The 72089-nt window shown below is 33.9% G+C and overlaps 6 protein-coding genes across 7 annotated transcripts in view; 1 reads left to right on the forward strand and 5 right to left on the reverse strand.

Annotated features, from left to right (window-relative positions):
• Nucleotides 1–5342: 5342 nt before the first annotated feature.
• Nucleotides 5343–6545, reverse strand: LOC148604555 (uncharacterized). Its single transcript, XM_088550802.1, has 2 exons — nucleotides 6363–6545; nucleotides 5343–5627 (listed from the first exon to the last, which is right to left on the reverse strand). The coding sequence occupies exons 1-2, from the start codon at nucleotides 6466–6468 to the stop codon at nucleotides 5380–5382; spliced, it is 354 nt and encodes a 117-aa protein (XP_088406928.1). The 5' UTR covers nucleotides 6469–6545; the 3' UTR covers nucleotides 5343–5379.
• A 4980-nt stretch (nucleotides 6546–11525) lies between these two features.
• LOC148604556 (uncharacterized) lies at nucleotides 11526–14168 on the reverse strand. Its single transcript, XM_088550054.1, has 4 exons — nucleotides 13897–14168; nucleotides 13232–13600; nucleotides 12630–12929; nucleotides 11526–12434 (listed from the first exon to the last, which is right to left on the reverse strand). Exons 1-4 carry the CDS (start codon nucleotides 14105–14107, stop codon nucleotides 12343–12345), a joined length of 972 nt encoding a protein of 323 aa, XP_088406180.1. The 5' UTR covers nucleotides 14108–14168; the 3' UTR covers nucleotides 11526–12342.
• A 54-nt stretch (nucleotides 14169–14222) lies between these two features.
• On the forward strand, nucleotides 14223–15551 carry LOC148604557 (uncharacterized protein C11orf42-like). The gene is made up of 3 exons (XM_088550055.1): nucleotides 14223–14431; nucleotides 14704–15060; nucleotides 15215–15551. Exons 1-3 carry the CDS (start codon nucleotides 14341–14343, stop codon nucleotides 15484–15486), a joined length of 720 nt encoding a protein of 239 aa, XP_088406181.1. The 5' UTR covers nucleotides 14223–14340; the 3' UTR covers nucleotides 15487–15551.
• A 743-nt stretch (nucleotides 15552–16294) lies between these two features.
• LOC148604558 (temptin-like) lies at nucleotides 16295–21503 on the reverse strand. Of its 2 annotated transcripts, XR_015916161.1 has the most exons (4): nucleotides 21248–21503; nucleotides 18298–18442; nucleotides 17046–17912; nucleotides 16295–16970 (listed from the first exon to the last, which is right to left on the reverse strand). XR_015916161.1 is itself a non-coding variant. In XM_088550524.1 (3 exons), the coding sequence occupies exons 1-3, from the start codon at nucleotides 21452–21454 to the stop codon at nucleotides 17743–17745; spliced, it is 522 nt and encodes a 173-aa protein (XP_088406650.1). In that variant the 5' UTR covers nucleotides 21455–21503; the 3' UTR covers nucleotides 16295–17742. The 2 variants fall into 2 exon arrangements, 1 of the variants encoding a protein (XP_088406650.1); XM_088550524.1 differs by having other exon boundaries at nucleotides 16295–17912.
• Nucleotides 21504–43781: 22278 nt separating this feature from the next.
• LOC148604559 (uncharacterized) lies at nucleotides 43782–50213 on the reverse strand. Its single transcript, XM_088549638.1, has 3 exons — nucleotides 49945–50213; nucleotides 45292–45451; nucleotides 43782–44352 (listed from the first exon to the last, which is right to left on the reverse strand). The coding sequence occupies exons 1-3, from the start codon at nucleotides 50155–50157 to the stop codon at nucleotides 43826–43828; spliced, it is 900 nt and encodes a 299-aa protein (XP_088405764.1). The 5' UTR covers nucleotides 50158–50213; the 3' UTR covers nucleotides 43782–43825.
• A 71-nt stretch (nucleotides 50214–50284) lies between these two features.
• Nucleotides 50285–72089, reverse strand: part of LOC148604560 (transient-receptor-potential-like protein) — a 23218-nt gene continuing 1413 nt past the window's right edge. Inside the window, exons 2-11 of the mRNA XM_088549637.1 lie at nucleotides 66023–67006; nucleotides 60361–60703; nucleotides 59374–59821; nucleotides 58959–59154; nucleotides 58430–58642; nucleotides 57950–57973; nucleotides 56332–56394; nucleotides 55659–55682; nucleotides 53957–54072; nucleotides 50285–52407 (exon numbers count right to left, since the gene is read on the reverse strand). Coding sequence (XP_088405763.1) covers nucleotides 51960–52407; nucleotides 53957–54072; nucleotides 55659–55682; nucleotides 56332–56394; nucleotides 57950–57973; nucleotides 58430–58642; nucleotides 58959–59154; nucleotides 59374–59821; nucleotides 60361–60703; nucleotides 66023–67003 — 2856 coding nt within the window. The 5' untranslated portion in view covers nucleotides 67004–67006 and the 3' untranslated portion in view covers nucleotides 50285–51959. The remainder of the gene's footprint in view (nucleotides 52408–53956; nucleotides 54073–55658; nucleotides 55683–56331; nucleotides 56395–57949; nucleotides 57974–58429; nucleotides 58643–58958; nucleotides 59155–59373; nucleotides 59822–60360; nucleotides 60704–66022; nucleotides 67007–72089) is intronic.

A 72089-nucleotide genomic window follows, 5' to 3' on the forward strand; every position in this document is an offset into this window, starting at 1 on the left:
GTTTGAACAGTATTGGTTCAAACCAGTTCAGCTCAGTTAATCATGCAATGCATTTCGCTTTGACTATAGTATCATAGTCCTGAATATTGTTCATACAGCACAAATTCAATTTCCTGTAATACTTAGGCTACCATCTGTTCCGTGCTAAAATCCAATTCAATTAATTTCATTTTTATTCCTTACAGCTGAACGTCTAAAACACTTTGACATATTTTAAAATATTTTGGACAAAGAAGTTACAAGAAGACGTATATTACATCACCTGAACAATGAAAATATGACACGAAACATTTTACTGATTAACTGTAAAAAAAACAATACTTTTCATGTAACCATCGTTAATTTTATATTATGATATGGTTTTTGGCTGTGCCTATGAGTGACGGAGCTATATGTATTTTGTTGATGACGCTATTTTGATGTGGGTGATGTCTCGACAAGCGGGACTATTAACCTACATAATGCAATCCCTCCTCGTACCTGGTCCTCATTATTACGGAAGATAGGGAATGTAAAAACTGACTTGATTATTCGGATTACGGGAACATGTGGGACTTTTATACTCCAGTCTCCAACTTCTTGTTCCGACGTTTCACGTGTTCTGTTGTGATTTCAAACAACGGAAATCTCTTGTTCCACCGTCTTGCAAAATGTTTTAAATGTTTACCATTTAGCTCCCTTGGGAGTATACAAAGTAATGTTTCTTAAATTGTTAAATTCTTAAATGGCTTGTATGTTTATTCCATCCAGTTTTTTTTTTACGGTTCTAATCCCCATAACCTAGCTCCATCAATCTCTGTCTCGACAGCTTACAACAACAAAAACTTTTAACATAGTAAGAACGTCAAGGTCAGTTAATATGTCTGTTTGTGTATGTTTTCTTTTGTCGTTTGATTCTTTTACGTAAGAAATGTTGTTCTTATATGTTTAACATCTGTTTTGTAGTTCCGGGGCTATTATATAGAACGATCTTGGAAAAACTGGATATCATCATTGACAATTACTTTTTTCTCTTTACAACCGTTCGAATTGTCTCTATTTTGGGGAAATGGTCACTTTGATAAACTCTTTTAATAAACTACATGTAAAAATGTACTTGGGACAATATATTAATCAATAGCAAAACTTTTCTATATCAAATACTTCTACATGTATAAACAGCGGAAAATAAATAAATTGATATTTATGGTTCACATTGGAAACGTATTGAAACTAAAAATAAGGCATTGCACGTTAAAACCAAAGGGTCATAATTAGTATTAAGATTCAGCTAAAGTTAATATTTAGGACATTTCGTAATGAAATGTTCTCATTCATAGTTTAATAATACTTTAAATTTAACACTGAAACTTTGCTAAATACATCATAATATATATGTAACACACAAGCACATGTCACACTTAGGAAAAAATGTCTTATAACTTCTGTATAATATTATCAAACAAAAAGTGTAAACAACATATTTTAGAATAAATTAAATTTGAAATTAGTACTGTAATCTGATTGGTTAAAATAATTTTGTTGTATCTCAATGGATAACAAAAATATTGACACGCCCCTATTCAGTTAAATTCAGAGCTACTGTTCTCATTTTTAAAGATAAAAATATGTTTTAAAATTAATTCATAACAATTGACTATGATAAATATTTTGTCTATTGAAAAATAACATAAATTTTCCACGTGCATATCTTGTTAATTTTATTCTTAATATCTTCAACTAAAATTATTTTGGCAATTAATGCCCTAGATTTTGACATAAGCAGAACCTTAAATTTTGCACTGTTATCAATCGAGAAGATCTGACATTGTTTTATCTTTTAGATTTGTCTGCTCTTATTATTTATTCTTTGACAGTTTCGTTACTTTATAATACCAAAATTTTGAGCAGTTGTTTACATCTGACAAAGGCTTTTAAAGAATAACGTGGACAAGTCGAGAATTTTTACCTTTTTATTATTAAAAATGTCATTAGTCATTGAGAGAGTAATTTTAAAGATGCCAAGGCTTATCGTGTAACAAAATACCAAGCGTTAAAAGACAACAACATCAGGCTTTCATGCGAACCCTTATTTTCCTAATTTTGCTTATTTTTCAAAAGCAGCCCTAATTTTCCTAATAAAAGCAGAAGAATCCTAAAAAAAGCCCTATTTTTGTTGAGAAATTCCTTATTTTTTGAATTTTTAAATAGTAATTTCCCTTTATATTGTTTGTATTAATGGGATCTATCTTAGTATAGTTTCAGAAAATGAATTTTATGATCAGATAAACCTCAGAAGACATTTTGGTAGTCATTAGGAGTTCACAGCATTCTTTGGACCCATACTAGATCAATTTCTAATGGTCGAACTGGAATGCTGAATACAAGTGTTGATGGCCACTGACATGATCTTCTGGGTTGATAAATAGCTTTTTATATTGTCTTTAGCCAGTGGTAAGTAACTTGTTTTCCTTTTAGTATTATAAATGGAAAAGAAAGGAAAGAATGTCATCTTTTATTTTTGTGTTAAAAGCTCTATAAAAAATCCTACATTTAGCCCTTATTTTTAAAGAGTTTTGGCCCTAAAAATAGCCCTTATTTTTTACAAAAAGTCACTTGAAAGCCTGCAACAACACTGAAATAGTGTATGTACCTGCGTTCTGCACATGCAGGCTTCAACATATGGACTTATCCGTGCAAATTGTCGTAAAGGACGAAATGGAGCAGGATTTCAAGCGTAGTATTCAAAACGTATTTGTAAGCAGTTGGAAAAGGGTTAAAAAGTAGACTAACTTCAACCCTAAGACTTGCGATTGTCGATCATGAAACCCCTTGCAGCAGAGTGTCTATTTCAAACCTACCTTGACATAAAAGCTGACAAACAATTGACTTATAAAAGATTTTAAAATGCTGGAATTGCCGAAGTTGTTGAGTACGAAATCATCGAGTGTGACTGATATTTTTAATTCAGTGATCGTAACGCAGTATTGAACTTGTATATTTATTTTATTGTCGCACTACTGCTTTATCATCATACTTCAATAAAGAGTAATCAAGGAAACCAAGGTTATAGCGATAATCAAAAGAATGTAATCTAGGAACAAATACCTGGCATGGAAAACAGACATATACAACAAAGAACATAAAGTAACTAAAATCATACATACAAAGTAACAAAAGCAAATGAGCAACTCGTATTCCACTAAAAACTGGGAGCATGGACCAGGTGCACCGGTAAGGTAAGCGTCCTCTGCTTTTCTAGAAACACCCGCCGAGTTGCTCATAAAAGTCAAGTCCAGGGTAGACGAAAGAGGAAAGGAAAACTATGACACGTGGAACAAATCAGTTTTCATGGCACGGATGGATACACCGTAACGGTCCACGAGTTCATGATGACGAACATAGAACTTCTGTAGTGTGCGTAGTTTCAGCAAGCTCTGGCATAACGTACGAGTTGTGATATGAAAACTCGATACGCAGGTGCTGAAGGGATATTTCCACAGCGGAAAGAAAAGTCATCACGTTTGTCGTAAAGTTTGGTTAATAGTTTGCTCTGACCATCGATTTTTAAGTGTATGTCAAGATATGAGGCTGACTTCACAGTGTCCGTAGTATCCTATATCTCAAGTTCTTTGTGGTAGATGCGATGTATCAAATCTCCGAAATTATGATTGTTAAAGGATAATACGTCCTCTATACAGCGGAAACCGAGATAAAAGGATAGATAAACGAAATTCTTTGTTTCTTAAAATCATCATTTTACTCTTAATTATTTATCCCTTTTTTAACCAATAGCGGACGTCGCAAATGTTTGCCTCCGTTTACTTTGGACACAAGTGCAATTAATTGTAAATGATACAACTGATTTAATACAATAAAATAACTAATGGTACATGAATCTTATTAATTTTTGCGGATGTCCAGAACCGCAAAAACTAAAATTCGCTAATAGAATATAGAATATACATAATTTAACCCAACACAGCAAAACATTTTCGTCCTGCAAAAATTGCCAGTTATACGGTATACTTAATGAATAACTGTTACATGTATATTTTTAACGGTCTATAAAGAAACAACCTCAACCATGTGGTGCACACTAAATAAGCTGTGTAGCATTGAGGTAATTTCAAATAGACCGAAAAATATAACATTTACTCCTTATAATTCAATTTTAGTACCAAAACTGAACGAGTAAGTCATTAAAAAGTTTGATGACGTCACAGTGTTTACAAAATTTGTTCTATAAGATGATACACGAATTGTTTTATCCAACCAGAAATCGTACTACTTCTGAAATTAAATTATATTTTGATAATCCTATGAATTTTGATAAGGGTATGGTGCTAGATTTTGGCAACTGCTCACCCCTATCTGCACTTTATGGAGTTAACCCACCTTACGATTTATTTTACATTGTATACAGAAGAACTATGATGTTCCTATTTACTACGATTATTATATTGAAATTGACAACCATGTGACGACGTTGACTGACGGTTGGCGATGACAGTCGACGAATGATGACTGATAAGTAAGCAAAGCAAATTTTTATTTTTTGTCAACTAAAATTTGTGTTTTACTTAAAGTATTTTAGTGTTGGTATCTAAGAACCCCTCACATCCCATAATCAAATATTTATTTTATTGCTTAAAAATCACGCATGCATTATAGTAATTATCTTTTTTATTTCAAATGTGTTTTCATTTCTAGTTTTGACATATTAAGCACTTATAAATCATATATGAATGCCCTTTAAGCATAATCTCGTAGACCACACAGAAACATATTTTAATTGTCTATCGGCCACAGTTTACTTGTCGCTACAAAATTATTATTCTGTTTCCCATCAGCTGTCGGCTTCCATAATAAATAGATGCTTCGTATATTTTTTTAGCTGTTTCAGCTTTGTTATTGTTGTTCATTTATCTTGCTAACATTCCTTGAAGTGAAAAAAAAAGACAGTCACCCTTTGTGGGCGATACTTTTGAAATCCACAATTTTATGTCCTTAACCACATAAATAGGCGAATAATACTTTATTTGCATTCTTTGTATTTCAATGGTTATGATTCTTTGTTTCTTAAAGCTCTCCTCCATACAAAAATAGTTGTACGGACTGATTTAATCGATATGTAAGTACGTTTTAACAAGTTTTTTATAATCATATTTATTTATTTCATTTAATATATCTGAATGATTGTTTTTTCCCCTATACTCTGGTTGTTAGCTTTGCTCTCGCCTAATTTCCATAAGCTAAAAAAATGACTTCATTTAACCTAACAAAAAATTTAAATACTACTTAACATACAACTAAAAGATCGCGAAAATGTTTTTTTTTTTGTCTACGGAAATGAGCTCAATAGGCTTTTGTAAACAAATGATCACTCTAGTGTAATACTTATCTAACGATTTCGCACACAAAGTCACATGTATCGGAAAACGGAAATGACAAATCATACCACGTCAAGGCCGGCGTCAGATACCTCACGTTCATTGCGATAATCCTTGGCAAACTGGATCCTGTAGGCTGATCAGTTCCCCATTTGAAATACGTCATAGGGGTGGTATCATCAAAAGTGAAAGTTTCGCGAACCAAATAATTTTTACCTTGAATGCAAACCCAGTTGTTATCAACACCTGTACCGTCTGAAAAAAATGTAAATGATTATTACAAACAAACGAAATATAATATTTAATCAAAGTACAAAAATGTACTCATTTTTAAAAAAGTGAAAATACATAAACATCACTGCAGCATTAAAAACAAATTTAAGCAGTTCTCTAACATTCAAATTTGATCCTGCGGGTTTACAAAATCTAATAACTCGCCCAGTCACATTTCCCGTGCTTTAGAACTAAGGTTGCACTATGCAGATGGGATTGAGGTGCACTGTTTCGTACACAAAATTGACCCGTTTCAAAAATGCAAAATTTTGCACGAACTTTTTAAGTTAAGAATTAAAACCATGAACAAATAAGCAGAAAAAGGTACACTTTTTATTTGTTTTTTTTTTACAAAAATACCATGCCCGCTTACTTTTTCTGACAGTTTTAAATAGCTTGATAGTTTAGAAAACCTATTTCTGACAATTAATTTTGGAAAGGCACCCAACATTTGTTATGAAAACTGATATGTTTTTCATTACGTTACCATTACAGATTTTCATGACAAAAAAAGAAAAGATTATCTATCCTTTTTCATGGATCTCAATAATGTAAGGTTTTGAAAAACATATACTTTTTACAAAAAAAAATTTTTGGATTTGCTTGTTTTATTGTCTCAATATAGCTTTATTTCCACAAATTGTCATAAAGTTATCTGCTGTGGCCTATTTATACAATGGAACCTAATGTATTGTGTTAAAACAATTCTAAACTCACACATTACGTATTCTATATACTGTTGTTTTTCCTCAGAGTCTATTCTGATTAATTCCGCCCCGACAGCTGAGCAAACCTGTTCCACGTGGACTCCAATATTAAGCATGTTGTTTATCGTGCCATTATAGATCTTGTAGCACAAATCGAGTTCTCTGTAGTGTACAAGTTCTTCAGGACATCTGCTATTTACTAAAAAAAAGTGTAGCATTTATTTAAGTGAGTATGTAAATCTAATTTTGTATTAATAAAAACAAAGTTTAGTTATTCGGTCGCTGTTCTGTTCTTAAAATAATTTTGTCAGATTGAAGGAACAAATTCAAGCCGAATTCGCTTGTCCTATTTTGAGGGAAATAAGTTTTGATTAAACAAAAACATAATTTGGGTATAGACAATGCATATTCTTGTGATAATCAAAGTACTGAAGTACTGAGTCAATGAAGCCTTCATAGTTTCTTATTACACAATCACATTTCTAATCATAAAAAAGGATTGCAATATTTTAAACTAGGGAAAGTAGTATTTTTACCACTCTTTCTTTTAGAAGAAATTTTTTTTTCAAAGACCGTTTATTAGCTGAACAGCCATGGCTTCTTGAGTTGACAAGACGAATGTGGGGAAATGACTTACAACCTTTTCTTACTTTTCACACACACATATTTGACGATACACATTAAAAAAATATACATGTTAATTCACTCTCTTTTGTTTTTGTTTTTTGTTTTTTGTTTTTTTTTGTTTTTGTTTTTTTGTTTTTTTTTTTTGCTTTTTTATATCAATTCACTACATAGCTTTAGCTTTTACTTATCATAGAATTGAAGCAAATATTTATACAGCTTCAAGTTCTCTCTTAGTCATATATGGACAAAGACTATTTAGTTTAATCATTGTTGAATCCTGTGGTGTCTAATTACTATCAAAATGAATTATGACCATACAATCAGACCAAAGCATCGACATAGTAGTTCACCCAAAACCAAGGTTCTTTCACCTCTACTAAATAGAGTTACTAACAGAGTCATAAAATGGAGCAGTCCTGAGAGACGCAAAAAGGGTATTCAAGACTGTGATAGAAACAATCTGTATTTTCATGTCATTTAAACATCTTGTATCTTTCAGTACTAATGGACCTCATATATTTGTTTAATGGCCAAATCAGATAACTAGCAAGTCCCATAACTATTAAATGCAATGCTGTCAAAATATTTAAATAAACAGAACCTGAAAACTTTTGGTAAATAACATTTTTACTATCTATTCTAAACTTAGACAAAAACAAGTACGTTACACAGTTTTCAACATGTGTTGTTAATTGTAAATATGTCTGTATTAAGATGACAAACAATGATATGAATACATCAATTGAAACTAGATTTTTGTACTGTTTACACATTGTAAACAAGTCTTATCTTTCAAAACAAAAAGATAGCCAACGCAATAAAATTTGTTCTTTTTACTTTTAATTTTCTACATTTCATTCTGGAAATAACTGCGTCGGAAAAAGAATACATGTTACAAGTATTTGTTGGTACATACAATGTATGTATAGCATGCAATACCTATACTTTAGCTGTTGTTGCATAATTATAAATTGATTCAAAAAGTTCAAACCTTCTTAATTTTGTAACATGAAAAAAAAACAGCAAAAAAGGGTAAATTATCAGGACAATGAGCTCATGATAGAATCATACCTATTAATCATAAACTAACAGAGTACAATGAACATTTTACAAATATTGTACATCAGTGATATATAAAAAAAATAAACAGGATTAATACAGAAGATTTGACATGATGCTCGTCTGTTGAGATACATGCGGGTACTAACGAGTTGACTGGCAAAAAAAAGATTCAATTTCCCTTCAATATTAAAATATATAAAACTATTTAATGTATGCATTTTCTTGAATTGAAAAGCTAGTGGTGTTTAAGTAACTGTCCATATAAAGTTCAGACACGGCCAATCGTAGTAGAAAAATGCCACTAAACAAATAATCCATTTTTTTTCAGTTTACATGTGCTTTATTCTTACGTAACAATATCCCATTTCCTACTATAATCAACCAAATCAAAGCAAACCAAGAACGATAACTCTTGAAAAGTGCCAATTTCATATACAATTTTACTTTATATGCTTTTTTTCTCAGAAGTGCAACAGCCAAGTGAAAAACTTAGACTGATTTTGTGATCAGTAACTGTGTCTGAACAACAAAAAAATGTGAGTTTGGTGTGTTTTTGACACGCATGAATCACCTCCTGACTGATTTTATAAAGACTGTTTGCGTTGACTTTATTTTTGCCTATTCCATTCCTTACTTATTTACTTATTTATTTATTTACTCAGTTATTTATTTATTTTGTTAAACTTCGTTCAGTCATTATCGACATTTAAATTCGTAAATTCTCTTTTAAAGTCACTAACTCAAACTATTTCCTAAACTTCCGCAAAAAAGAAATCATACAGGTTGCATTTGTCGTAGATTCCATTTCTCAAAAAACGTGCGTGTGTGTGTTCAAAACATGAATTTTACAAGATTGAAACTTACAGTCTTTGGTAATGTACGCCTGCCACCCGTCCTCATATATGTACGGAAGTTTATAATGAAAGGTTTTGGAGTGCAGCACACACGTATTTAGGTTTTCGTTATAAAATGCTAAAATACATTTTTTCAAACGCAAGCACAAGAACAAACACTGTAGAAGTCCGACTGGTGATTGCATGGAAACATTGCCTTCTGACTGATAGTATCCTCTTAACTGGGTAACCTCAGCGAAACCCAGTTGCTCCACTGTCATTGTTGAAAAACAAATTAGACAAAAACAGTACTATCAAGTAAAATTATTTTGACTACTCCTATTAGTCAGGTGTGCACAGTAGAAAGACACACGTGGTTAAAGCTTTTTATACACAATTAAGTAGAACATTTCCCAACGATTTTTTGGAGAAAATACGGTTAAGACAGATCGAACATGAGCTATATCCAGAATTGAAGATGACACAACAAAAACGTTGATAATTAGTGCCAACGCAAGTACTAATTAATTGTCAGATTAATAAAAATAGAATAAACAATCCAATATTGAATGCCCGTATTTTGTGAACCCTAACACGTGTTTACTTTTTTTGTGCATTGAAATAATTATTGAGTCGTCTTGAGCTTCGTTATTGTATTATTGAAAATATGTCCTTCATATCGAAATTGTCTCCTGTTATGTTGATGTTGCTACAACCGGAATTAGCTATTAAATAATCAACAAAAGATTCGTGTCTTCTTAAAAAAATGTCGAAGACTCGCAGAAAAATTGCTTTATCTTCAACAAACCAAAGCGATACTCTATTAATCATTAGCATGTATTAATGGTAACCAAAACGACTTTAACAAACGACTTTCGTTTAGGCACGTGATCACCATTATTTTTTTAAAAGTTTTATTGAAGTTCTATATAATACATATTTATGTTACTAAAGGAAGAGACTGATCTTTTTTGAGCCGCAACTCCTCTGAAACCTAACAAGGTCGAAAATATTTGTGATATGAGGTATAAATGTTGTGTTGTGTACTTCCTGAATTTGTCTTTGAAACAATCTTTTTTCTACGGAAAACGCGATTTTTTGTGAATATATCGTAATTCGGAGACCGTCATTGATCCGTGTGTTATAATAAGCCTTCGCGCATGCTCAATCGACGCACTGCCCGGAACATTTGTACATGTGTTACACCAGTATTGCAAATTCATTATTTTGCTTAATTGAACGACAGCCACCATTTTTCTGGGATACAAAACTGTCGAGGCATGGAAAGGCGTATACGTAGAACATGTCGAAATAAACCTTCCCCCTTCTATGTGTAAACATCTGCGCCCGCAGTTCGGACCCCTCCCTCTTTTTATGTGTAAACTGCCATGACTGGTAAACCCTCTACTTATTGTTTTGAGTAATTTAAGAATTTATTTTACACATTTTAACTGGCTGGAGCAGAACTTTCAGAAAATTAAAAAAATGTACAGTAGTGCCAAGTCTGAAAAGCTTACATGTAGTTGACTTTCTTATATTACATTGTACGATAAAAAGTTCTGTACGAGCAAAATGCACAATTTGGATAAAGTGTGAAAGAAGCCTAAACTTTTTATTATGCATAAAAATTCATCTGAGTGTCCGTATGTATGTCCATTCGTCTTCCGGTGCTTTCCATTTGATAAACAAAACTTGTACAGTTGTTAAGCACAGAAATACATGCAAGTTCTATTTTGAGCTAGATAAAAATATTTTTCAAGTTAACAAGACACCACTTTGATAACCTACTTGTTCTTTGATAACTATCAGGAAATTTCGAGGAATAATAGCCAAGGACAAAATGCTAGAAAGTCACCTTTCGACTTTTTTCGCCAATTCACCCATTAAAAACTTATGAGCGAACAAGTCCCAGTTTGGGGGTTGATCACATATTTGTATATACATATAAAAGGATGGTTACGGAGTGAATGTGCGTCTAAAAAAACTCACACGATATATTTAAAATAACGGATATCAAGGAACAGGGCTTTAATGCCTCTTCGGCGTCTTGATGTTGTATGAGGGTCTTCCACTATGAAAAAAAAAACGTTAACACCCTAAAACCCGACCAAGAAGGCTCCCTATAGCGTGCATATAAACAGACTTTTTGATAACATAAAAAAATCAATGTTACTCTCTTGCTTGCTCCCTGTCCATAGAGTGAAAACTTGGGCGAAGCCTCAGGATACCTTTAAAGCCTTCACTTTGCGTTTGTCGGTGTTGTCATCGTCGTTGTAATACATCGGCTCCTCCCATACCCCTGGGTCAAATTAAACCTGGGACCAATAAAACAGCTTCTTAGTCCCAGATTAAATTATTTTTCCAGGATAGTTCACTGACATGAGTAATCAAGGGAACCAAGATTCAGGCGGAAATCAAAAGAATGTAATCAAGGGACAAAAGACCAGACATTGAAAACAGAAATACACAACAAAGAACATAAAATAACCAAAATAATACATACAAAGTAACAAAAGTAAATAAGTAACTCGGACTCCACTACAAACTGGGAGCATGGACCAGGTGCACCTGTTACTAAGCGGTATGACAGAATATGTACTCGTCCATACTTTTGATGTAGCGTATGGATAAAACAGACAGAAAGACAGATATATGAAATAATAGAACGAAACAACTTTATTGTAAAAACATGTACATACATTGGCCCAGCATAAATTTATAGATCTCAAAATATTCGGATTGTGTTTTACAATACATGTTTATATGACATCGATCAAGTTCTAAATGTATAATAGTATTAGATATATTTGACTTTAGAAGATTCTCTTAAATGTCTAAATTTAAACCTTCTATTAAGGATGTTCGCCGGTCGTGTTCAGCCATTTTTGTCAAATTTTCGGACTCCTCTGGTTTTATCCATTTCAAAGCATTATATTTCTTGCCCAGTGATTCCCACTTTCCTTTTCATAATTTCATCAAACACACCTTCTAATGTTATTTTGAAGTTTTTTTTCAATGAAATCCTTGTTATTTCTTCAGCGGTTTTAATAGCTAAAACCTCACAAAGACAAAACAACATATGGGTAATCCTTTTCCCGCCAAAATTTCAAATGTTTATATCTAAAAAACGAGCACATTTAATTTTTCTTCTTATAGTGTTCTAGCATGACAGATCTCAAAGATTTCACAACCATTTGAAATTCTTGTTTTTTCTTAAATAGACCAGCGAACATCCTTAATAATGAATATGATATAATCCGAAAACTGAGGTACCAGCGTTACTTTTAGGCATACTGAAAGAGAAAGATGTAATTTTTCAATTTAACCTTTAAAAATAAGTACGTGTTGGTCTCTTCATTGTCATTAAAATGTTTGTTTGTTAAAATTTTACGCTAAATATAAAAAGAATCACAATGTTAAGTTGAAAATAATGTTGAATATACATGCATGAATAATGGTACATTTTAACTACCCTAGCTCATGGTCTGGAAAATGTTGGCGTATAGGTTGAGTCTGCGGGGCATGGTTTGTTCTACCGCTAGAATCTCCACTCGAATTACCTACAAAATAAAAAAATAGATATTTATTTAGTGTCATTAGGAAATAAAATCAAGGAAAATAAACTTTAAATATGTACAAAAAAGCTATCTGAATTGCTATAAATATTCACCCAAAACTGACCAGCCGTTTAAAAGAATGCAGCTCTTTGGCAAGGAATTCATCAAAGACTATGGTATTTATATCTAAATGCTTACCATACTTTTCGCTGTTAACTATGGCTCTTCGTAAATAAGGCCACATTTGTGTTCTCGGCAGCCATCTTGAATTCATTGCACTATAAGACTTTTTCGTGATGTACTGGATGAAACGAGCTTCATACGTATCCAAGCCTATGTAAAGTTTCTTGCTGGTAAATCCGACAGGGAATCTACTTTCCTCGATTTTGATGAATTTATTTACGCCATTTATTGCTACCGTAAGTTCGAGTCTGTCGACGTAATATACTCTCTCGACGATATTGATCCATAGATCATTAAAGTCTAACGAGGATTCCTCTAAAAAGTAAATATATAAGAGTATTCTCAGACTATGTATTACAATTTTGTTAACGCTAATATGATTTCGATAGATAATAAGTTAATTTGATAACAGGACGCCGAGCGTTACTATTATAATTATGTACATACATTTTACTGTCGAACTAGATTATTAGATATTAGATCTAACACCCCCCCCCCCAAAAAAAAAAAAAAAAAATAAATAAATAAATAAAATAAAATAAAATACAAAAGAAAACGTAGCAAACATTTAAAATCCTAAAATAAACCAGCCACTTATGTTATAACTAATATATTACCGAATCCATCAAAGTTAATAACTCGGTTATTTAGATCCGACATGTTGTCCAGTTCTACCACTGATTTTCCTTGTACTTTTACAGAAACCGCCCTTTCTTCGAGGCTATCTCGATAAGGTCGGAACGAACATGTATGCGAAAACTCAAAATCAGGGTCACTTTCAATTGTTTTACTTTTCATTGGCTTGAAACCCTCTTCTTCTGTTGCCCATTTCGGATAGAAATCCCAGATTAACTCCGTTGCGATTGTATCTTTTTTACCACGAGTGAGGTACTCTATGAATGAACGGAACCTATTTATAATTAATAATCCCGGTTCCAACGGCGATTCGTTGAACTGTAGAAACGGGTTTGATATTATTTTTCTTCCTGAAATAAACAAAACAACATTGTCTGGTAGATGATAACATATGTTATTGGAACACAGCCTCTTAAGCCACCCGGCAGATTATATCAATTCAAATTAATGTCCACAATCTTCTATACCAAAGTAAATATCATTCATACAAGAAAGTCGTTAATTGTTTTTAACATTGTAGTATATAATAAAAACAGCACGGTTTTAAACTTCGTAAAACTTCTATTGTTTACTCAATATTCGCGTGTCAAATATGCATTTGTAAAATTATTTTTGTAGCTTTTTTAATATATACATATAAACTAACCTGCAAGAGCTTTGCAGACTTTATCTGAAACACATCTCCAACCTCTTGTTTCGTAACAGCGACTTCCATTCAGGCTAAGGTATGATTTCCATTTCATTCCGCCTTCGCTTTCACCTATTAAACCAGTAAAAACATTTGGCAACCGTCTTATTTGGTTGTCGATAGTGAAATTCCGCCGAATTCGATTGATTCGACGTCTCAAGGAAGGCATGTCTTCCTTCTTGCTGGAATTATGAGACGCAAAGATACCAGCGTCAAAGATGTTTCTATAGGAACGTTGGCTTCAGTGCACCCGGAAGACGATACATACTAGCGCAACAATAGTCTCCAACGTTACGCATTCTATGGCCGTCTGTGCAACATAGAGATTGGGCGTTTTGTGGCATTGAGAATTTTTTGGGAAAGCTTCTCAATTTCGTCCAAGATATCATTGAAATATCAAATATGGATGCTCAGCTATACAAAAATATCAAGGATTGCAACGCAGCGGCATGTTGGCCTCTCGTGAAGGATGTTGTCGCCCTACAGTTAATGGGCAAGTATCTCTATTAGGATGTTAGGGTTCTGCTTATTTTGAGTAAATAACAATTGTAAGATGAATGTGGATATAAAGTTAATAGTATACGCTAGTATGGACTGTCTTATTTGTTTATTGCTACATGTATGTTTTCCATCTTTGCTCAACTATCTTGTATGCTATTTTATAAGGATTTTAACTACAACCAAGCTACAGATCTTCTGTTATACTTTATAAGCGTTGTCCTAAGGGATTTTATACGAAATAAAATATTCGTACTTTTATTTCAGGTAACAATTTTATACCGATACCCTATCTGAAAGATGCGGAATATTATGATTTTTGTTCCCTCATTGTTAAGGAATCTCTGTCGCCTATGGAAAAGTTAAGACGCAAAAGACCAGGAATAATTACAATAGGCAGACTAAAAGACTTCATAGAAAACGATAAAGGCACTGGTCTGGCTAAAAATCCACCCAAAACAAAGAAAGTTGGCGCCGTTGGAAACAATGAGTATAGGTTTCACGAAGAGGATCTGAAAAATAAAGTATATAAGTCTGTGACAGTAGAAATACAGGGATGTGAGAGATATGTTATGGAGGATGTCCCCGGAGAAGATGCTCTTACCGTCGGAATGGAGGAGAGAGGTAACCATTTCTAGTTATTTGTTTCATCATTCGCGGCGGAAACTATGACATTTTACCTTTCAAATAAATTATTACTACTGACTTCGCTTTAGCAAAGACAGTTTTTGATTTGTATTTTTTTTGTACCGTATATAGTTTTTGTTGACTGTTACAGGGTTTCAGTATGTCAAAAAGATTTACCTAGTCCATGAAGTATGCTATGCGAAGAAATTAATGGTGTCCTGTGAAATCGGACACAACACAGATACTGTTGAAATCGCACAAAATGTTCCCGTTGGATTTAAAATGAGGCGATATATTCTAAAACCAGATGGTGCATTAGGCGAAACAAAGGATAAAGATAACACATCAAACTTCCTGTGGATCAAGAGGTCACACTTTCGGAATCCTAGAGACAATTTACCCGATACTCCAACCGCAAAATAGATGTTAAACAGTTACGGCTCAATGAGAAGGTTTTAGATTTTAAGAATAAAATATTTTTATGCAAAGTTATTTTTCTTTTATTGAAGGTTAAGTCTCATATTTGGCACACGCCAAATCAAATTATTGTTCTGTTAGGTTGTTGGCCTACATTGTATTTTGATGAATGGCATACTAAGTAACTAAATCTCAAAAAAACATACCAAGATGAAACTGTAAGGATTTAAACATGCACAGAGGCAAGTAAAGATTTTTATAAGAAACTCAGTTTAATATCAAACAGGGGTCACTTCGTATGGACGAATTAGATTCAGTGACCTTTTTTGTCTAAGGGATGCTCCCTCGAACCAATCCGCGAAGAAATTAATATACTATTTCAAATGGAAATTGATTAGTCAATTATAGTTAATTTAAAACCGTCAGTTTAACCCCCTTTCCGCCCATAGACTATGATTATTCTTTGTCTTGTTGAATTAGTTACAACACTATAATGGTGGCATATATTAATATATGTCAAATGAACGATGAACATACAAGAGCGGGCCCGAAATTCAATTCTCTTCATTTCCTTTCATTGGTTACCGTATATTACGAATGAATGTAACGAATGGAAGTTTGCTTTGCAATATTTTCCATAACTCGATATTTTTTCCTGACATATATTTATCTTCCGACCTTAGACCAGATGAAAATACCCCCTCCCCTCCTTTATTACTAGCCTTAGATTGATCGTACCTGTTCGAAGGGATATTTCATTCCATCACTACATGGAGGTTAAATGTTGTCCATTGAAATAATTATAACGATAGAATATATTATAATACACCTTTAATCATCAGAAGGGGAACAATACCAATATTTTAAAATTAAAGCTGAATTAGCTGTCAAATTTGTTCAGTTTTGATTCTACTAAATTTTGTTGATTCAATTAAATACGTTTGTAGTAATGCAATTGCAGCAATAAATATCGATAATACCTACAGGTACGAGACCACAATTATTTGCCCTTAGCTTTTCGTTGTATATAGTTCCTATAATAATAGGGGATTTTTCAAAAAAAAATTAGAAACACTTCCTTACAGAATTTCTCATACTTTTTGTGCTCAAATGGAAGAGGAATAATGAAATTGTTTTAGTAGATGTGCTGAAATGAGAAATTTGACATTTAGATTGTGATTTGGTGAGGTCAAAAAAGGTCAAGTTTGTGACATCCGGAAGCCATTTTGTGTCATTTTTTAGGTTATCTCTGTGTTTATGCATATAAATTGAAAAAATAATGGTAATTTGTTTTATATTTTTTATATAGAAGTTGTTGGAAAGTTCAAATTAACATTCCTGAAAATCTGAATTGAATTGCGCCGGTATAACTTTATTAAATTACAGAAAGGCTATAAAGAAGATAGTGGGAAAATTAATTGTGGTTTCGTGCCTACAGAATATTGTGAAAACAATATTTTTTTTAATCAGAGAAGATCGATCGCTCTGATCTGCATGTAATTATTGTTCGCCATTCCTTCCGAAGATTGCCGACAGGTATTCACCTGGGTTAAAAATACTTTAACCTTGGTAAAAAAATAACAATAACGGATACACAGGTAAGCACCTGTTTTGTTTTCATTTCATTTCATCTATTTCTTGATTAGTTTTTAAATAGATAATGACCATATTTGTGCCACATTATATCACAATACGTAAATTTCAAAAGGATCCTTGCGTTATATTCGATTTTTTTTTTCTTTCACGGCAAGAGTCCGTCGCTCTTCCTTGTCGTTGAATAACCACTTTCGCAGTGCACTCCGCTTTATAGCACTTGCGCGGATTAAGGTCACCATAAGTCACATGCACACAAATTTATCTTGGTCGATTTTTTGTCTTGCAAGACAATAAATATGTAGACACCTATTTCGTGTATTTAATGCATTTTATTTGTGGATATCAAATGAAATTATACAAGAAAAGTACAATTTAGTATAATTCAAAGTTAAGGCATATTTCAACAGAAACAAAAATGTACGAAAATGACAGCTAATGTAGCTTTAAATGACATCGTATATCAATCATCACGAGCATTTCTTTCTTCAAATGTATCTTTCGTATAGTTGTGTATTCATATTGTTTTCATACATGGAATACTATTACATTTGGAAAATAAAAAGATCAAGAGAATAAAAAAAAATATATAATAGAGAAAATATTATTATTCTACTCCCTTAAAACAAGTTATTTTTTACTAAACAATTACGAAAAAGAACAACAATATTATCCTTGGTTCATGAATTGCGGAGGAAACTGTGGTCCAATTTGAAATGGCATTCCTGCTAGGTTAGGTGGAAATTGAGGCTGAGGATTCCATTGAGGACAGGGACGCTCGATTCCATTCTCGGTGTTTTTCCTCATACAATTCTCTGAACTGACTGGTTCACAGATGCCTAACAGTTAAAATATACACTGAGTTATCTGTTGCATGAAAATGGTAAAATGCGTAATTTTTTTTTAATATTTAAATTCAACGCTCAATTCAATGCTGTATAATATCACGGACACGACCTCAATTAAGTATAGTTACGATCGTTTTTTTATTTTGTTTCTCACATGGTTTAGCATTCCATTCTTAAACTCGTTCCCTTTGATGAAACACGGAAATGAAAACTCGCATGAATCAAAATATTCTTATGGAATACGACAAGAAGAGGAACGCATTCTTGCTATCACGTTGTTACTGTATCATGGAGTAACATTACTTAGTAAAGTCAATGAAGATCTGTACCTGACGAAAAAGAAACAAAACCTGAAAGACAAAAGAAATAAAATCACCTGGATGTCCAGTGGGGTTTCCAGTGATATAAAACTGTCCGTTCACTACTTCAACTCCCAATTCTTTTCCATTGGGTATTCCATCTCCATCGGAATCCATATTATTTAGCTGAACAGTGTACTTCAAGTTCTCTAATTTAAAGTCCTTGAAATGAAACAAACATGTAACTAGTATAATAGTATTTTTTTATATCCCCCGTGGTTCACAGCGACGTGGGTTATATTACCTCTAATGTGTATTTCCGGTTATTAAAAGTTCCCAATCAGAAGTACTCGGCCTTTATCCGATTACATGCCCACTTTTGAAAAGTGTAACGAAAAAGTCCGAGTAGTTCTGAACTGAAGTGTTCCGGTTATTACACATGAAAAGAACTATAAATCGCAATATGAAAGTGATAAGTGATTAGAAACTGTTTTGTTAGAAACCACTAATTCCACTTCCCATAGGCTTCTATGCTAATTTCACAATATTCAATTGCTTCTCTGGACTTTACCTTAACTTTAACCTGCAGAGGACTATATATCAGCATGATTCTACATATGTCAGCTCACAATCCTCAGAATGGCATGTGGGGTTAGCAGACTTGCAGTGCAGTACTGGTCACCGGAAGTGAAGTGTCTATAAATAGCAGTGTTTTCACAAGATGGGGGTATATTTAGAAATCATTATGGAGATTAGGCTTCACATCACAAGAAGCAAAATGCACCTATAAAATGTACAGAAATGTTTTTCCTTTCAGAAACTGTTTAAATTTTTTAAATGCTCATTGGTTGAATTGGTGGTCTGTAACCTAAAAGCCTGGAATCTTTTTATTCTAGGATCTCTTAACAATTTTTTCCACACCTGTGGAACTCTAGCACGCGTCACGTTTTTTGCGGATTTTTTTTTTATCTTCGACAAGACTGAACAAGAGCACATCAATCATGCAGAATTCTTTAAAGACGTGCCATTTTTTTCTAATAATTAGCCTATCATAATTCGGGATATCGCCATGTTCGTTAGTAAATTGATAACATCTCTGTCACCTTCAGAAGGGCAAACTTCTTTGTCGGACAGTTTTCTGATTTATTCTGTCATGTAAGCGTTAACTGTAATCTGTGGGGCCTAAAATAATTGAATATTTTGTACTCAATTTAGAAGTGGAACTCAGTCAATATGAATTGTGGAAGCTCTGACATACACACATAAACCTAATGCTTAATACGTCAGTTCATCTTACCGTTTTTATCAATTTACCTTCTTAATACGTCAATTCATCTTACCATTTTTATCTATTTACCTTCTTAATACGTCAGTTTATCTTACCATTTCTATCTATTTACCTTCTTAGTATGTCAGTTCATCTTACCATTTCTATCTAATTACCTTCTTAGTTACTTGTTGACGACAACAGGTAACTGAACCATTTTTTCTTGCTTTTGTGGACATAATTTGTATATAATGTACACATAATTGTTGTTTTTATTGGGTTTTTTTTGTTTGTTTGTGTATTTTCTTTCCTTTTACGTTTTCTTTATTATGTCATTGTTCCTTTTTCATGTATTTACAATGTATTTTCAATTCAAGCATAATTTTATCTGTTTAAGAGGAAATAAAGAAATTAATGAATGATTGTAAAAGGAGTTTCATCTGAATAAAACCACAATGACTTTTATTATCTATATATCTCATTGAGTGCAGAATTGTTATTGTGAGGTACACATGACTATACGTCACAAAACAATTAATGTCAAATTAAAAGCAATTAGTAAAGATATGTAAATATAATGTTAACAAACACATGCATTTTATACACTCATTTATAAAATATTTCTCCGAAACAGCATTAACTTTATCATTGCCCTATGTAAAGATCAGGCAGGTGATAAAACATGAACGACCTTTGTATGTCTTGTTATGTCGAATTTTGTTGGGAATTGACGAGTATATATTTTGTCTTGGTGGTTCAACTGGTGTTTGACTAGAAAGAAAATTTAGAAATACACATCTTTTTGTAGGTTTCACTTTGTAAATATTGGATATTGCCTTTACCGTTAGTTATATCCATATGTTACTTTTATATGGCCTCTGCGACTTCAAGTTCTTCGTTGAATTTATTGAAGTAAAATATGATTTAATAGGACAATGTAAATACCCGTATGTCATAAACCTTAATTATAATATTGTTTAGATTATAAATAATTTATTGATGATTAACTACACATATTTCTATAATAAAAAGTCCTGCAATTTGTTTTATTTTTTTATTCCCCTATCATAATCAGATCAGCCTGAATCTTATAAGCGTCGCTACCGTATGAATGTTTGTGCAGTCATTTTATCGATATAACCGTTGGGTGACACATTTTGACATTTGATTTTTGTCAATCTACTGTTTTGCTTTTAAATAACTATATTTGTCAAGCAGTTCTGATATCAGGTACATGTACATTTTCTTCTGTTTTTAATACAGAAGGACAAGGTATGGGGTTCTGGACCCCTTCATTCATAAGAATTTTGTTATTTTTCTGCAATTTTGAGAAAGAAATGGGCAAATGAGCAAATAATGACCTGGAACAGCCCATTCTAAAAATTATGGATCGGACCCCCTTCCTTCTTCACGATACAAGCTCTTCCGAGAAACATCTCATTATTTGTCATTGCTGTAACCAAGACACGAGGTTTCAAAGGATTAAAAACAATACATCACCATATTATTTCCCGAAAAGATAACAATATTTTACTAAATGAATGGTTCATATTGGCATAGCTACTCATGTTTTGCTCAGACTAAAACCAGATTAAAATTCTCAGGGGTGAGGATGGTATCAAATCTTACACTTCAAAAATAAACAAAAATAAATTTATAGTCAATATAAAGATGTGGTCTTGCATTATTTGACAAAACATGGTGCTGTATTAATTACCTTTGATCTAATAAATCGCAATAGAGATGAACTTGTTACTTACTCTTCCGAAAGGATTCCTACGTCCTCCATCGTTCGCTGTCAGGTGCCCTACTGCACTCCAATAGGAGCTTCGACCTGTTATACAAGGGTTTGGAACTTTGTTTCCATTCGGAATGTAATCCTTAAATCGAGGCCAGCATCCTGATAATTGTATTAAAAATAATATTGTTATCACCCCTTTTAGAACAAACGTTTTGATGAAATCCATGCTACCGTTCCCCTGCTTTAATAAGTTTTAATTTGCATTTTAATTAACTACATGTGTAGTTTGATTTGCATATAGTTTTCAACCGTGACTTTTACCTCCGTCAACTAGATAGCTTATTAATACATTCGGCAACTACTTTAGTAAGTTTTAATTTGCATTGTTGAAATTTCAATTAACTAGTTTGACTTTACATGTAGTTTAACAAAGACATACACTTCCTGTAAGGATATGAGGGGTAACTAATGCCATTTAAGGTGAAATAAGAAGTATTCAATTTTAATTTAAGAACTAGCAAAATTGTCAATGAGACAAAAATAACGATACAGCTATGTTAACAAGTAGTTAAGGTTGGTCGGGAAAATACAACAAAAAGTTACTTTAAGCCAAAACCGCAAACAAGGCAACCCTGTTGAACGCCCAAAGACATAAAGACATCTCAAAGATGCGTTGAACGCCTGTCTTTTTAGACTAGGTAAACATGGTCAAAAAGCGACACACATTTGGCGGATCGATGTTTAAAACTTTCATCTACGAGGATGTACAATTTGATTACTCCGAGGCGTTAACAGACGTAGCACGGACGAACACCGTGAACACTATATATATATACTTAAGTTTTAATATATAATAAGTATTAGCTATATATCCTCTATATGATATGAATTAATTATAATCCAATTACTATATTAAATACATAGTACATTAAGCTGACCACTATCATCGCTACCTTGTTCTGTGTTGTCACATACCGAATATTTCAATATTTCAATTATTAAGACGTTAGTGCTGCTGTAATTTGAAGTTAAGGTTAGTTTATATTCTAAAAACTATATACAATTCAATAAGTTCTGATCGTTTGGCTGATGCATATAATATTTTTAGCAGGAGACCTTTTTTTCTTCGTATATCCTAATTTTGAATGTAAACCGGATTTCCATCTAAATATGTCATACAAGTACTTGTTACAAATGTTATAGTAAGACATCCCATCTCAATCTATAAAAACAGATCAGTCTGTTAATATCGCAGTCGTTAGAGTTGCATACGACTCTGAAGCGGACCCAACAAGATTAAACAAAGATGGCATGAATTCCACAAACCAAACTGACAGTGCCTATTTGTGCTTACCTAAAAAGTTCAAAAATTAAAAACAAAATTGTAATATTGTATTCTTCAGTGTCATATAGCAATATCCTCCCAAGTCAGGGATTTGAGCCCACAACCGCTCAACGCCGCTCACCGATGCGCAACTATCTGTTTTGTATTCGTGTTTATTTGAGACAATAAATTGTGATAGGTAGTAGGCATTTCAATGAGTTTTTTACCGAGCTGAATATCATAGGTTGAATTATTGGCATAACTAAACAATCTCTGGTATTTTAGGATCATTTTGACAATATATTTATATAAATAACTGAATATTAAGTCTAATTTACTTTAAAATCATTATTTTATCGGATTTAACATGAAATATTTTTCTGTCTGTTTTGTAGAAGAGATAATAGGCTTTTGATTTACCAAAATAACAAAAAGGGGGGTTATTTTCAGCTATTTGCTTATATAAAAACCTCTTTTTGCAAAATGTTGTAAATTTCAATGTAACAAAACTTCATATTTCTGCATGAAGAGACAAACTTTTAAGCTAAATATAGTTCAGTGCTGTAGAGATTGGTACAATTTATGCTAAACAAGGCAACAATATGAAAACAGAAATCTTGAAGTCTTATAAGGAATTGTAAAAAAAAATATTTTTAACTCTAAAAAGTCAAATAAAGCTGGCAAGGTTATTGGTTAGCCGTACTGTCCCATGTCATGACAGAGATTTGTTTTCATATTTCAATTTGAATATTTTATGTAAAGGAATCTTGGTCTGCAATAGAAGGAATCATTTCTAACATTTTCCCACCTTATAAAAATAAAATCCTCAATATACCGATTTGAAACTTTTAACCAATACTTCAAAAGAGCTGAGTTACTGCGGGCTGGCATCTTTGACTATTTCCCTTGAACATCAGTATCACTTTGAAGCTTGCATATTAGGAATCATTCAAACGCTCTAGTGACTAAAATTCTTTTAATTTGGATTACCTCCCTTACCCAAGGTCTACTAACTTAATTCACCACACTGTCAGACTTGTCGTTGTTACTTCATTGTCAGATTGTCATGAGTTCGTTACATTCAGGCGCCTAGCTGCCTAGATTGTCATGAGTTCGTTACATTCAGGCGCCTAGCTGCCGTTAGGCCAAAAAAACTTTTGCCTGCACTTAATTTTGCCAATTTTTTTTTTGAGATAAAATACATCCAGGAGAGGCATAAATGATGCTCTAAAACGCTATCTCCGAAGAGCTTCGGGGAGGGGGGCTTCGCCCCGCCCCCCTCCCCCCCCGGACCCCCTGCCGTAATTTTGCCTACACTTCAATTTGGCCTCAGCTACGCGCCTGACATTGTTAGACTAATCGATATTTACAACATTATCAGGTTGGTCGATGTTTCTACAATATCAGTATGGTCGGTTTTAATTGTTAGACTGGTCGATGTTAACACACTGTACGACTGGTTGGTGCTACTACACTGGAAGTCTGATCGTTTTTTTACAGCTCTGTCAGACCGGTCGGGTATTTTTTTTGGCCACACTTTAAGACTGTTTGATTTCATTACACTGACTACCACAATGTCGGACATGGTCGGTTTTAACAACCTTCTCAGATTAATATTTTTGCAACGGTATCAGTATTTACAACACTGTCGGACTGGTCGGTTTTTGCAACACTACCAGACTGGTCAGTGTGAACAGCACTATCAAAGTGGTCTAATTTTACAACATTTCCAGACTAATTGATTTTTATCACACTGTCAGACAGTTCGGTTTTTACCACACTGTCTGACAGTTCGGTTTTTACCACACTGCCAGACTGATCGGTTTTTACCACACTGCCAGACTGATCGGTTTCACAACACTGTCAGACTGGTTGATTTTACCAGACTGTCAGACTTGCCATTGTTACCTCACGGTCAGATTGATCGATTTTACCGCAGTTTCAGATTGTTTGCTTTCCTTAACATTGTTAGACCAAACGGTATTTACAATAATATCGGATTTGTTGGTGTAATCACACTGTCCAACTTGTTGGTGTAACCAAGCTGTCATGCTGGTTGGTTTTACCACAGTGTCAGACTAATTGGTTCTACCACAGTGTCAGACCGATTGGTTTTACCACAGTGTCAGACTAATTGGTTCTACCACAGTGTCAGACTGATTGGTTTTACCACAGTGTCAGACTAGCGGGTTTAATTAACAACAAAAAAACAAAGACCAGACATGGAAAACAGACATACACAACAAAGAACATGAAGTAACTAAAATCATACATACAAAGTAACAAAAGCGAATGAACAACTCGGACTTCACTAAAAACTGGGAGCATGGACCAGGTGCACCGGTAGGGTAAGCGTCCTCCGCTTTTCGAGAAACACCCGCCGAGTTGCTCACAAAAAGTCCGGGGTAGACAAACGAGGAAAGGAAAATCATGACCCGTTGAACAAATCAGTCTTCATGGTGCAGACGGACACACCGCAACGATCCACGAGTTCACGATGACGACCATCAAACTTCTGTAGTGATGACTTCAATCTTTTATCAACATAACCCTGTTCCAGAAGCCTATTTTTTAGAGTTCTAGTGCGATACAAAAAGTCTGCGTAGTTTCGGCAAGCTCTGGCATAACGTATCAGTTGTGATATGAACACTCCATACGCAGGCGCCGAAGGGATGTGGCCACAGATGAAAGAAAAGTCGACAACTCTGAATGAAAAGTCATCACGTTTGTCGCAAAGTTTGGCCAACAGTTTTCCCTTACCATCAATTTCTAAGTGTAGGTCAAGATATGAGGCTGACTTCACAGTGTCTGTAGTATCCTTTATCTCAAGTTCTTTGGGGTAGATGCGATGTATCAAATCCCCGAAATTAGGATTGTTTAAAGAACAACTCGCTTCGACTCATTTCCCCCTAATAAAATCGATCATATTACTATTTACTGCTCTGCAACCAATCTAATAAATAAACACAGGTATAACCACCAAATACTTCTTATTATATATAGTCGGGTTGCATATTTGATAGTGGGAGCAAGCCCCTGTGATAAAATTTCACCAAGCATGCCTGGTACATTTAAGGGTCTGGAGCACCTACACCTCTATTTTAATAACATACACATGGCCCATACAGTCAAATAGAATGATTATTGCAAAAAGCAATAACACCAGACCAAAAAATGACACAACTCCCGAGAAATGCATCATCGAAATTTCTATGCCATCGTCTATGCAAAGTTTCATTGTATTTGCCATCTCCGGGCTTCCGATGTCACGAAGCGGTAACCGTAATAAAATACACGATACAGTGAATGATACGTCAGGATGGTTTCGGGGGTTATGCTACCCTTTTGTAACAAAACGGCCAAAAGATGAGCCGCAAATAATAGCCTGAAACCCTTTTCTTTATACAAGTTTTTTGATCGGAAACACTGTCCGTTTTATCCGTCGAGGCCTGCATGAGATATTTGGAGACAGTTCTTTCAATTGGTACTCAGCATTCCTCTTTATATTCCAATTCTATGATTAAAGACTATTTATAGTCTTGCAGGGTTTGCATTTCTAGCAAAACTTGAAATGGTTTATTATGCGTTTAAAATTAAATAGACAACTTGAACATATCGACACTGAATGACTTGTTTATTCGGGTAAATGCATAGAAATAAACAGGTATAAACCCAATTCATTAGCATATTTAGTTCGCACTAAAAGTTGTTTATTGGGTTTGTCTATTGGCGTCAATAACACAGAATTGAAATTAACATATTAGAAATACATTCACATTGGATCTAACTATCTGCATGTGAACCTTAATGCCAGGGTATGCCAATGGGACTATTTTTCTGTGGTCGTGTAAGATAATTACAGATGCTAACAGGCTTTACAAATCTAAAGGCTCTGGCGACTGCTATATCAATTCTGATCTTCGATCTGGCATTGCCTACACCTACACAATTACCTTGCTTGTAACGATGACCATTGGTGTATTACAGAAGAGAAGTCTATCGTTAATCAGTGGTGCGTACACCTACAGAGATGCATTATTAGTTGTTATATTCTACTTGCTGAAATTTCCTGAAAAGTAGAAAAATGCCGCGAAGAATCTGGGATGGTAAGATTTGATTGATTAAATCTTTAAGTAAAGACAGTAAAAAAAACTCAAAAACATTTTTCAAAATCACGAGTTTTGCTTAAAAAAGGACTCATGTTGCTGGTGTCTATATACAGTTTACAATTTTTTTACTTGGATAAAGAAAATAAATGTATATTGACTTGAAATAATTATCAATTATGGACTTTTAACTAAGCCAAAACGTTATATATGGACCTGTTCAGATTATATATAATATATAGATATATAGATAAATTTAGAGGTATAACCTCAATATTCATAAAAATAGAAACATAGCGTCATGGTATTTAACAAAATAGAAACAAGGCTTCATGGAACTGGAATATCCTTTGTATCACGTGATCATAATAACCAATGAACAAAATAAACTTATGTACGAATAGGCTTAGAATCGTTGTAAAACGCTAGACTTACGATTTCAAGATCAATAATCCATTAAGACTGTGAATGGTACATGTATGTGCGTTGCAGATGTTGGTGGGAAGAAAACCGTTTGGATAGGATTTTTTTTGTCACTTGGGTGTCTATTGCATGTAACAGAGGCATTTTTCTATTGAATAGCGTGCTGGACTGAAATTCAAGAAAAAAATAACCGAATACAATTTATCATTTTATAGTTAATTTAATTGTAAAAAGGGTAAACTTAAATTAATGATTTTTTTTTCAAGAGAAACGATAATATTCCAAAAAAAAAAAAAAAAAAAAAAAAAAATGCCTCAGCTATCAGTGTCCTGTTTTCGGTCTTAAAAGCCAAATGTTAAGGCAAAAAAAAGGAAAAGCAAGACTGATAATACAACTTGTAGACTTTGTGTTTACTTTTCCCATAAAACTTCTCGAATCCATGTTATCGGACGTAAAACCGATCACGACCGATCACACTTATTCCGTAATACTATAATACTTTCTTTTGAAAAGGGCACAATACACTCATCCTCAAGTATATACCTATAAAAAATAATAATTTAAAATAAGTCCTCGAGAAGGTCATACAAAATAGGAAAAGTTTGAAACAATATAGTTTCATTCAAAGACATCTTCATTATTTGAAGGAACATTTTGCGTAATTGGTACTTTTTCAATAGAAAGTTAAAAAATTGGGGTTTTTGAGAGCGTTTCGTGACCTTGAAATGTTCATTTGCAGTGCATTTTAATGGCCAGGCGCGTAGCTGCCGTTAGGCAAAAAAGCTTTTGCCTGCACTTAATTTTGCCAATTTTTTTTAAATACATCCAGGAGAGGCATAAATGATGCTCTAAAATGCTATCTCCGCGGAGCTTCCGGGGGTGTGGGGGTGTGGGGGGGTTTCGCCCCCCTGGCCCCCCTGGCCCCCCTGCCGTAATTTTGCCTACACTTTAATTTGGCCTCAGCTACGCGCCGGGTAAATACATATAAATTCCTTACATTCATTCATTCACGTCTTTATTTCCTCTGATAGAGATTACACCATTCGTACATTACAATGATATAGAGCAATATGTACATGAACACAAAAGATAAGCAGTTATGATATAATATGGTAATAGTATATCAAAATATCAAAATTAGAAATATAAGTGTAAAAAACAAAATATGCGATAATATCGGTAATATTACGTTTCAATTACATTTTAGCACCATATATTGCTGACAATTATGCTTGTTGCAGTCGATCTCAAGATCTGTTTTACATAGAGCCTAACATACGGTTATAGTCTGCAGCAGATCGAACCACATGCGTGAAACACAATGTGCGGAAATCGTTCAGTTCAGATTTAACAAGTTCAGTAGACAGTTGTTCCCCAAGCATAATACAGTATAAAATACCTGGGTCACAATATCTCAAGTCAACTTATAGATCTAGGGGAAAGTTTTCGATAATCAAATCAAAGAAAATATAACGTTGTTTGACTACCCTCGCAGTATGAATGCATCATTACGTCCAAAAATGAACGGTGACATAGGTCACAGTCTTTAACTTCAGTATCAGGTACATATAAATCCCTTAATTATTTATAATTAATATATACAATCCTAATTGTGTTGATGTTTTATATTTTGTTGGTGATGATAATGGGATTTAATTATTTATAAAGCCGAATACACTACCAGAAATCTACCAACGTTACGATTATACATTTCTATTTTGTACTGAGACTGTACTGTTGTATTTACTGTTGATACAGTACTGTTTATTGCAGTATTGTTACAGTACTGTTTCAGTACTGAAATTTACAGTATAACTACAATACTGAAATTCAAGGTACTGTTACTATACTGAAATTCACAGTACAGTGTCAGTAGTGAAATGTACAGTACGGAAATTCACAGTATGACTGCACCGATTCTGGCAAACAATCTGGTGCATATCCGTTGATAATCTTATAAATAAGCACAAGATTATGTTTCTCGCGCCTGTTGTAGAGAGGTTCCCAACCTAGTTCTACGTATTATTTGGTTCTGGATGAATTTGAACGAAAACCAGTAATAATTCTACCCGCCTCTGCTTGAACGCTTTCTTGTAGATTTGCTTCATACAATGTACAGTAGTCCCAGACAACATCAGCATATTCTAATACTGGACGTATAAATGAGGAATATAGATTAATAAGAACACTCTGGACACCTGATACTTCAACATACTCAGACGTTGCCTACGTTGTTGGTGTCACATTTGATTGAACCGGGGCTGGTTACGAAAACCGAAATATTGCTATTAGAACGTGGAGATTTCAAAGGCAACATAGGTATTAAAATGTTCGAACATGGTTGTTGTTTTAGGATTACAATCATAAATCTTTGAAAGATGCCGTTAATTGTGGAGGGAAAGCATTATTCGATCACAGGAACGTCCATTTTCATATGTGGACGGGTAACATTAAGAAATGCTTGCTTCCCATTGGGCGTATTTCGATAAAACAAACTTTTTTTGGAAAGAGCAGTTTGTGCTGCAGACGATGTCATATTTTTCATGACGTAATGATAAGATCAAAGCGTATTACAATATCACAAATATCTCCCCTTTGATGTGGACATTGTAAAAATGGAAAGAAACCGATTTGAAGGCAAAATGTTAGATATTTTTTTTTAAAGTTATGCGAACCGCTTTTTTAATCGGAACTTTTATTAGCTATATTGACATTTTATTACATAACCCCGATGAAATTATATATAAAATGTTCAATCCGTCTTTTTGTTTAAAGCCTTTTTGTCCGTATTTCAATTATGTCACAAATCTTAATTTTTTCAACGTTGGCCATTGGCTACTTTCTTGCTTACGGTTGTAAAATATAACAACGAATAGTATTTTCACCAAACTATATTCACGCTTAAAGGACTGCATAAATATACAGAATATGATGTTTATTCTAAAAAATAATGAGTTTTATTGTCTAATAGTAGATAAATACGCACGTATGTTGTGATGTCACGTTGTCTTTTTTCCGACGTTTTCTACACGTTGCGTGCTACCCAGTCTTTATCAAAAGCTTTTTTTGTTACCTTTGAGTGGACTAATAACTATGAAATTTTGAATTTTTACATGTATATATGCTGCAGATAGTATATCCGAAAAATAATGGTACTTGGTTGAACAAGTATCTAAGTGCAGCAATTTGTCTGTGTCTAACCAAAATGTCACAACATCTAAAATTTGTATATTTTATTTATTCCCGCGTACACCATGCGAAATTCGAACGAATTGTTCAAAAAAGCAAATGGTATTGAGTCGATTTCTTCATATACTTAAAAATGTATTCATCCTCCTCTATGATTTTATCATTTCATTTTTTTCTTGGACTTAACAAATAGATTACATATATATATATATATATATATATATATATATATATATATATATATATATATATATATATATATATATATATATATATATATATTTGTGTGTGTGTGTGTGTGTGTAAAACCGTGTCTAACAAAAATGTCACAAAGCGCATTTTTGACGTTTCCAAAGTAACGTTCTGTTTTACGACGTAAAAACTCTTTTAACGTCAATTTTGAAAACAATAAAAAATATTGAAAAGTTACGATACCAGATTAAATTATTACGACAGTGGACGTAATGAATTAAAAAAAAATACGATTTTAGCGAATCTAATAAAATAACGAAAGAAATGTTGAAAAGAAAACAGGAAGAAGAAAGCCCCCTTGCGGGCACTCCTGTCTGTTCGTATGCAATGATGTCCTGGTAAAATCGGGATCAGCGTGCCTACATCAAAATACTTTGAAATGTGTAGACACGCGCTTGCACATTCGCTAGTGAAATATTGTAAAATCAACGTATTTCATGATCGTCTAATTACCTCTGGACAATTATTTTAGCTATAGGATATAATAAGCTGTACAAATATTGCAAATATATTTTTTGATTTCTTTTTTCAAATCGGACCAAAAACAAAAGAAAACAATTATTTATTCTGGCGTGGCCTTTTTGACCCCGTATAACTCGAAAACCGTAAGAGATATTCGACAAAATCTGTTTGAAAAATTCAGGCAGGATTACTAATGAGGATTGCAATGAAGAATCCAATGGAATAAAAAATTTCGAAATCGGACAAAAAAAAAATGAAAATGTTTTAGGCGTTGCTCAACTTTGACCCCCTATAACTTAAAAACGGTTCAAAACACATAAAATCTGCTGTACATTTGTTTAGCCGAATTAAATAAAGAACACATTAAAAATAGAATATTTAAAATCGAAGAAAACAACCATCTTCATGGGTTTTAATAAAATACGTATTTTTACCCTTTTTGGCCCCTTTTTCAAAAGCGGCAGGGGCAATAAATTCCAAATTAAATAGAAATCTTCTTGGTTGTTTGAAAAATCATATCAGCATTTCAGAACAATTCGTCAACCACAACTAAAGTCATCGCACGGAAAGGAAGTGTCCCCAGACCACGACGACGACTGCGCCATAACATTATACGACCGTACGTTTTTTTTTCGTCGTATAATAAAAACGGGAGATTCCGCTCTCAAATTTTCTAAAAGAGAGAGATTTGTCAAGGTTTTGTTTTCTCGAAATGTTTAGCAATGTTTTATGTTTGGCAACAGACCTTATAAAATTCCGAAACGAGTACATTTATTCGGAAATATCAACATACATCTACATTACAGATATAAAATCAAATAGGTAAGATTCACTTTATACACTTTCACAATATGATTTCCGGGGGGTGCTACTGACTTTTTTGCTTGTAGGTTTGTTGGCTTTCTGTTTTAGTGAGGGAGTTTCACTTTTTTTTGCATCACGAAATTTGTTTTCATAATCCCTAACATTTTTCTCATAGGTTAAAATGTCCTTCAAATCATTTTTAAATGGTTGATGTCAAACTATTTACCATATCATGATGTAATCTGATCATTTCAATTGACCAAAACGTACGAAAAATAAATATCGAATCGGCTAATTAAGTAATAAAACATGTCGTGTGTGTTATTTAAAAAAAAATAATCAAGACACTTCTTTTTACATGTAACGATTACGGAATGATGTACGTCGCAATACAAAAAAGACGTAAAATTTTGCCGATTTAACACCAGCAACGTACGCTACGTCTCAATATATTAAGTCTATTACAGGCTTTTTCATAGATTTTCTTAACGTGACGCTTCCACTTCCAGTCATTCTGGAGTTCAAGTCCCAAATGAGTGTGCATATTTACATTTTTCACTTAATTATCCCGACCCCGAGAGTACACTGGTTGTAAGTCCACATTTCTCCGTGGAAACATAAAGGATTCAGTCTTGGATGAATTAAATTTAATAGCATATTGCTTTGGCCAATCACTGATTTGATTTAAAGCAGATGTCAATACTAGTAACTCTGCAGCCTGGTCATAATCTTAATTTTCTATAGTATAATGAGGTGTGATCTGCGAAAAGGCGGATGGGACAATTTAGCCCTTCAACGATGCTGTTGGTGTATATCAAAGACAGGAAAGGACCAAGGACCGATCCCTGGGGGACTTCCGCATCTATATATTCCCAATAAGATAAATAACCATCCAAGACAACTTTCATGTTTACGGTTATCAAAGTAGTCAGTGATCCAGTCAAATTTCAAGTTTTGTTTCTTTATAAAGAACCTCTCTATGCCAAACTCTATCAAAGGCTTTCGATATTTCACAAAATATAAATCTCACATCCTTACCTACATCTAGATTACTGACAATTGTATTATAAATATATAGTAACTGATTAACAGTCGAATCATTCGACATGAATCCTTACTTGTGTCTCGTAAGTAGATGGTGCTGAAAGACATAGTTATGCATATGCTTGACCAGAATCTTTCCCATTATCTTGCATAGAACATATGCAAGTGAAATCGGCCTATAGTTGGACACATCTGATGCTGGTCCCTTGTTCTTGTAAACAGGAGCAACATGAGATTGTTTCCATACATACGGCAGATGCCAACATTGTAGGGACTGGTTAAATAAATATGTAAGCGGTTTGATAAGACAGTCGGAAATGTTGGTGCAATGCCATCTGGTCCACTTGGTTTGATGGAGTTCAGTATTTCCAGTTGGTCTTTCACCTCTTGCTCAGTAATATTAAAATCAGAAGTCCTACCCAAATCATTTATTGGATCATGATTCATCAATTAGATCTGGTTCCTGATCAACATGGGATATATTTGCAAAATATTTATTGAATTCATCAGATTTGTCGGATGGATGAAGTATAATACGACACCCTTTCTCTAGTGATTAGCACACATTATCACATCTGTTTAACTTACAAACAGATTTGGCAATTCGCCACCATTTCCTAGGCGGAATATTTATTGAATTTATCAGATTTGTCTGATGGAAGAAGTAAAATACGACCCCCTTTCTCTAATGATGGGCACACAGTGTCAGATCTGTTTAACGTACAAACATATTTGGCAATTCGCCACCATTTCCTAGGCGGAATATATTTGTCTGATAATTGTGACGTCAATTTTTTTTCTTATATTTTGATTGCGCGTCGCGAACTTTTTTCGTGACGTCGTTCCGAAGTTGTCTATATTGTGCCCAGTGATTTGGATCATTGGATTTTTTTGCTTTGTAATGCATCCTATCCAACTTGCGAATATCCCTTTTCGGATAGATCCATTCATAAATGGTTTGTCATTTGAACGTATAGTAACCGTTTTTTTTGCTATGTATATATTTGTCCCATGTGCCGTTTAAGATAGATAGAAAAGTCGGGTAGTTCTCTCCAACAGTTTTACCACTGAAGAGAACTTCCCAGTCCTTTCCAGCAATTTCAGCCTCTAAACCTCTGTAATCAGCTTGATCATATTTTTTTAAATTTTACGTTATAACAACGCTGCTTAATGGTCTTTATATTAATCTCAACTGAAACAGGGCAGTGGTCACTACAGAAATCGGGTGAGACATTTACATTTTGAACCAGGTTTTGTCTATTTGTAATAAATAAATAAGTCAATACAAGTAGCAGATGTATTGGTAATCCTTATAGCCTCCCTTGCCACATTAGACAAGTTATACTTAGTAAGAATGTTTGTAAAATGTAGAACTTGACATTTTATGGGCAACACGCCGGATGTTTCTAGAAAAGCAGAGGACACTTACTATACCTGTGAATCTGGTCCGGTCCATGTTCCAAGTATTAGTCGAATCCGGTTGCTCATTTACTTTACTTTCTTTGTTCATCTTATTTTTATCATTTCATGTTCTTTGTTGTGTGTCTGTTTTCCCTGTCTTATCCGTTAACTTGAATAATTTCCGCTCGAATCTTGGTTTCCTTTATAACTCTTTATGACGTGTTAAAAATACTTAAGCGAAGCGTGTTATCCATTTTCTTACACACTCAAGAACGCAACTATCCAGTTCTTTGATTTATTTGTAAAAGTTTTGCTGAAATTGTTGAAAATGTCTCAAAATTGTTAAACATCCTCGATCACCACCAAGCTGTAATACCTGAATGCATCATTATTGATCTGTTCGTGATCATTTTGTTACAGGGTAACAATAAATAAAAAATAGCAAAAAGATAAGTAAAGCATATTGAATTAAGGAGGTAGACTTAGGGTAAGTGGCATAACTCTTGAAAACAGTGTTATGTTTGAATAATATTCGATTTCACTAAGGCCTATCAATCTTTCAATTGAAACAGAATGAAATCTATCCAAGTTACTTTGACGCTTACGTGTAAAATGCTGCATACAAGCGTTCCAATGATTTGTAAGAGTTGCGTCCCCTACCCTAGGTTTACTTCCTTAAAGATTGTTTTCGTTTTAATTTGTTCTATCTTTACAGGGGAATGTATCTAATTGTTACAAAAAGAAATGGCAAAAAAGAAAAAGAGTTGTAAAAGCACAAACAACTAATCTAAAAAGAAATTGAACGTACTTCTGTTAAACTGGGCATGTTTCCCAAGTACATTAATTGGAAAATAAATGTCCTACCAGCTTTACATTGGATCTTAACTGGATGATTGTAACTTTACATTTTTTTTCTTTTTGTTTCCCTTATTCTTTGGATAGACCTACCTTATATACCTTAATATACCAAAAAACGCAACTTAGTACTATTTATGCCCCCGAGACAAACAGTCGGGGGCATATTAATTTACCCCAGACCGTCCGTCCGGATTACACATGATCATGGCTTGTCCGGCTATCTCTTCTAACAGTTTTAGAGCTAGATCTAAAATATTTTACAGGATATTTCTACACATTATGAAGGTGTGCAAGGGCAAGGGATTTTGATTTTCATGAAATATTACAGTAATTGGGTATGTTTAAACACTTAGTCATTTTACTCAGAAATATATGGATCCTGGCTTGTCCGGCTATCTCCTCGTACAGTTTTTGAGCTTCATCAAAAATAGTTTACAGGATATTTCTACACATGATAAAAGTGTGCAAGGTCAAAGGATTTCGATTTTCATGAAATATTACGGAAATTGGTGATAGTTAGATTTAGTCATTTTACTCAGAATAGAGCTATTTGGCTTCTCCGGCTATCTCCTCATGTAGTTTTTTAACTACATCTAAAATATTTGTTGCAGGATGTTTCCACACAAAATAATGGTGTGCAATGTCATAGGATCTTGGTTTTCATGAAATATCATGAAACTAGATAATAGTTAGACTTTGTAATTTTTGACAGAAATATACCCCAAGCAACAAAGTTAGGGATTTGTTATTGGGGTATTACATTTTTATGTGTCCGTCAGTCTGTTTCTTAATTATTCAAATTTCAGTATTCCTTTCTGTTTACCGAACAAACACGAAGCATCTGGTGTTCGGAGACTATACGATTCCAAAAAAAATCAACGTTTTCTCTTTCCATCTCGACCCCCGATTTTGGAAACAACCCACTGAATTTAACCCAGACAGATGGAACGATGGCGCTAATGATAATAATGTAGGCTATATGTCGTTTGGAAAAGGTAATTATTTTAACCTAAAAGTTAAGTGGAATTCGAAATTCACATGTTTAGTTTTGCTTTTACTTCATATTTTCATTTTTATGAATGAATTGTGACCAATTATGAACTGAGATGAAACAATAAGTTGATATATGTAATGGTTAACAGAGAGTTGATGCATTGAAAAATATGTAACGAATGATTAGTTCTTAAAGTAATGTAATGTCTTTTGGTTCATATATCTGAGACTCACTTGTGATGAAGCATCGAGTATCTAGTTTAAATGTCAAGTTTCATGTAATGAAAGTCGAGTATCGAGTGAGAATGCATATGATAATATAAGTCTGAGTAAGATCTGACCGATCAAAACCAAAAATGGGCAAATCCGAAACTACAATAGAAGCACCATTAAACCGGTCGGTTTACAACCTCTAGCATTTCTGGAACAGACAAAGTAATGCCCCTGCACACCAGATGGATACATTCATTAGACTTAACTTTTTATGAACAACTCGGCGGGTGTTTCTAGGAAAGCAGAGGACGCTATCATGCTATAATTTAAACAGTAGATAGTAGTAAGGATTTTCGTTGACACTAAAACTGGTCTTCGCGTTTTTATATGCACAATATCCAAAATGAAACAGGTATGATTCCAGAATCAATGTACTGGTATAACAGTGCTATTCTTATTAGATATTGATTTTTCCAGGGGAAAAAGATGAAGAAATGACACCGTTTTTCCTGATTTACAAAAAAAGTATTTCTATGCACTTTACGCTTGGCAAAAAATATCTCATCTGGCAGTGGTCGCACTGCCTACTCCAAGCCAGTTTTGAAAATGACCGCCTAACCATACACCTGCCAACATTATATATTGGGATCGGTAAAACTAATTACATGAACAAGGTCGAAGTTAGGCCAGTATTATACATATGGTATATATGATCACAAATAATTGGTAAAACATGGTAACATTTCTCAGTTAACCAAATCATGGCCCAAAATTCAAGATGTGTGTGTTACTTCATACAGGTACCTACTGGCTATCCAAATTACGTGGTCTAACCACGAGTTCCTACCCACCCCACCCCACCCAAAAAAAATTAAATAAAATAAAATAAAAATAACAAAAATGTTCCCGACGGATAGTTGCAACGAAATCTACGAATTTAAAGTTACACGAACTTACGACCTTTCGGATACCAAAATTGATGTAATTAAAGATTGACGCGCTAATTCATTTTTATATTTTTGATTCAGGTCCTAGGACTTGTCCCGCAGAAACCACTGCAATGATAGGAATTTTCTTATTTGTTGCCAACTTGGTTAACAAGTATGAGATGATTCCAGACGAGGGAAACCCATTACTATTAGAAAGGATATGGGATGGAGCTGGTCTGACACCAAAACCATTTAAGCTCCACTTAAAAGAAATATAGACACTGATTTAATACAAATAACATTAGTGAAGCACATATTTAGTTAACCACTTTTTAACATTTACCATCTTGTATAATTGTCTTCTTCTGTTTTTATCTTATTAAATTACTAACAGACCCAGCAAAACTTTGGGTATAACTTGGTCTATATTGGTGTTAACGAGCACTCGCACTCAAGTATTCGAAATAGTTCTGGCTAGTAACTTGAAGTACTATTTTTATCATATTCCACTAAATTCTTATATTTCTAAAACAATTAGTACTAAAACAAATCTTACATGTGGCTACAATGTACAAAATATAGTATTATCATAACCAAATGTATAGCCATTAGATAATCGGCATGGGATGATTCCTGACAAAGGAGACTCATTACCGTTTGAGATGATATGGATGAGATTGATCTAATACCAACCTCGTTAAAGCTCCACTAGGCAGATAGGACATGGAAGAAAACTAGCGTGAAGCCAATGGAGTCAGATTGGATCGGTCCAAGAATTCAAAATTTAAATGCAAAGTGATATATCATTCAGCCCCTTTTTCTAATTAACAAAAGTCCGGTATTTTTTTCCTGATCTACTTGAGTTTGCAAGAGTAACTGATTTGCTGCTTTTCATAAAAGGGATCAACAGACATACCTTATAATCATCGTCCTGTTTCAGTTCTTTGTACATTGTTCAAAAATTTTTGAGAGACACGTTTATTCAAATCTGCATGCATATCTAAATGATAATAAAAACAAATACTATCTTTAAAAAAAAGAAAGCCGACGCTAATTTTGTTCTTTCCATTTACAAGTTTTTACATTTCATTCAAGAAAATTAGCACATGGTTTCGATACAGTTTTTTCGAACGCCACTCAGTTATCAGTATTTGGCCAATCGGGAAACAGAATTGCGATCAGGTGACTTGCATAGAAGAGCGTCCTTAATAGGGTCAATGGGTAAAAAGCGAAACTATACCGACTGCGTCGGAAAAAGGTGTATTTACCAACTGATAAGAGACTTATTTTTTAACTCTTATGTCTTACATATGTTGTTTATAAATAGTCATTTTCTACATATGTCTTACATATGTTGTTTATAAATAGTCATTTTCTACAAATTATAATTTTTATGAATAAATTTCATAAATTATAACTTATATTTTGACCTTGTACAAATTATAATTTGTCCAAAATTCGCTGGGACAAATCTTAATTTGTATAAATGCTAAAAATCACTTCACACTTGTACAAGAATCTATCATATATATATATTAAACGAACTAGAGTCAACTGTCGCTTAAAAAAATAACGACAACGGAAAACATCAAAAAAATATTTCACATTTAATCTAAAATTATCACGAGACTTATGATGAAGTCACTTCATATATTTGTGCATGTCAATGAACCATGACACCACAAGTTACACTTTAATTTAGCTCTTCTACATCTGCATTTACTGTTTTTGCAACCACCTTTACATTTTCAAGCAAAGTTCCCCTGGACAGCAGCTTTAGATAATTTGCGAACAGATTCACGAAGCGAGGTTTGTTAGAAAAAAACTTGTTCAGATTGTGACTTGCATCATTTACTTTCTGGCTGATTGCAATGCCAGTTAAGATAGGATCGGTTCATTCGTTCATTAATGATGTTTATACTATGTCCAGTTTTAATCTATATACATGTACTTCCTTAAGTATATAGATGAAAACCTGGCATAGTATAAACATCATTATATAGCAAGTGGACATGTCAGAGAAAACACATAATAACTCAAATCTGGAAACAAAATGATTTAGTGATATTTTTTAGATAAAACAAAAATCCTGGTCCCAATGGCCTGTGTCAAGTACCAATGAAAATGGTGGATTTCAAAGAGGATGAATCCATTAGCAAATCACTTTCGAGAAGATATGAACTGACAAGTAAAACCAACAAGAAAGATGAAACAAATGGAATACACATATATGTAGAGACGAGCAGCAAGAACCCTACAAAAAACAACGGGCGAGTCGAATGATCAGGAAGGGGAGTAGTTCCGACTCGCCGTGCTGTCAAACGAAGGTCGTGTCCGCTAAAGAAGAAGAGAATCTATAACAAATGTACTTCATCAATCATTTAGGAAAGAATTGAGTTATGTAGCTCTCAATTAGGTTATGGTATCGACCATAGGGTTTGTATGTCTCATTCTAGTTTCAGTTTGTCTTCCAGAATTTTTGGTGAAGAACGTATTGAAATCCGAAGACCGATCTGCATGTTATTGTGTATTTCCGGGAAATCCAAACGCTGCTTCACAATGCAAAATCTTCTATTTTATGCTTTTCTTAATATTTTATCCCTTAGAACTAGGTATTTGTCACTTTTTTATCAGTATTATTTACACAAAAATATATTTTGCTTTAAATATTGAACTCAATGCTATGTTAATGACGAATCTCCATGCATTTCAATGGTAGACTAGGACCCATTCTTACGAAACCAGGGAGTCACGTGACGAGACTTACATACCCTATAGAAACGTCAGCATTTGGACAACATATCATTGGTCCAATATATTACATCTAAATCACTTGATTGACATTCCATATAGTTTTATTTTCTTTGGAGACCTAATAATCGCATCTCGATTCCGGTTAATGTGCAGAATGTACATTGTACTAGCCTAATCCAAATTGTTTTTAATTTCTTTGGAGACCTAAGGATCCGCTATATAGATAGGTCACTGCAGATAACTTCATGACAATTCGTGGAAATAAAGCTATACTGAGACACTTTAACAAGCAAATCCAATATTTTTTTCCTGTAAAAAGTATGTATTTCTCAAAACCTTACATTATGAAGATTCATGAAAAAAAAAGACAGATATTATCTCCTATTTTGCTATGAAAATCTGAAGCCATTGTAACATAATAAAAAATACATAAGTTTTCATAACAAATTTTGGGTGCCTTCCAAAGATTAACTGTCAACAAACAGGTTTTCTAAAATATCAGGCACTTAAAAATTGCCAGAAAAAGTAAGTTGGCATGTTATTATTTCATGTTTATAAAACGTAAAAAAAAATCCTTAATTAGACTTAATTATCTCAAAATATAGTCGGTGACCTGTGCTTTTTTACATTACAATCCTAAAATATGGTCATTCAAGGTCATTTTTGAGAAAAACTAGAAAAAAATATATATTACAAATATACTTTATGGAATTTCTGCAAACATACATAGTTTTTAAAGCCGGGTTTCATCTGTACAAAATCCTACTTGTTTGCCAAAATATAAGTGCAGCGATGAACTTCTAATGATGGTTGAATGAATGGACTCCCGTTTCAAGCAATTTTGATGAAACAATTGACCATTATTTTTTATGTTTTTTCATGAAAAGACTATTAAGGGCAATTCTGAGGTACATAATAAATTTTTTTAAGAGGCTAATGGTTTCTGTAAGCGAAACGTTATGCTAAAATTCATAGGATTGAAGACTTGAGATTTTTGTTTACCTAATAACAGTTAAGGCTTTACAAATTTTCATTTCTTTATTAAAATCGCCAAAAAAATTATAAGAATGAACCTATTATTGTATTACAATTACACTATGAACTTAAGCTAATATTTCATTTGAAATAGTGACCTGATGATAAAAAACGGTAAATTTCAGATCTGAATTTTTGTTATAGTTTTCTCATTCGTCTATCCTCGGACTTTTTATGAGCAACTTGTCGGGTGTTTCTAGAAAAGCAAAGGGTGCTTACCATACCGTGCACCTGGTCCATGCTCCCAGTTTTTAGTGGAGACCGAGTTGCTCATTTACTTTGTATGTATTATTTAAGTTACTTTATGTTCTTTGTCGTGTTTGTCTGCTCTTTGTCCCTGGATTACATTATTTTGATTTCCGCGCTAGAATCTTGGTTCCCTTGATTACTCTTTCAATCTCATTTTTTGATTAAGTTCTGTTTCTGTAGATAATTAACCAGTCATGACAATTCTATTCTAAAATATACAGATGTTGGTTGTAATGAGATGTGTTTTTAATTCTGATCATGAATACAGACAGAGACGGAAACTAGACAAGTAAAGTTCTGTCATTTAATACCTCATTTGAATCGTTGGATATCCACTTGAGCACGTTGTCATTTGTTAGGACACTTTAATGTGATCTAATCTATACAAATGTAGGAATTGGTAACACCAAATAGAAACCGATTCACTACTCTTCAGAACATCGGACACGATCTGATGTTAATTGATGGTTACTGGAAAGAGATGAAACAGAGACTAACATTAGTATTAGATTATTTGAGGCATCAATCGGGAGTAGAAACATAAAACACCAAGAATGGACATCACTCGGGAGTAGAAACATAAAACACCAAGAATGGACATCACTCGGGAGTAGAAACATAAAACACCAAGAATGGACATCACTCGGGAGTAGAAACATAAAACACCAAGAATGGACATCACCTGAAGCAGTTATTATCATTGATTAAAGGAAACATCTGAAGGAAAACCGTAATCATAACAAGACAAGAACAGCAAAGCAACAATCGTTGTTCGGTACATGGAAAGGTGTTGCATAGGATAAATTTGGAACGAATGAGGAAGGCTTTTGACCAAAAACTGGGAGACAACCAGGCAGGATTCCGCTATAATCGATCATCTGCAGACCAAATAACCATCTAAGTAAAATTATTGAACAATCCCTTGAATTTAATTTGTCGTTATACATAGTGTTCATAGATTTCCAAAAAGCTTTTGATAGCCTAAATAGAGCTGTGTTATGAAAACTTATGGGGCATTGTGGAATTCCTGGAAGTTCATCACGGCCATCAAGAATACTCATAGAGGAATGCACAGTCGAATTTTGCATAAAGGTCAGTTCACAGGCCCTTTTGACATCACATGGGTAGGACAGAGACGCATGCTGTCACGTTACCTATTTCTCCTAACAATGGACTACAACCAACAGAAAAAAGGCATCCAATGGGTAAAGATGCAACAACTAGATGACTTGGATTTTGCCGACGACATTGCCGTTCTGTCGTAAAATCAGACAGGTTGAAGATAAATTATGTTGTTTAGAAGAAAGAGCATAGGAATCTGGCATTACCATCTGCAACAAAAAGACCAAAGTGCATAATGCAGATACAAACATCTCTACCAGTATCCAGTTATAAGCAACTCCTCTTGAAGAAGTCGACTCCTTCACATATCTTCATCAAAAGTAGAATAGGAAGAGCAATAACAGCCTTTAGAATGATGACAATCATTTGGAGGGCAGGCAATATCTACATTGAATACCAAAATCAAATTGTTCAACTGCTATATTAGATGTAAGTATTAGTCTTTGTAAGAATCATGCAAATTCTGTAATATGTGATACACCCCAAAAAAGGCTACACATCTTTATTTTTGTTATTGAAGTTGCTTTATAGTCTATATGATGAAATGTATAATTATTCATTCCAATCTGTCTGCTCTTTAAAGATAATCCACATTGAAAATCCAACAGTTTCTAATGTATTTTGTTATCTGGCCCGTGGACCATTGGTAGATTTGGGTCTTAAGATAATGATATGCCCATTTAGAAGTAGGTTAACTTGGGGAACATATAGTGATTTGATCATTTTGAAGTAGATTGATTCGGACTACAAATAGTGCTTTTACCCATTGGCAGCAGACCATACATACAGTAATATTTCTACTTGATAAAGTTCCAACTTATGGTCTTTTTCGATACTAAGACTACTTCATTTGTCATATCTATTCATTTTTGTCACACAAAGTTATTTATGGAAAGGCATTATGTTACTGAAATTTATTCATAAAAAAATCTTGCATTGTCCTACGTCGCTCAAAATTATATGTGCCTTTGTGCCTGAATAATTTTATTGGGTTTGTGACATAAAATGGATGATTTGGAATGCACTTGAATGGTCTTACCTGCATTCGAGTGTTTTCATACCGGCACTTATTCTCTTAATTCTAAAGACTTATCTTGGTTCAAGATATGGCAGAGATGTAAATACCTTGAAATACCGTATAGTATTACATCACTGCAAAAAAACTATAATGACCTAAAGCATGCAAGTAATAACATTTCTAGTAAAAAGTATGAGCATAGAATATGAGTTAAAGATATGATCTTAGGGGAAAATCAATAACGAATGATCATATGAGATATCATTTTGCCTTGAAGCTTTGTGAACATTGTAAATATGTTAATCTAGAACACAGGGAGCGGTAAACCAAACATTTTAAAGAGTGTCTTTGTTAAAAAAAAAAAAACAAAAAAACTATTTGAATAATAAATACACTGTATTCAATGTTTGCCCATGTTTTCTTATTTGCCCAACATAGGCTGCACTCCAAACATATTCATTGGCATTGGCTGTTGTCCTCCTTGGTTCAGTGGGAATTGCTGTCCTGTATTCATTGGGATTGGCTGTTGCCGTCTTTGATTCAACTGTAATTGTTGTCCTGCATTAATGGGTGTTGGTTGTTGTCCAGCTTGATTTCTCTGGAACGGTTGTCCTGCACCAGTAGGAGTTAAACGTCCGACTTGATTTGATGGGAATTGCTGTCCAGGAATCTGTTGACGCATCACCTGTTGTGCCCATGGCATAGTTGGTGGTGGTGGTGGTCCAAATATGCCCGCAAATTGCGGTTGACCCATAGGAAATTGAGGACGCTGTGGGAACATTGGTGAGGGGAACTGAGGTTGAATAAAATTCTGAGCAACTGGAATTGGGCCATGAGACTGCAATCCGGATTGTCCTCCAGGAGCAGTAGGAGGACAAGGATGCCCAAGAGGACTTTGACTTCTGATCAACGTGATGCAACGTTGTGACTGTGGAGGCTCACATATACCTAAAATAAAAACATGGTCTGGTAAAACATAAAAAATATGGGTTATGAATAACAGAAAGTCGACTTTTTGAACACAAAACAGTGAACTTAATAACATCAAATGTGTTCCCGTAAGAAGTGAAGTCGGTTGTATAAACTAAGGCATGTTCCTTTAAGTATGTGCTTGCTATTGCGTAACTACCAATGATACACATATCTACTATCTGGTTGACGTAAGTGTAACTACAAATGATACATATGTTCACTATCTGGTTAATGTAAGTGTAAATAACAATGACACACAAGTTTTCTATATGTAGCTATCTGATAAAAGTTTGTTACTTCCAATAATATACATATGTTTATTATCTGGTTAACGTGTAAATATCAATGATAAACACGTGCATATGTGATTGTATTACTTGATCATAGGTGTAACTAGCCATAATACAAGCGTGTGGTTGTTTAAGTTACTGTGAATGTAACTGCAAATGGCAAGCACATGGTTTTTTTTCTTCTATTAATACCGTTAGTGTTTTGTAAACACCAATGACACGCATGTTTTCGATTTTGTGTTCTGTCAATGACCCACATATACTCTTTCTTTTGGGTTGTCAGTCGAACTTTTATTTGCTTGCGAATGAATGGTCTGATTTTACACATTCGATACTATAAATTCTGAAAATCAAAGTACTCATGTACTGAATCAATTTATATCGATCGCCTGAATTTTTGCACGTCAAATATCGTCAAATTGCAAAAATTTGGGACTATTTTACTTTGGTAGCGTAAGATAATTACAGATGTTATCAGGCTTTACAAATCTAAAGGCTCTAGTGACTGCTATATCAATTCTGATCTTCGATCTAAAGCGTTTATCCTATATTGAATGTTATCAATCACGGCAATTATCGGCTTTGTCATTACTTTGGTCTAGTTATGAAACTAAATGTCAATTACCTGGGTGACCTATTGGATTACTATGGGTACTGTTTACTTCAGCACTGCGTGTAACGCTATTCCAGACCAATCCAAGCTCTACTCCATTACTTACACCATCACCATCAGAATCCATGTTATGCAGATATTCTGTGTAAACTCTTCCAACTCGACTGAAGTCCTACCATTAGAAAGAAGTTACAGGCAATAATTCTCAATCGAGTTACCGTATTATATGTCATGGTGACAAAAATTTAATGTGCAGATCTTCTGCCCTGAATAACACAAAAGGAAGCTAGTTCAAACAGGCTTAATTTGGTGTAGTGTACGATCCGATGCATTTGATTCATTATTATTTTGTTTGACTTTATGTTTTCATGGCCCTGAGCATGCTGTACCATTCAGTTTTACAACTGGGACATCATCACAGTCGTCGTCGTTGTTGTCATCCATCAGGACATAGGTAAATAATATAAAACACACTACAGTCTTAAAAAAAAGAGAAAAACTAAAACATTTGCTAAAAACTACCGTCATGTTGAGGTTGACATTTCAAAAAAAGTCGTGGGATTCTGTGAATCATAATAGGATAATTGATTGGAAGGAGTGAATAACCAAAATGTGATCACGAGTCCCGAAGAACGCCTAGATATAACGAGTGTGGGGAACTTGTTCCGCGCACGAGTTAAATCTTACTGCGTTCTTGGCATCAGTGATCATATTTTGATATTCACGGTAACCAAATTGATTATCCTATTTATTATAAAGATTTTCTCCATCATTCGTTGCTAATTTCAACATAAATTTCAAAATTTGGGAACGGCGGATTGATATCAAAGTTGTGACGTTATGGCGGGAGAAAGTCCGAGAGTGAAATTACGGAATTTATTTCACATTGTGAATTATAGAAATTTATTCCATAAAACACTGCTGTCTACATAGTATTAAAAGTAACAAGCATAACAGGTGTAAAGGTATAGTTTTGGAGCCAGTATCTTACGTCAAAATCTTTGTTCACACCAAACAACTTGTATACCTTATTGAAATGCAAGACAAAGCTTCGTATAGTTACGATGTTGTTTGATTTCCCCCAGCATAGTGTTGTTGATGTGTACACAAAGGGAGAAAACCATAGTTTATCAATTGGAACTACCATTTCCGCTATATACTAGAAATAACTTCGGATGCAGGAAAGATAATTTCTTAATGAATTATTTCCCAAAACGGATAAAAGTAGTTCCATCCATTAGGTAGGGCTAAAAATTTCAGTTTCATATCACTAAAAAAAAAGAAAAAAAGCACGCTTTCTCGTACAAGAGTTTTTGCGCGAAGATATATAGAGATGCATAGGAAACGATAAGGCACCGACCATTTTTATTCTGATGGAGCCTTGAATTTGTAGTCGGATAAGAATTGTTTTGCTCAAGCACAAAATGTTTATCTTTATTTCAGCAGCAACCGTAACCAAAATTTCAATTTGAAATCTGTCTTGTTGAATAATGGAGAAACTATGGAATCATATCTTTTTAATTTTTTTTCTTAGAGGATGTGTAAACTCCCCCGCCACCAAATTTGGAATAATTATATTTTTTTAAAATATCGCATACCCCACCCCTTTTTTTCGCTAATAAAATAATCGGTGCCTACAGTTTAAAAATAATACAACCAGTTTAGATATATCAACTTTTCAAATGTAAAATCGACAAAAAATGGCAAAAAATTCCCTAGCAACCCCTTTTGCTGTGGAACCCCGGCTGGCACCCTTCCTTTTCAAAGTGTCTGGATCTGCCCCTTTAAATAGAGAGGCTCAGTAATTTCATTTGCCAGTTTATTTGACATTGAATTGACATCGATATCATGAAATACACTAATTAATTATTTTGTTGTTTTGTTTAATTTTCATTTTAAAGCGGATGCATTAAACTGACTGAGTAAGTGGGGGGGGGGGGGGTAATTGTTCTATACCTTTCATTGGTTGAAAGTGTGTTTAGTGTCGACTGATCGTGATTAACTAGATACAGTAGGTCTGTACGGTCCATAGCATGCTCTATATGTTCGCGTAACCATTAATCATGTACTTGGATGATTTTTTTATTTTTCTCAAATAACTATAACCATTCAAAAATTTACAAAAATGCGGTTTTTTTTTACTATGACAATGAATACGTGGCTTAATGAAAATTAAGTTCTCACGTATAAAGAAGTCCTTTTTATACAAATGTCCTGGTAAATAATTAGATTATATAAAATAATACTGCTATATGAGGGGGGACATTTATGTGTACTGATTTTAGCCCCACCTTTCTCTCTTTGGAAAATGTGACTGTTTCATTTGTTAATAGTACGAAGGCGCTCTAATCTTGTATGGAGTAGGTTTTGCCTAAAAGGGAGCACATTACGAAAACAAGCGTATTTTAATGTCTTATCATCATCATTTCTTCTGTCTGATATTTAAATGGATCTTAAGTACTTAAGATGGATTGAAATACAACTGCTTAAGATGATAGATTTTATGGTGATTGCTAGTTATAAATGAGATAATTATGAATTATTTTGATTGTAAATAGTTATTTTTATTTATGAGTATACAAGTAATATGATATAAAAGTTTAATGAGCGTGTTTTACTTTATTTCTGGCTGAATGACATCTCTTGTCAGTATATCAATTTCCTGAAATTGTGCTGTTTTTCACTGGCTAAACTCAGATTGCATTCTTGTGGAGGAAATGAACCCATTCATCTGGATTACCATTCCATTGATTCACAGTTTGCCGAAATGTTAAAACTTATCGATAATTCACTTGTTCGTTATGAAATACATTTAGGATATTGTAAGTGTCGTAAATCAAAACGTTTTAATTTGTTCTCTCAATGTATTTCAATATAAACTCAAATACTAATTCTGACCAACATGTCGTTTTTGAAACAATTGTCTATCAGGAATTATAAAGGTTTCCAACCAAAGAATTTTTGTGCAAAAGATAAAATCACTTTTTGCAGGTGTGGATTCATGCGTGCCTCAACACTATCATTGCAAATAAAAATTATTACTGGCATGGAGTCTTGATTTTCATAAATTCTAAGTCCCCCCCGAAAAAAAAATGTTTTCTTGCCTTGCCTCCCTCGGCATTAAATTTCACCTTCACCCCACTTATGTATTGTGTACTTTTGAAGGTTCTTTTGTAGCACTATATTTTAAAACTTAAAATCTTTAATATTTTTTAGATCACTATAGGTAACTCATTCTTAGTTCGAAAGTATTTGATTGTATGTGATTAAGAGTAATTTATTAATAATAATTAGATGTATATATCTCTATAATTAAGACGTATATGTTTATATCCATCACACGTAGACATGTGACTCCATTATACATGAAAGAACAATCCCAAACCAGTATACCCAGTTGTACACATATTTTGCTAGGAAGTAAACCTGTATTCAGCACACTTGAAGGTATACTTCTGTGGCTGAGAAGTAAACATGTACCCGGCACACTTAAATGTATTTGTGTAGTATATATAAGTTTTCTACATTGTGGATGTAGATGATTTTACATTCAGACCATGTACTTGGATTTTGACGAATCTAAATTGTCCCATTTTTTGCCCCTTTTTACTGGTAAGTATGGCCCACTCCAGTGTACCGGGCAACAGACTTCTATCCAGTAATTACAGGAGTATGCATCCGCTATAACAGTTTGTAACCATGAGGTAGATAAAACCGTGATCTGCCTCCAACAAACATAGATAAATCTTACTAAACATATATAACGTTACTAGCATGCAAACATCCAAATAAATGAATGAACTAAATTCTTCAATTTTCAAAGCTAAAACATTGTATTTTATGAGTGACAACAATACCAGTTGTTTAATTCGATGATAGTCTTTTCTATAAATTATGGGACAAAAGGGGGATCGGGAAATCCCGAAAGAGTCAACTTGATGTAAAGTTAAAAGGATGTAGTTAATCATTGCTAAAATGTATGGATAACTGCAGCAAAGAACTAAATATTGTCTCCATGAGACCTATTAACCACTTCCTATTTTGCTACTAAATACTCTCGTAGAAATTTGAGATGTTACTTTCACGGACAAGAGCAATATACAGTTCAAATCCGCGCAGCTCTTTTTGCATGATGCACTGTACTAATGAACATAGATGCAGGTGACAGATCAAATATTACCTCTGCACAGGAGCTTAATTTACCCACAAGCATGCAAAATTGAAAAATAGAAGAACACGTGCCTGGTACACATAAAAAAAGCGAATGAAAGTTAGATTGATTGAATTTTACCTTGCGATATAGGTGAGAAACCTCGTTTTATACTTATCAATATGAATCAATTAGTATAGGAAACATAGTGCACTTTCATCAACGTCCTTTGTACACGGTTGTAGTTCATACATGTAACTTAAATTATGGTGACCCATATCAACCTCGACAATAGTGCATTTAATTTCTATCTTAATTCTGATGGCGTCTATGTACATGTGATATCGCAGACACTTTTAAAATACTTGAACTAAAATGTACCCAAGTAAAAATAAATACGAGTACTTATTTTAATTGTTTAAAAAGCAAGTAAGAAAACAGTAACTCATTCATTGACCTTTCTTTACACTGATTTATATTTAAAAAAACACAGTTTTAAGAAAGTATATACTTACCCGTCCAAATGGATTCCTTGCTCCACCATTGTTCGGTTGCCAATGTCCAACAGCTGACCAAAGATCATTTGCGTCTGCAGTACATGGATTTGGTACTTTGTTACCATTTGGAATATTATTTTGGAAAGATGGATAACATTCCGATATACTTATTAAAGCTATAATCACCAAAAGTTTGTAGATATGAAAGCCTAATATTTTGAAGTTTTCCATGTTCGAGTGTTTCCTACTTTGTGTTTCGCATTTACATATTTGAATTTGAATGAGAACAACAACTTGTTCAAACGTAAAACACTGACATCTATCATTATGTTTGATGGATGATATCACTGAATAATCTAAAAAAACCAAGTGGTTTACTGTTTTAATGAGATCGAAAAACATCTTACCGACAAGAAAGCTATAAATAGTATTATTTTGGTGGAACAGCTTAGTAGTTAAATTCCATTTTAATACTGAATAAACAAGTAATCTTTGTTTAAGCCATATTTTTGCCAAATTTCGAGGAAACAAACAAGAAAAGCCCAACAACGACAACAATACTCTAAACATTGGTTGAAAGCTGCATGAAATATATTATAAATGCTAATAAGAAAGGAAGATTGGTGGATCTGGTACATTACTTATTGAATACCTATGCATCAATATTCAAGACTCTTTTATTTTCATAAAATAAAAGTATGTAGGTGAAACATTTGTCGAATAACGCATGCTATTCTTCGACACCCCTATAATTTTTCAAAAAATGAAACCAACAAGAAACTGCAGTTTTAAAAGAAGGAAAAACATATTTTAATCACGATAATTTTCGCTACAAATGAGATATGTATGTAGGTAGTAAAAACTGTACATAAAAGGTCGATCAAATAAGACGTGCGTCAAGGTTGTCCTATATCATCTACGTTTTTTCGCTAGGGTTGAACTGGTGCAGATGACCTTTGTCCTCCGACCATTTCCTTATATATACGATTAAAAGAAAATCCGTGTAAACCATGTGCTGAGGAAGTATCTGTTTTAGATCAAGTTCTACAAAGAAGCTGTTCGTAGCTAATGCATATAATTATATAAACATTTATTGACCATATTTTTATGTAAGAAGTATGTTATATAATTATTTTGTTATATAATGATATTGAATTATAAACACAAAAGTACCAATCATGTGACATTACTAATGTTGATATGCTGTACACGTGTTTTAAGGAGTAAGCTTTTATCAGCAGCATCTAAATCAAATATAAAGGAAGATCAAATCAAAAGAAAGAGTAATCAAGGGAACCAAGGTTATAGCGGTAATCAAAACAATGTAATCCAGGGACAAAGACCAGACATGGAAAACAGACATACACAACAAAGAACATAAAGTGACTAAAATCATACATACAAAGTACCAAAATCAAATGAGCAACTCGGACTCCACTAAAAACTGGGAGCATGGACCAGGTGCACCGGTAGGGTAAATTGTGTACAAGAATTTCTTAAAACCAAAAGTATCGAAATAGAAAACCAAATCCAACACTAAGAGGTTCTACACACTGTGCAATACAAGGAATGGAGCCTTGGTGTTTCATGAAATTTGAAATGTGTAATACTGCAAACTTCGATAAATTATATATGAAATGATTCGTGGTCAGACAAGTCTGACTACTGGGTTGGTGAATATCCTTGGGTAACACTGGTCACCTGGCATTTAAATACAAAAGTACAAATCATAGTATTGCTAATTTTGATGTGTTGTACACGTGTTTCAAGGAGTAACCTACTGATTATTAAATTGTGGCCACCGACTAAGATTTAAGCACAATCAAGTTTCAACCACACTCGATTAGATATATAAAGTTTGACAAATCAGTGTTCAACTAACAGAGTATCAAAGGTTGAAGGGTCACAGACTATAACACTTCGTCCGCTAACTGAATGTTAAAGTATGAAGATATGTTCAATGGAAGCCAAAAAAAAACCCCTTAAAATCGTGTAATTCAAAGTCAGAATGATTAACAAGGGCAACACAAAATTCACAATTGTGTATACAAGTGCGTCTGGTAAAGGTCTGTCCCATTCAATGGAACCGAATGAAGCGTTCTCTCTACTTGCATATCCTGTAATGTTTCACGTAATAATGACATCATTTCCTGTTTAATATGGTCACGTTCAGTAACCGTTGTCAACCTTTCACTACTACATGTCTCCCAGTCTTGAAGCTTAGATAAACCATCCACGCGTAACTGTTGAAACTGTACGTTTTGTAACGCATTGGATCTGTCGAGGTTACCAATACCTCGGTGTCCAATGTGCGGACTTGTTTGTTTGTCAAAACTTGGTTTATCTGACCGGGTGAACTCTGACCTGTGCTGAGGTATTGGCGATAACTTTTGAAGGTCCATTCGAATATCGCCACGTAAACTGTCAAAATAATCAGATGTTCTTCGGGCTTCTCGTTCTTTATCCTCGCGTAGCTCGTACCTGAAGTAAAATATGAAGCAGACGATGAAAAAGCTAATAGTACGGTGGCCAACGACCGAATTTAGTAGCAGACATAATATTTCAAATGACAACACAAATCTAAACCTATTGAAATTCACGTGATTCTGAAAAGACAAAATAACCGAATTTTTACAAGCATATAGTTCTGTCATCAATCATGTTAACAAGGTAAATCTAATCACATGGCATCTGTTTTATTATTTAAAGAACACCAATTGTATGTCATTAATCATATCATATCAATAATAAGATAATTTCAATTTTAAACTTGTCCTCAGGGCATTTTTATCCAAGATTGAATTCCTTAAAATGTTTAACTTGATGCAAAATCGGTACACAGAGGCTTGTTCCCAATATTAAATATGCAGCCTCACTAGTATATAACCACGAAAGTACTTCTCTGTCTAAGAATCACACAAATAAGTATAAGCTATGCCACATTCGGAAAAAAACCGCAGAAATTTTATTGACTATCCAAGTATTTATACTTCTGTGACAGGATGGCCTACTTAGCCAGTTAATTGATTTGGCTAAAGGATTAATTCTTTAGCCGAATCGGTTTGTCGCTGGCTTGTCACCGAGCGGTCTAGGGTTCGATCCTTGGTGGCGGAGTATTATTTTGGGAATGAAATCCTGCTCTCCCGTTACACTTCATAACCTCCAGAAATAACAAACAAGAGTTTGTAATTTTGCCGTTTCTAAGATATTGAAAGACCAAATTTAGATGAAATGCACTACGGAAAAATGCTAGAAAAGTTTTCACACACTTTTCTCTATAAGCAGTCAAAAATATTTAAATCACGGATGATTTATGAGTAGATATATTGAATATATTTAAGTTAAATAAGACCAAGTTGAGAATAATGATGTTCCAACCATTGCCTAATCATACACAGAATGGTACTTGAAAATTCATTTAGGTATTACCCAAGGCTTGAACAATCATTCAAGTATAACCTAATACTTGAATATTCATTCCAGAATTACCTAAGGCTTGAATATTCATTCAGGTATTGCAAAAAGCTTGGATATTCATTCAGGTATTACCTAAGGCTTGAATATTCATTTAAGTATTACCTAAGGCTTGAATATTCATTCGGGTATTACCCAGGGCTTGATCATTCATTCAGGTATAATCTAAGGCTTGAATATTCGTTCCGGTATTACATAAGGCTTGAATATTCATTCAGGTATTACATAAAGAATGAACATTCATTCAGGTACTATATAAAGTATGAACATTCATTCAGGTACTACATAAAGTATGAACATTCATTCGAGTATCACCTAAGGTTGGAATATCCATTCAGGTATTACCTAGGTCTTGACTATTCATTTAGGTATTACCTAAGGCTTGAATATTCATTTGGGTATTACCCAAAGGCTTGAATATTCTTTTCGGTATTACCTAAGGTTTGTATATTCATTATGGTATTACACAAGGCTTGAATATTTATTCGGGTATTATCTCAGGCTTGAATATTCATGCAGGTATTACACAATGCGTGAATATTGATATAGCTATTACCTCAGACTTGAAATGTCCTGCTTGATTTCAAGTAAGTCGTCTTCGTGAACGCCATCTTCTTGTTTCCGCTTCTTGGTATAGTGAATGTATCTATTAACTAGGCGTCTCATTACATCCTAAAAAACAAGACTTAAAACATAAGCATCATTTTATTTTTATTTTTTTTTTGTAGTCTATAATTACATTACTTTATTTCGATATATGAACGAGATTAAGGAATATTTGCACTTTTTGCAAACCTTGAATTCGTCGACGACCAGTATTAAAAAAATATACAAAATCATTTATGATGAGAACATTTAATGAGTAATACGAGGAGTAATACGTGGAGTAATAATTTTTCAGAAGCAGCATTCCCTTCTGTACAGTTATATACCGATTGCCGCCTGGCATTCTCCACACCTTGAACTCGCAATTTGTACAACATTTGCCTACATGATAAGAAGCCTACTTTCACGTTCATTGTTTCCCTTTTTCGTATTTAAGTACCAGTCCATATGAAATTCAGACACTGCCTATGGTAGGGTGATTCATGGTGCAGAAAAACCCACGGATCAGGCAAAGCTTTTTTGGTCTACATATGATATATTTTTATGTGACAATAGTCCTTATCTGTACTTTTGAGAAAACTACACTTTACTCTCCCATTAAAATCAATCAAATCAAACGAAATCAAGAACGATAACTCTTGCAAAGTGCTAATTTCATGTACAATCTATATAAATTTTATCTCAAAAGCGCAATCCTGGTTATATGATCTATAACGGTTTCTGAACAAGAATTAAAACTGAATTCCGTGGGTTTTGACATGCACGAATCACCTTCATATTTTTATACAGACTGGTATTTAATTAGCTAAAACGCCGAAAAGGGAGAGTGTGCGTTTCACGTGCTTCACGCAACTACTTATCATATTATGACAAATGATGCTCCAGAATTTCTATAACACAAAAAATTAGACGAAAATCTAATGATGTTTTTTTCTACTCTGATACACACTATGACAAGATTATAAGACATGTTGAACTTCTTGGAATACAGGTTGCGGTAAACAATTACAAGACTTTTTTTTGTTTTTGTTTTCTTTGAAAAAGGGGGGTGTAAGCCAATTATGCCCTCACCTGGACTCGCCACGTCTTTTCATAAAATTGGATAATGGAGAACTCCAGTATCGTAATATGTGAAATGTTATATACAGTCATGCTGTCTTGGTTTGGTGTGTACTATGTAACTATCTGGTACATCAATTTCTATCCGTCACTTTACTTGCTTTTAGTCTTAATTTTACGATGAACGATGTGTGTATGATACGTACTAATGAAACCTGCATAAAATGTTCCAGATAATTTTGATAGCATGCAGTGTAAGTGAAGATGAAGTACAAATATTCTCAGATCATTCCAGTGAGCACTTTTTTACTTCATGAAAAGATGAAAAAGATATAAATAGACAACTGAAGGAGGGAGAACATATCATCATGCTTTTTATCATTATCAGGAATGGTTTTAAAAAACTACTAATAAACTGATTTATTTAAAAAAAAAAGAAATGCATTTATTGTACGAGAAAGAACATGCGTGAAAATTATGAATTTTTCATAATTTGAAATTACCCATAATATACAAGACTTTGAAATGAAATACCCTGTAAAGTATTTCAAACGTGCATTTAAATACAGCCAGTGAAAAAACAGAACTTTTACCTCAAAGCAAAATTTCTTCATCTTCTAAAAGATATAATATTGTAATCTAAGTGAAAGCCAAAAAAGATGGATTTAAGGAAAACCACGTTGTACAGAGTGGTAAAAGAACGCAAACTGAACTACAGTATCTGGGGATTAATTCATTACAACACAATACCAAAAAAGACAAAAACGGAACGAACGATTTTTAACCCTGTATGTCAAATGAATCTTATCGATTAAGGACACACAGTATTTTCAAAATAGAACTACCCTTCATGTAAATTTTCACTTTGACACCATTCTACACCAGAACGATATTTAAACATTCAAAAAAGATCACAAAGTACATGTAGTAATGTTTTAAATATTTTTTTGTCAAAGGAAGTTAAAAAAAAAAGTTCCTTCAAATGCATCATACTCAATCAAAATACTTAAATCAAGTTTTAACTTAAACAAGGAAAATTAAACTCAATATATGTCTCTGTGTTACTTATGTATTCTGTTGTTGAACAATGAAGATTGCCTGCTGTATAATTTTTTTCGAAAAACCAAAATTGGAAACTAATTAGCCTTGTCTAGTATGGCCGTGTTATAAGTATATACAAACGCGAACACAAGACAACAAAACACGTACACAATTAACTCTATTTTTACTGTGGTTACATCAAATGATTAAAACTTGATAAAATACCTGGTAGTGCAACTCGTTATAAGATGAAGGAATTTTACATGGATCACCAACTACTGTAGGTCTCTACAAAACGAAAGCAATAGATCTTAATTGTATCTTGCAATACATATGCTGATAAGGAAAAAGACTATTCATCATTTGTGCATCCTCTTCTTGTATAATATCTTCAGAAGATCTGGCATGAAATTGATCTGGATTTATCTCAAATCGAGCGAATGTGTACATTGTAAATGTATAATGAATGCATACTGTATATCAATCCTAAGTCTGGAATTTCTTGTCTCTGTATGTCTTGTTTCGGATATATAGGATATATAGGGACAAATCTTTCGCTGTACCTGTGCATAATGATGTTTTGGGACCGGTTGCAGTCTGCCCTGTGGTATGAGGATTTTCTCAGATTGATTGATTGATTATTGGTGTTTAACGTCCGATCAGCAATATTTCAGCTATATTCAGACGATGAACATGAATGGAATGATAAATTGAACACGAAATGAAAAATGGGATGGGACACAAGGATAATAGGGTCGACGAATTTTGATTGCCTCTAGAAACAGGGAGGGATGTGTAAGGTCGGGCAATTTAGCCTCCCGTGGCGGAGCGCAAAGGTTCATACTCCTATCGAATACCACAGCAGGGTTCTTTAATGTGCGAGGAACGTGGCATCTTTCCCAACACAGTGCACCACTATGGTTTGCAGTCAGGTTTTCCGTATTATAGCCTGACAACCCCAGCATGTAACACGCCAGGTTTACCCCATTCCACCACCTTGGGCACAAAACCCAGTTGCTCTGTGGGCAGAGCGCCCTAGCCCCGGCTAGGTTCTGAGCATTATTTAGTCGCCTTTTACGACAAGCTTAGCGCTGCTGCTGGCCTATTCTTTTGACACCAGGACCTGCACGAGGCGGATTTTCTCAGAGGACAAATGGGTGGCCTTCGACTGACATTTTCATCCCGGCGGGGTTGTTGTCTCTTTGACATATACACCATACCTATTCTCGTTGTATATTAGTTTTGTTTTTATTTTAACATTTTTGTTTTGTGTTTCATCAATCATTGCCGTTTTCCTATGGTAACGAAATTTCTGACTGCTTCATCCGCTTTTATGACCAATTGCCGTGCTGAAGTAGAATAAAACTTTGGAAGTTCTTTCTAAGCACAGAAGAGCTATGCAACAAATTAACAATGCAAGGATTTATCAAGCAGAAAAAATGATGTTCTTACAAATGTACAAAGACGTTATAACATTTATAATAAGACAAAAAAAAATTAATTAAAATTTGATAGCATAATTCAAAAAAGGATCAGTTTGAAAAAAAAACACCAGCCTTATTAAACCCAATCTTCATGTTATTGCTGATAAAATGCATGCAATAAAGAAATGAAAACGTAAAGCAGTCTGCATAGGGAAACAATCTGGATAATCTATGACTGCGTTTACCCAGAAAGAAGATCTAACTTGACAACAAAGTACTTTCGTTTTTGATAATCAAAACGAAGTGACCTACATGTCAACTGTCAACTTGAAAGTAGTTTGGGAACACATTAGACCTCCAGTTTGGTGAAACGTAACCATAAGACTTGAAAAAGATTGCAGGTGGAAAATGTAACTTACGTCCACGAATACAATTTCTGCAGTCTTCAAAAGAGAAAAAAAATCAAATACAATTGATGACCTGTTTTCGTGAAATTACAATCAAACCTTGTTTGAGATAACAAGTGTAACTTGCATATTTTATGATTATTATTAAGATGTGCATATATCGTGCATTTTCTGTAAGATCAAACTGTACATAAAGATCACATAATGTTCTCCATTGTGAGATCTGATTCACTGAAGACAGGGATAGGTTTGACTGGGTCTTATATTTTAGCATTATATTACACCACTTAGTTTTGCGAATTGCATGGTTTGTCGTGCATGCGCATGTCTTGTGTAATTTTGTTCGATTTCATGTTGTTTTCTTTACAATTAAGAAGGATTCATTTATTTATCATTCACGTGTACAATATTGTTTGAAGTTTAATTCAAGTATTTTTTGTTTTTGTTTTGTTTTTTTAGTTGAATGCCTGGTTCATAGTGTCCGATTCTCACCTTGATTGTACCGGAAGCAGATCTGCTCCTTGGCTTCCGGTGTCTTTTCTTCTTAAAGCACACATCTATGTAACTTTTTATTTGTCTCACCAGATAATAAATTGACTTTGGACTGATGATGAGATTGAATGGAGATGGTAAGGTTGACCCTTCATCGAAGTAGGACATCCACAATTTGGATCTTGCAAATTTCCACTCCATATCAGCATGATTCTAGAAAAAATGTAATTATATGAAGCTCGCTTCTGGTTGCATATATGTTCAGGCGCTTGTAACAGATAATAGGATGACGCCTACTCTACTGTTTCTTGCCTGGAAGGACGAATTATCCAAGTTTTTTTGTCCGAATTGACAAAGTAAAAAACAATCCAATATAGACAAGTAAGTAAATGTAACTAACTTAGATATCAAGTGTGCACTCAAGTTTAATGTTTTAACGTGTTAAAAACACGTGAAAATGATACACTGTTGAACGGTGACTTTGCATAAAAATGTCTCAACAAACATCTCACTTAACAATAATTCCTACCTCTATATTCTGGTAGGAGTTTGACATCATAGCTATCAACATGTTGATGAGCATTATAATGGCCATGAAGTGGTACGCCATAAACAATATCATCCCAATCATTGACGTGAAAGACTGACCGTACGGGATCTTGATGTCTTTCAGCGTAACCAGTCCAAAAAGTGACCAGTATAAAGTCACGTAACTTTCTCCGAGCCTGCAATATTTATTAAATTAATAAGTAACGGAAAGGAGAATAAGTTCTCTGCTTAAAAGAAATTTAAATATACTTTATTTTCCTTCGAGACTAAATCTTTACTCATCTACAAGAAAAACTTTAGTACTGACATTGCTATAATCTTACTCGGATCATGCTAGGTACTCAATTAAAATATAATTTGAAAATATGCCAAATGAAAGCACGCGGCATACTTACGAGTAGAATGAATCAGCTGTTGTCGGAATTCTACTTCCGTTATAATAGTAATATAGCTGGTTCAGTCCACATGCAAACGAAGTCAGCACCAAAAAGAAAATAAATAGAAATTTTACTATGTCAATCAACATGCACCCGAGTGATATCTGAAGCGGTCCAAGATGTTGGTTCGCTTGAAATAGATAGATAATACGAGAAAAACTGAAGGCATTAGCGATGGCAAAAAGACCTTCGGCCACAAGGGTGGGGTCCATTCTAGGCCAGTCCTTTCTCGGCATATCTCGTGGACCATATTGGTTAGATTCTATTTGAAGGTAGGCTACTATTCTAACAGAGAATGTTGCTAGATATAAAGATAACATAATGAAGTCCATTAGATTCCACCACTGTCTGATGTATGCCTGAACACCCTCTTCCCACAGCTGCTTACATTCTGCCCAAACAAATCCTGAAAAAAAACAAGTCTCTTTAGTCACCTATCATCGTTTTTACAATTGTTAATACAACTATTCAAATATAAAAATTCAGCGAAAATTTACTTATCTGTTTATCAGCAATATGTCATGAACACAAAATGATCCTTCATCTTTCAATAGCCCGTTATTGTAACTTATGTTATCTGTTTTTAATTTTTTTTTTGTGCTATCTCCCGCCGGACTTCTGTTTATAAAATGACATGCTTCAGAGCCTTTTTCACAGCCATGGTAAAAAGTGATAAACACATGACCAACATTTCGTTCAACAATAAGGCTGCGTCTATTCAAAAATACGAAGAAACTAGTCCTATTAGAATCGAAATAAATCAGCGAATATTTCAGGAGAACCAGAAAATTATTACCGAATAGGTACGTGTTTCAGGTTTTGAGTTTTTGGTACTATGATTACATCTTTCATTGTTATCTTTTTTTACTTAAATTTTTAAACTTTGTAATTTTCGGTATGGGTTCTCAGTTGATATGAATTTGAGCTCAGCTCCTGGAAGCTTACCAGTCACCCAGAATACTATGAGCCATTCCAGCTGTGTAGGAGGAGGACCTCTGAGTCGATCACGGTTTGGTGCATTACTTATATCCGTTGTTGCTAAAACCAAAAGAAGTAGAAAAACGACAAACGAGGCACTGTGGTAAAGAAACTTCATGAAAGGACTCCGTAACAGTTGGCCTATTTTACTACGCGGAAAAAAAAGGTAGTAAAGCGCAGTAACTGGTACGATTAAGATGAGACCCACACACAGAAGAAATTTTGTTGGGCCATTTCTTTTTCTCCAACCGGGCAGTCCTTCGTACCATATAGATGTCAAAAGCTGTTGGCAATGAGGATGAGCAACAAACTGAAAACCAAAAACACACGTGTCAACAAAATATTAACAGACACTCTACTAACACAAAATTGAATAACAATTATTTTAACAAGATTAGCAAAAAGTTTCAAGTTTCCTGGTTTCATAGTAATGTGACTAATATTCACAGAGAAAAAAATATTCCAAAAAATCTAACTTAAGAAACTACAATTGTGAAACGATGAATAGAAAATGGGTGATATTACTTTTTTGTCCTATTTCCAACCTCCTTCGTGTATGCTTTCTTTCTGTGTTAGTTTTTACGTGGCTGATGTTATTTATAAAAACACTTGAAATTTCTGTTTTGACTGCACCAAAATAGCATTATTTCAACAAAATGAGACCAAATTTTCAGAATTGACCTAACTGTATATGACTACCTCAAAAGTATATGTTTTCAAGGCTTATCGATCACTTGTGAAAACAAGCGTCTCAAACTTTAGAATTAAAACAAAAAAGAATGTATGCGGCAATCTGGCTGGTGAAACATGCCATGCGTTCGTGTAAATTTACGAGAATCGATCCCATTTCAAAAGCACGGGAAGTGGTTGAGTATTACCCTATCGGTGCACTTGGTCTATGACCCAAGTTTTTAGTGGAGTCTTAGTTGCTTAATTACTTTTGTTACTTTGTATTGTTTTATTTATTATATGTTCTTTGTTGTGTTTGTCTGTTTTCCATGTCTGGTCTTTGTCCCTTGATTACATTCTTTTGATTCCGCTAGAATCTTGGTTCCCTTGATTACTTTAATAAACGATAATCTTTTACAGTATCCATCCTATGATATGACACTTAACTATTACTACGCTACAATAAGTTTCTAATCACACAAATTATATAGAAAAAAAATGAAAATTGTACATCACATTGATGTACCCGAACATAGCAACTTGATACAAAATAGTCTTCGGTTTTGGATGCTTCAAAAAATAGATCGAAATTCCGGATAAAAAGTAAATCAAGAACGAACGAGACAGTCAAACCCTATTGAAAGGTGACGACGACTATTTTATCTTTATTATGAACGCCCATGAATAAACATGATTTATTTCACCTTCTAAAAGGTTAGGTCCGAGCATATCTACCTCCGAAACGTCATTGGGTCGAACTGTCCGACATTCGTTTTGGCCATATTTAGGCTAGAAACCTACTAATTCCACTTCCCATAGGCTTCTATGCTAAATTTACAATATTCAATGGCTTCTCTGGACTTTACCTTAACTTTAACCTGCAGAGGACTATATATATGCATGATTCTACATATGTCAGCTCACAATCCTCAGAATGGCATGTGGGGTTAGCAGACTTGCAGTGCAGTACTGGTCACCGGGAGTGAAGTGTCTATAAACAGCATGGGAAATCCCAGTGTTTTCACAAGATAGGGGTATATTTAGAAATCATTATGAAGATTAGGCTTCACATCACAAGAAGCAAAATGCACCTATAAAATGTACAGAAATGTTTTTCCTTTCAGAAACTGTTTAAATTGTTTAAATAAGATGAGAACTTTTTTCACAGCACTGTGAGGAACAGGGGTAATTTCTGCGTAGGACTATTTTTGCCTACGTTCCAAATGCTCATTGGTTGAATTGGTGGTCTGTAACCTAAATTTATCTTAGGCAGCAGCCATTTGATTTTCGTGGGGGGTTGGGTGGCTATGGATTTTTTTTTTTATAAAGTTTGCTTCTAGAAAATGTGGAAAAAGAGATATGAGTTATAAACAATTATAGAGTCATGTGTATTGTTTTCTGATTGGCCGGTACTCTTTGAACAAACTTGGTTTGGTATGATTACGGTATTAACGTCGGTTCATCCGAATACCAAAACGCCAATAATTATAAACAAAACAACTTGTTGATTACGAAACAATTCTGAATTCATTAGGCTTTGAGGTTCTTAAGCGTAAAATACGTCGGCTGTAAAAAAAACCATTATGGGTTTACATCTAATGTTATTAACACTCTAAGTACATGTAAAGAAAATTACTTTAAAATGTTATTTCCCGCCCAAACAGGTAAGGAAATAAGTTGTGAGGACTGCAGTCGATAAGGTTCAAACCGAAAATTGGCTTCGTGGAGTGAACGATGAAACTGATTTTATCCGATTTAGAAAAAATCACTCGTTCGTTGAGATTCCTCGTTTCCTCAAATATTCCCGTACTGCTCACTACAGTAGGGCCAAGCTGCTTGCTAATGCACGATCAATCGTCAGCTAGTTATCGAACTGTACCATTTCCAACTTGTATCTGGCACTGACATGCATATATTTCATTTAATATTGTTCTCAGTTGTTTCTCTTTCTCTGTTTATCTCTATATGATATTTACTTAGTATTATAATTTTGTATCATTGAATATGTTAAAGAGGAATTAAAGATATGAATTAAATGAATGAATTTTATATCTACCGACATTAGATAAAGCTTTTGAACTTTGAACTTTGATGAATGAATGAATGAATGAATGAGTGAGTGAATAAAACTTATTTCTAATTGAAGTCAGAAACATTCCTTTATTTATCAAGATATCATTCGCTGAAAGAACGAATCTAGCGAAATATTAGAGGTGTTACATGGAAAAAAATGACATGCACTTCTATTTTTGAATACTTAATCCTTATATACAGTTTCCTTGATTAATACTATGACATTGAAACGTTTAAAGTAGGAAATTCAAGTACGGAGAAATAAAACGACTGAATTAAAGTCGCTTGAACTATCAAAATTTGCATTTAGAGTTACATTTTTAAAGTTACTTGTCCTCTGACACTCTCCCATTTATATAGAATGTTAAAATTGGGATATAGACTTTTTACATTAAAAAAAAACGAATTCCAGATTAGTAAACGCACTGACTGTGTTCCTGTAGTACATACGTTACTCCCATATCTGTACTTATATACCGAAGATTTTAGAATGAAAGAAGTGGAGAGTAATGAATTTCAAAGGTTTGGAATATCATATGTTATTGAATCGAATGCGATTAAATCGGAAACAATAGCCCAAAGGATTTTAATCGATCTTATGCATGTTGTGGCAAAAAATGAGATTAATTCTGTGTACATTCTGACTGCTTTTAATGAACAGTGGGAATCAATTCTGATTCCGAATACAATTTGAAAGAGAATTTTATAGAAGCTTGAAACGAATTTAAACAGATCGGGATTAAGAAGTTCATTTTTAAAGGTATCAATTACGTTGAAATTATTGTTACAATAATGTTTTATTATAAATCTTTAAAGCCACGGGAAACTTTAATAATATCTCTAATGGTCGTACTCTTAGGTCATTAATTCTTAAGTGCTTCATAATTCAACAGTTTAAGAATAAGTATGTCTTTACCTATCAGTAAAAAATGATGCAACTAATTATAGGACAAGAGGCTCTTAGAAATCTTTTGATTCACATTTTTAAAGCATTTTAATAAGGAAAACTAACTTTTTTTTTCAACTTAATTGTTGATCACAAAACTTCAGGCTTTAAAATTGTACATGAACAACTAAAGTAAGGAAAGTAAGAAATTACAATTCCTCGTTTTCTGAAATAGTTTCTTAAAAAGTGTATTTTGTCACGACATTGTCCAAAAACTATTGGGGTTGTGTTTTCACCAAGAAAGATTTAACCTTTGTCTAGAAACTATGCCCGTCTGACTGTGACACTAATCGTCATTTACATTCACCATAAAATACAAAGAATGGAATGAACGAACTGTTGAGTAGTATCTTATAAAGCACGGAATGTAGCGATTAATACCAGGCACTCAAATTATTACACTTAGTCAGCAAAACAATCTAACTATATCTTTAAGTAGCACTCCAAATAAGAATCATGCAAAATGTGATTCATGGTTGGAAAGCCTGTGTACATATTTTTACTTTTGATATTTTGCGTAAAATTTTATAGTTAACAACAATTAACATGTGACTTTTCATATAACCCTTATTCTTCGGAGATAAAAAATAAATAAGATGTACTGTAGAATTCAAAATAAGGAAGAAACATGTAACACTGTAAACGACAATAATATACAATAGAAACTGTTGGACTTTCAATGCGGACTATCTCCTAAGAGCAGATTACAGTGAATGATTATACATTAACATCATATAGACATAAAAAGCAATTTAATAAAAAAATATATTATATGTAGCTTTTTGGAGGTGTATCACATATTACGGAATTATTACTATTATCTAATGTAAAATAATGGATAGATTCGCTTGAATAGAGCAACAAACATGTACTCTAAAATGTTTACTGTTAGCATGATTTTTAAATAACTGCATACTTTTTTGTTAGAAGAGCTTTTGTATATTTAAGTTTAGCCGAACTCTCATGTACAACACCACTTTTTCATGTCTATTTTTCTTTGAGATACAAATGAACCAACAGAAGACATCTTTCACGCCAAATGTTTTACAAATATCAACCATTAAAAACATATGTTAGGATTAGCCTCTGATGAACACAGATATTCGTATTGAATCTTATATTATGTTGTTGCAAGTAGTCGAAACCGGCTCAATTAAAAAAAAATACTTAGCCTGGAAATGCTTTAGACCTCATACGCGCATAATTCAATTCTATAAAACGCAGATCTGTGTCATACTAACCCTGATTTACCACTTATATGAAGTTAATGATGCACTGCGATGTTAGTGTGTCTCGACCAGCGGGGCTATGCGAGAGGCTTTAATTACATTTCAAACAAAGCCTTGGCCTTTATTTTTTTTATTTTTAATTATAGGTGATTAATTTCATACCCCTGATTATTTCTTTGTTTTCTGTTTCAAAAGTAAAATACTTGTGCCGACGCAGTCGGCATAGAAGTCGCTTTGACATCACGTGACATCCATGATGCTTACCCATGGCAACATAACAGATGTAGCTTTCAAACTCGCATTTCATTGGACGAATGTAATAGCAACCGTGAAGGCTCCATGGGGACAGTGGTGTCGGCAATATTTTCAATCATGTTATTCTTTTATATATTGAATAATTGGAAATAGTTTAATTGTTGAACCAATAAAATAATTGAAATACGAAACATAGCACAGAGATCACACAGTTCACAAAATAAAATCTTGACCAGTTTTGGGTATTAACAACGCGTGAATTCGCTTCGGCTATCTGTTATAAAGATAATACTTGTTTAAAGTAGTGAAGATATTTATAATGTACTATGTATCACTTTTAGCCTGTTAGATTCTGAAATTGAGTTGTACTATCATATATAGTTGTACTGGAAATATATAAAGCACGTTAAATATAATTGTGTTAAACGAAATGGTGTTTCATTAATTTAAGCCTTACCTGTTTTTGTTCGTATTTCAGAGCAAGTTTCAGTCTTGCCAATGTGAGTTTATCTTCGTTCATGTTTCTGTCAGTAACAGGACCAAAACCACTAAAGTCGTCATCCGCAGGATCACACTCCTTATTTAGAACAGCAATAACTTCCTCGCTACTACGACATTGGTCGAGCAAATCACAAGAGTACCGTCGGCACTGATCACGGAGCTCCATGTAGGTGTCTTTAAATTCGTTTTCACGTAACGCAAGTTTCTCTAAAGTATGAGACAGTTTAAATGCGGTTAAAATTGGGTCAGCGCTGGTAAGCGAAATCCAAGCAGGGCTTGCCAAGGCTCGAAAAGTATTGATTCGTAAGAGTGAATGTCGAAGACTGTCTTTATGTACCTGTTCTTGGCAAGTGTTGCACGAACAGGACAGCTGATGGGGTGGATGTATATCTGCTCCTCTTAACAGAAGTAACTGTAGTATTTCAAACTGGTTGCAATGAGCGGCTAACATCAACGGAGAAATATCTGAGGAATAATCGGAGCTTTCTTCACCTGGACCACTGTTTGTAGACCATTCTGACCCTAACATACTGGACTTAGTTGATGGATGGTCTATTAACATTTCAACAATTTTAAAAACACCTTCTCTGATAGCATACAATAATGCATCGCCAATTTTGACACCATCTTGTTGAAGCAAAATCTCAACAATTTCCACATTTTCGTTGTCCACTGCTATCTGTATAGCAGATCTCCCAAGCATATTTGTACTATTTACATTAACAGGGTTTTGACATTTCAAGCATCGGACAACTGTGTGCTTATCTCCCCTTTCCACAGCCTCCAAAAATGTTCGTTCATTTGTATTTGACCGGTAGTGTACCTTTAATGGCTCCAGTGGCATCTTGATAGGTCGTATTCGACATGATCTTTGTGATTTCTCCAAGGAGACTTGCTCTGATACAGTGTTTATTGCCATATCGATGTTTTCGACCATTCACTACAAGAAAATCAGCTTATTAAAGTACATATACTTAATATATGACAGAATTAGATTGCATTGGTATCTGACAAAGAACATATAACTAAATATCTTTCATGAATTGATTCCATATAAAATCATATTATTTGTATTAAGATATGAAATAGGAGTGCGAATGCATTTTTATGTGAATTAGTGCTATCGTACGCTTACAAAGTGTCGATGCATGAAGAGAGTACTCAAATGACTTATGCGGTATTGTATTAAATGAATGTAAAAGCGAGAAAAAATAAGAATACAAGCCATTTGATAGATTTCATACATGATCAAAACTTACATATATCATTAATTTAGGGAAACCTTTTTAGACTGTTATTTTGAAGCAATAACTGTTCGTGATATTTTTCCGTTAAGAAACAAGTTTAAGCGGTAGTTTTAACAAAGTATGCACTCGAGTGTACAACTTCGGAATATTCACAAAAGGAAGTGTTTATTTCCTCACTGATAAAGATTCTATGATGACATCGTCGTGAACCTTTTTATCTAGAGTAAAACGTGACTTATTTAATATAATGATTTCTAAAGTGGGATTCAAGGGCGTTACGAATAAAATGTTGGAGAAAGATAATTGTGACTGCATTTTAATTCTAAGAAATAATTTTATACCAGTATAGAGTTTATCGATTGAGTATGCACGCCATCTTGCCAACGGAACAGGAACAACGGGTTTATTAAAACAATATAAAGAAATGTCTTAACTAGATTCATTGGTGAATCGAATAATATCCTGTAATAAAATCATTCTCATAAAATATAACATTTTTTTAAACGGTGGTTTCATGAACTCAGATTATAACCAATAAACATATGCATAGCTTTGCTTTAAACGAATTTTTATACCATTTTCGTCATGTACGTGTCAACATTTCCTGATCATTGACCTAAAAAGGAAGCAACATTGTAAGAACCAATAACTAAATTCAAGTTTTTTTTTCAGTATCTTGCCCTATGGTACCAGTGTACGAAACTTGGATGCTTTAAAATGTAGTGCGCTTCCTTTTTGCCTTTTCTTGTTTTTGTTTTTCCCCAAACAATAATAATATGTACATCCAGTAAGTGGTGCTTTCATGAAAAAAGTACTTTAGAAAATGTTTTATGAACTAAAAATAAAAGTGTATGAAAGTTTATTTTTAGTCCGACATATTCTGGTGTACCAAAGTTCAAGTGCCGACCTAAAATGAATTTGGACATTTCCTTCATGTAAATATATGGTCAAAAGTTGGATTGAAAAAATATCTTTTAAAACAAACGAAAATTGAAGGGTTACTTTTGAAGTCGTTAGGTAAAAGAATACAATTATGCAACCCTATAACCACCGATTTATAACGATGTTCATCCAAATCTCTCATAGTTCGATCCATGACCTGGCCTATTAGTTACTTTCCTTTCCGGATTCCGGTATTGGGCACATTTCCGGGTATGCCGTTATTGTATTGTGTACTTCTATTTTTTTTTCAGAGTGTTAAGCCACGCTCACACTTGGTGTTACTTTGTAGCTAGGATCCGTTAGCATACTAGTTAAAAGATATACAACTTGGCACAATAAGGATATTTAGATATATTTGCATATTTCTTGAATAAAATTAATTTTCTCTCTTTAATTGAATGATAAAAAACAATATATATATATATGTTCATTATTGAATCACCTTTACCTTCCCGGAAGTGCTTTTCAACCTTCGAGCAAAAATCTTTTTGAGCAAATTATGAGATGATCAAAGCGATATCTCCCATAATTGTTTATTTTCTAGCGATTTCTATGTATTTATTTCATTCTTACCATTTTAGTAAATAACAAATCAACATTTTCATTTTCAGTGTGTGTTTTTAAACAAAATTTGACATGTCTACCACCGCCTGGGTTTTCAATGGCCACCCTCTTTATTAATTCAGTAACCTTAAAATGACACTTTGGCAATTTCTAATAGTAACATATGTAATTAAGTTCTACAGTGTCACATAAACATGACAAACGTGTAACGAAATGCGAGTACAATCCTCTTACAAACTATATATTATTTACGTCGGATTTATATGATTAAAAACTTTCCATTGTCAGCAAAACTCTTTTTTAATTTACAAATACATACTACCTCTTTTACATCTTAAAAATTACGGAATGGTGCAACTTCTAACGACATAATTAGCGAGTTTTTCAAATTATACATATTTTATTTTCAAGTCAACGCTTTTTTTACATTACATGCAATTTTAAGTGTTACAACAGCCCAATAATTTATCGGCCTTACACCGCTGTCTAAATAAAACTTTCGTCTTGGTATAATCATATGTTGCATGGTATTCCAAAGAAAATGAATGATTTTAATTAGTTTTAGTTGTACTATTTTAGTGTCAATATTCTACAATCTAAGGCCTAGTTATTAAAGTAAACTTTCTTGTATCATATTCATGAGTCGGAATTTCCCATTAAGTTGTTTCTTCGTGGTATTACTAGTAATTAAATCACGAGAAAAGAGTATATATGTCACCTAACTGAAAATTAAAACAGAATAAGTTTAAAAATCGTAACTCAAAGCATCAGAAAATTTATATTTGTCAAGTCTTTTGATTCACGTCTTTTGATTTCTACGTTAGAGACAAGGACCAAAGGCTGTATGTTATATAAGAGAGTAATCAGAGGAACCAAGGTTATAGCGGTAATCAACAGAATGTATTCCAGGGACAAAGACCAGACATTACACTGGGCTACGACAAGACCGAGCATTAGAGAATTAGACTAAGACAAGACCAAACACTAGAGAGTTAGGCTAAGACGGTTGAGCACTAGAGAGTCAAGTTCAGACAAGGCCGAGCACTTAAAGAGTTGGGGCAAGACTAGTCCGAGCACTTAAAGAGTTGGGCTAAGACTAGTCCGAGCACTTAAAGAGTTGGGCTAAGACTAGTCCGAGCACTTAAAGTGTTGGGGTAAGACTAGTCCGAGCACTTAAAGAGTTGTGGTAAGACTAGTTCGAGCACTTAAAGAGTTGTGGTAAGACTAGTTCGAGCACTTAAAGAGTTGTGGTAAGACTAGTTCGAGCACTTAAAGAGTTAGGCTAAGACTAGATCGAGCACTAGAGATTTATGTGAAGTCTTAGAAAAGACAGAGCACTAGAAAGTCAGGCTTAAACAAGACTGGGTACTTAAAGAGTTGGGGTAAAGACAAGATCGAGCACTATATAGTTGAGCTAAGACAAGATCGAGCACTCAGAGTTAAGCTAAGGCTTAACCGAGCACTAGAGAGTTACATGAAGGCTTAAACAAGACAGAGCACTAGAGAGTCAAGCTCAGCCAAAACCGAGCACTTAGAGAGTTGAGCTAAGACAAGATCGAGCACTAGAGAGTTAGGCTAAGAATAGACCGAGCATTAGAGAGTCAGGCTCAGACTTGTCCGAGCACTAGAGAGTTACATGAGGGCTAAGATAAGACCGAGCACTTAGAGATCTCGGATAAAACAAGATCGAGCACTAAAGAGTTGGGGAAAACGAGATCGGACACTAAAGAGTTAGTCTAAGACAACGACCGAACACTAGAGAGTCCGGACAAGACAAGACTGAGCACTAGAGAATTAGGTAGCACAAACCCAATTATCCAAGGTCAAATGAAGGGTAAAAGGAACTAATAAAATATATAGGCAATAGTCAAAAGGAAAGTCCATAAAGCAAACGGCAATATCAGGGTAAAAGCCGGAAACTTGGAAACGAAACCACCGAAATAGTCCTTGGTACAGGCATTTTCGATGGGAATGGTAGAGTCAACCAGGATTTATTGCGCAATAAACCTCCCTCAAATATTGAAAGACACAGAGATTTAGAATAAGCAATATCTTCATTTATTGAGCTTAATTTCTTCTAATAAAAATACGCTCTCTAAAGAATATGCTATAAAACATTATTTTCTGTTATGATAATGTAACAATGTTTATAAATTGGTTCTGGTTCTGCAGTTAGCGACTCTTGACCAACAGAACTATAAGAACGCTTAAATACTATTTTAAAACCAGGTTTGTGCTGCCAGCTGTGTAAAAATATATACATCATTCCATACTATTCAATTCTGCTTTGTTCCCATCGTTTTAATCATTGTTTTACATAAGCTGATGTATTTCTATGACGCACTAAAAATTAAGTGTAACAGGTCAAACAGGACGCCACGGTCTATTTTTTTCGTTTCAAAGAATATATACCACATATATAAATGTCACCGATATTCATTTCCACGATCGATCTTAATGTAGATGGGATTTTATGTTGGGTATGATTTTTTTCTTACACACGCCCGAAAATACTTAACATTTTTTTCAGCGGCAGCCTGAGTTAAAACATTTATTGGAGAACCTACATTGTTTAGTAATGGGGGAAATATTGAATCATAATTTTTTTTTCTGTCCATGGCTGATTAAAAAAAATGCTCAAATTTAGAATAATTGATTTTTTTAAAATAATTCCTATACGACACTTTTTGTGTATAAACGAATTAATTATTTGATTCAGAAGAGCTACACGCACGTATTGGAAATAATACAGACTTACGACCAAACATCGCAGTAGACAAAAAATAACCTTAATTTTGAATTATTCGAACTACTGTAGTTGAATTCTATTTTTTATTGATTAATTGATTAGTATTTAACGCCCAAGCAGCAGTATTTCATCTATATCCAGGCAAAGAACATGAAACATATGACAGAATGAACATGAGATGATAGTGAAATGAAAAAAAAAAACGGAATGGAACACAAGAATGATAGGGTCAACGAATTTTGATTGCCACTAGAAATAGGGAGATGATGGTAGGGTCGGACAATTTAGCATCAGCTTCCTGTGGCAGAGCCAACAAGGTTTCTACTCCCACAGCAGGGTTCTTTCACGTGCGAGGAACGTGGAATCTTTCCCTACACAATGCATCACTATTGTTTGCGATCAGTTATTCCGTATAATGGCCTGACGAAACCAAGCATGTAGCATGCAAGGGGTACCACATTCCACAACCCGAGCGCCCTAGCTCCGGCCAGGATTCAGATCACTATTTAGTCGCCTTTTAC

Source organism: Perna viridis, chromosome 10 (assembly GCF_037379345.1).
Source record: "Perna viridis isolate PV_CMFRI_1.1 ecotype Kerala chromosome 10, ASM3737934v1, whole genome shotgun sequence".
NCBI classification, from domain to species: Eukaryota; Metazoa; Mollusca; class Bivalvia; order Mytilida; family Mytilidae; genus Perna; species Perna viridis.

Coding starts and splice junctions, on each gene's coding strand:
- LOC148604555 (XM_088550802.1), bottom strand. CDS start 6,468: ATGCTTAATATTGGAGTCCACGTGGAACAGGTTTGCTCAGCTGTCGGG. Junction 5,628..6,362: donor GTATATAGAATACGTAATGT/GTGAGTTTAGAA, acceptor CATTTTTTTCAG/ACGGTACAGGTGTTGATAAC.
- LOC148604556 (XM_088550054.1), bottom strand. CDS start 14,107: ATGCCTTCCTTGAGACGTCGAATCAATCGAATTCGGCGGAATTTCACT. Junction 12,930..13,231: donor TATTAACTTTGATGGATTCG/GTAATATATTAG, acceptor TTTACTTTTTAG/AGGAATCCTCGTTAGACTTT. Junction 12,435..12,629: donor AGTTAACAGCGAAAAGTATG/GTAAGCATTTAG, acceptor TTTATTTTGTAG/GTAATTCGAGTGGAGATTCT.
- LOC148604557 (XM_088550055.1), top strand. CDS start 14,341: ATGGATGCTCAGCTATACAAAAATATCAAGGATTGCAACGCAGCGGCA. Junction 14,432..14,703: donor TGTCGCCCTACAGTTAATGG/GCAAGTATCTCT, acceptor CTTTTATTTCAG/GTAACAATTTTATACCGATA. Junction 15,061..15,214: donor CGTCGGAATGGAGGAGAGAG/GTAACCATTTCT, acceptor TGACTGTTACAG/GGTTTCAGTATGTCAAAAAG.
- LOC148604558 (XM_088550524.1), bottom strand. CDS start 21,454: ATGGATTTCATCAAAACGTTTGTTCTAAAAGGGGTGATAACAATATTA. Junction 18,443..21,247: donor GTAGGAATCCTTTCGGAAGA/GTAAGTAACAAG, acceptor TTTCATTTCAAG/GACTTTAAATTAGAGAACTT. Junction 17,913..18,297: donor AAACCCCACTGGACATCCAG/GTGATTTTATTT, acceptor TTTAACTGTTAG/GCATCTGTGAACCAGTCAGT.
- LOC148604559 (XM_088549638.1), bottom strand. CDS start 50,157: ATGGAAAACTTCAAAATATTAGGCTTTCATATCTACAAACTTTTGGTG. Junction 45,452..49,944: donor CAAGGAATCCATTTGGACGG/GTAAGTATATAC, acceptor TTCTAATGGTAG/GACTTCAGTCGAGTTGGAAG. Junction 44,353..45,291: donor TAATCCAATAGGTCACCCAG/GTAATTGACATT, acceptor TTTTTATTTTAG/GTATATGTGAGCCTCCACAG.